A 72,089-nucleotide genomic window follows, 5' to 3' on the forward strand; every position below is an offset into this window, starting at 1 on the left:
ACATTTCTATACTAAAGTATTTCAGGCCTTAATTACTTTATTGAAATCTTTGTTTATCTATTCAATTTGCTAATCTCTATAATATATAAAGCTAAGTTGTCGGGTGCCCGATAGGGCACTTCCCCGCGCCGCAGGAGCTTCAAATTTGGCAGGATCTTGCCTTGGGGCGACAGAACACGGGGGCCGGTTGGCCGAAAAGTCTACGATGAGGGGGTCAAAACTGACCTCGACTGACCTGCGCCTTATATGGGCGAATTAATTAAGCATTCAAATTATCGATGTTTTCGAAAGCCTAGGCGAAGCTGGGCAGCATGACTAGTGGTGACATAATCAAGGAATTTTTCTCACGAAAGGCAAGAAAAGTAGATCTTCGTTTGTGAACGTACTGGTAAGATTTTCATAAATAAAGATTAATGTAAAAAAATCAAGTTTAAAGCTGACGTTCTTCGTCTCTTTAATGCGTGTCTCGAACTTATATCTGTTTTATTTTTTATTTTTTAAACAAAAAGCTTTAACAGAAACAAGACAAGCAACGTTTTAAAAGCACTTCTAAGTAAACAAATTATTTTTTAATCCGTGTCTTTATGTTAAAACTAATATACGACATTGATAAGCAGCTTACAAATATCATATATATCGTTATAAATATTAATTTGCGTTGAGAAGAAATAAACCGGAAGTGATCTCCCCCAAAACTTTCTCGAATATTCTTATATAAAATAACAGGGGATGGGAACTCGGGCTATAGACGTGATTTTTAATCGATTTTAAATACTTAAATTTTTAAAAATAGAATAAAATGTCGTAGACAAAAGAATTGCACACCAAGTGAACGCCAAATAAAAAAGTGCATAATAGTGCGCAATATTATTAGTACTTTAAAAATTTACATTAGTTTTTTGAGAAATCGGAAGTAGCGTAAATTACTACTTTCGGTGAACGGAAATTACTCAAAATTTAACAGTAGGTAGAGAATTAGATCTTTTACTGACATGTGAAATTTCATTTATCTATCTGAAATAGTACTCAAGTTATAGGCTTTTGAAAAATTCAAAGTAGGAAAAGTACCACTTCCGGTTATCGGAAATCGCTCAAAAGTTAATACGGATCTACGATTTTGATAAAACACTTATATATGAAATTTCATCAACCTAGCTGTAACGGTACTCAAGTTATCGTGTTTACACACGGAGACACACACACAGACAGACAGACAGACACACAGACATACGGACAAGATTGCAAAATTATGTTTTTCCGTATCAGTGAGTTGTAAAACGTCGAGATTTGTAAAATTCTCGATTTTTTTTTTTTTTTTTGCACGATTACAAGAATTTCTCTATACTTCGTATATACGAGAAAGTAAAAAAAACGTCTCACTGTACATGTTTTAGACACCAATGGAAAAATTTAAGTAGATGGGGGGGGGGGGCTTCGCCCCGAATAAAGTCTACCCCCCTAAAACAAATATTAGGCATACGACAGAAATCTTTGCGGGAGTGTATTCAAAAACATCTCAATTGCGATAGCATGAAGGGTGTAGTAATGCATAAAAGACAGACACACGGTGTTCACGTGTACAGCTGTATGTGCCCAGCTCACGAGGAGGAAAACCTTCTGATTTAAGGGACATCCATAAATGACGTCATGCTTTTTTGATGACTCACAAAAGGCAAGACTCCTGAATGACGTCATTTATTAATTGATTATAAATGTTCCAATTAATTCATGTACTAATAATATCATAATATATAAAAGACCATGTGCGCAATTCTCTCTCTCTCTCTCTCTCTCTCTCTCTCTCTCTCTCTCTCTCTGCACCCCCACCCCATGCGAATGGCTATCTCTGTTTCTGTCATTGATCTGATCACTGAGTAACTCATAGATATAACAGCATTTCCTGTGTAGATCACCCGGCTAATTCAAGGATAATAAACCTATCTTTTCTTTGCTCCGACTCGAAGCATTTTGAATCTATAAATAGAATAACAAAGGGAAGTAAACGAAATTTTAAACTGATTTCCGCAATTAAAAAAGAACATAAAGCCAATAAAGCCTACAGTTCACGACACGGCGCATAGGAACTTAAAATAGATATAAGGCCTATAGGTTTAATATTTGTAGTGTTTGATCGGCTGGTCCGCAAAATATTTTCGCAAGATATCGCATCAGAATCTTCAGCGATATATGGAGAACTTGATACGGACATCTGTTGAAAATAATATAGTAGATGTTTTAAATGTACAAACAAAATTGTATTTAAAGAAGAAAATTTTTTAAAAAGGCATATTCGAATGTAGAAATATTTCAATTATAGAAGCGGAAAAGTGTTTATAGTTGTAAAAAAGAACGCATAAAACAATGACGTCACATGCCAATTGTTTACAGCTAGGAAAGTACACAAATCTCATCGCGTCATCTTCCGTTTTTGGAATATTAAGAAATGAACTATTTCATTCAAATTTGATTTAGCTCTACGTACGCTATGAAATGAATACAAGACAATATTCTCGGCCGAAACTTAGGCCTATAAAATTTATTTTATCTATTTGGATTCTAGAGATTCTAGATCTAGACTAGATCTACGGAAAAACTAAGATCTAGATTTAGACTATCTACTTTAGATTCTATTACCATAATAAATTTCTATATTAATCTATTTCAAGCCTTAATTATTTTATAGAAATCTTTGTTTAGCTATGGAATTGGCTAACTTGGGATAAAAGTTACTTTGAAAGAACTTAATCTATTCGCGTAAGTTAAGTTTCTTAACTACATCTTTTATTTTTCATTATTTCTGAGGTGCCTAAATAGCTGATATGATAATGTAACTGATACCGTGTGGGTGGTACGTGTTCGAGACACACAAAGTCATTCTTTTTTTTAACACGTTTTTCTTAACTCAGCTTCGCGTTTGTTTGTTTGTTGTTAAAATTGACATCGAAAATTAGCCCACTTCTGATAGAGATCTGAAATTTGGCATGTAGGCTACTTTCGCCTAACAATTTCAGATGCAATCATAAAAACTAGCAATTAGAGACCGTAATTAGCTTAATTTAATTACGCCCTAAGGACCATAAAATTGAGGACATGATTTCTAAAGATACCGACAAGACTGGAGGCCTATTGACACAGTTACTTCGGCCCCAATCGATGTGAGCGCGCTGGCCGTGATCGTATAGTGGTTAGTACTTCGCGTTGTGGCCGCGACAACCCAGGTTCGAATCCTGGTCGCTCAAGATTTTTAGTCCGTGTATTTATAAACACTTAGTCAAGTCATACTTAATCAAGTCATTAGATAAAGTAGAAAATAAACTATATAAAAAACTTTTTAAAAAAAAACACTTTTTTTCATGTGTAGCAACGGACTAAAAAGGAGAAAATAAAATACTTTAAAAAAACGTTTAAAAAAAACACGTTTTTCTTGTGGACTAAAAAGTAGAAAATAAATTTTCATATATTTGATGACAAAAAACGTGGGTCGGGCAGATGGGTCGGGAAATTTGATGGTGAACGTACCCACGTTTTTTGTCATCAAATGTATGAAAATTTATTTTCTACTTTTTAGTCCACAAGAAAAACGTGGTTTTTTAAAAAGTTTTTTTTAAGTATTTTATTAACACGTTTTTCTTATCTCAGCTTCGCGTTTGTTTGTTTGTTTGGATGTTTGTTGTTAAAATTGACATCGAAAATTAGCCCACTTCTGATTGCTCTAGGGATCTGAAATTTGGCATGTAGGCTACTTTCGCCTAACAATTTCAGATGCAATCATAAAAACTAGCAATTAGAGACCGTAATTAGCTTAATTTAATTACGCCCCAAGGACCATAAAATTGAGGACATGATTTCTAAAGATACCGACAAGACTGGAGGCCTATTGACACAGTTACTTCGGCCCCAATCGATGTGAGCGCGCTGGCCGTGATCGTATAGTGGTTAGTACTTCGCGTTGTGGCCGCGACAACCCAGGTTCGAATCCTGGTCGCTCAAGATTTTTAGTCCGTGTATTTATAAACACTTAGTCAAGTCATACTTAATCAAGTCATTAGATAAAGTAGAAAATAAACTATATAAAAAACTTTTTTTAAAAAAACACTTTTTTTCATGTGTAGCAACGGGCTTAAAAGGAGAAAATAAAATACTTTAAAAAAACGTTTAAAAAAAACACGTTTTTCTTGTGGACTAAAAAGTAGAAAATAAATTTTCATACATTTGATGACAAAAAAACGTGGGTCGGGCAGATGGGTCGGGAAATTTGATGGTGAACGTACCCACGTTTTTTGTCATCAAATGTATGAAAATTTATTTTCTACTTTTTAGTCCACAAGAAAAACGTGGTTTTTTAAAAAGTTTTTTTTAAGTATTTTATTAACACGTTTTTCTTATCTCAGCTTCGCGTTTGTTTGTTTGTTTGGATGTTTGTTGTTAAAATTGACATCGAAAATTAGCCCACTTCTGATTGCTCTAGGGATCTGAAATTTGGCATGTAGGCTACTTTCGCCTAACAATTTCAGATGCAATCATAAAAACTAGCAATTAGAGACCGTAATTAGCTTAATTTAATTACGCCCCAAGGACCATAAAATTGAGGACATGATTTCTAAAGATACCGACAAGACTGGAGGCCTATTGACACAGTTACTTCGGCCCCAATCGATGTGAGCGCGCTGGCCGTGATCGTATAGTGGTTAGTACTTCGCGTTGTGGCCGCGACAACCCAGGTTCGAATCCTGGTCGCTCAAGATTTTTAGTCCGTGTATTTATAAACACTTAGTCAAGTCATACTTAATCAAGTCATTAGATAAAGTAGAAAATAAACTATATAAAAAACTTTTTTAAAAAAAACACTTTTTTTCATGTGTAGCAACGGGCTTAAAAGGAGAAAATAAAATACTTTAAAAAAACGTTTAAAAAAAACACGTTTTTCTTGTGGACTAAAAAGTAGAAAATAAATTTTCATACATTTGATGACAAAAAAACTTGGGTCGGGCAGATGGGTCGGGAAATTTGATGGTGAACGTACCCACGTTTTTTGTCATCAAATGTATGAAAATTTATTTTCTACTTTTTAGTCCACAAGAAAAACGTGTTTTTTTTTAAAGTTTTTTTTAAGTATTTTATTAACACGTTTTTCTTATCTCAGCTTCGCGTTTGTTTGTTTGTTTGGATGTTTGTTGTTAAAATTGACATCGAAAATTAGCCCACTTCTGATTGCTCTAGGGATCTGAAATTTGGCATGTAGGCTACTTTCGCCTAACAATTTCAGATGCAATCATAAAAACTAGCAATTAGAGACCGTAATTAGCTTAATTTAATTACGCCCCAAGGACCATAAAATTGAGGACATGATTTCTAAAGATACCGACAAGACTGGAGGCCTATTGACACAGTTACTTCGGCCCCAATCGATGTGAGCGCGCTGGCCGTGATCGTATAGTGGTTAGTACTTCGCGTTGTGGCCGCGACAACCCAGGTTCGAATCGTGGTCGCTCAAGATTTTTAGTCCGTGTATTTATAAACACTTAGTCAAGTCATACTTAATCAAGTCATTAGATAAAGTAGAAAATAAACTATATAAAAAACTTTTTTAAAAACAACACTTTTTTTCATGTGTAGCAACGGACTAAAAAGGAGAAAATAAAATACTTTAAAAAAACGTTTAAAAAAACCACGTTTTTCTTGTGGACTAAAAAGTAGAAAATAAATTTTCATACATTTGATGACAAAAAAACGTGGGTCGGGCAGATGGGTCGGGAAATTTGATGGTGAACGTACCCACGTTTTTTGTCATCAAATGTATGAAAATTTATTTTCTACTTTTTAGTCCACAAGAAAAACGTGGTTTTTTAAAAAGTTTTTTTAAGTATTTTATTAACACGTTTTTTCTAATCTCAGCTTCGCGTTTGTTTGTTTGTTTGGATGTTTGTTGTTACAATTGATTTCGAAAATTAGCCCACTTCTATCGCTATAGGGATCTGAAATTTGGCATGTAGGCTACTTTCGCCTAACAATTTCAGATGCAATCATAAAAACTAGCAATTAGAGACCGTAATTAGCTTAATTTAATTACGCCCCAAGGACCATAAAATTGAGGACATGATTTCTAAAGATACCGACAAGACTGGAGGCCTATTGACACAGTTACTTCGGCCCCAATCGATGTGAGCGCGCTGGCCGTGATCGTATAGCGGTTAGTACTTCGCGTTGTGGCCGCGACAACCCAGGTTCGAATCCTGGTCGCTCAAGATTTTTAGTCCGTGTATTTATAAACACTTAGTCAAGTCATACTTAATCAAGTCATTAGATAAAGTAGAAAATAAACTATATAAAAAACTTTTTTAAAAACCACGTTTTTCATGTGTAGCAACGGACTAAAAAGGAGAAAATAAAATCCTTAAAAAAAACTTAAAAAAAAAACCACGTTTTTCTTGTGGACTAAAAAGTAGAAAATAAATTTTCATACATTTGATGACAAAAAAACGTGGGTCGGGCAGATGGGTCGGGAAATTTGATGGTGAACGTACCCACGTTTTTTGTCATCAAATGTATGAAAATTTATTTTCTACTTTTTAGTCCACAAGAAAAACGTGGTTTTTTTTAAAGTTTTTTTTAAGGATTTTATTTTCAATTTTTTTTCATAGGTTGATGAATAAAGTTGCCTATCTAGACTTGTGGGGACACGGGGCAGGTGAAGTAGAGTTCACATGTTTCTGTCTTTTAGCATATGAAGGGATGGTGTGGTCAGACCCAAGCTCAGCCGAAATAGGTGTTTTTAAAAGACAAAAACAACATAACTACCATTGAAGAGCCGGGTATTTAAAGAAATCTGTTAAGTCTCTTAATTTTAAATCTCTTTACCAGCGAGTGCATTTAATATGGTATGTGTAATATAGTGAGACTTGTGAAGTCAAGGGAACTCACTCTTCTTGTATTAGTATTATATTTATACTGTTATCTTGAGTGATGTCCCTTACATGTATATATATCTTTGTCTCTCGTCACTTCCGCCCTCTCTCGTTCCATCATGTAGTTGAAGTCCAATAAACGTTTATATACAACCACATGCTTCTATCGTCAATCCATTACATCTGGCGACGAGGATAAATAATCCACTAGAAAGAGCACCTACTTACTCAAAAAGAGGTTTGCTAGAGCATATTGGCTAAGTATTTCTAGAATAATGGCGCTGTATGGCCAAATAAAAGAATTTGATTCGAATGATGAAACCATTCATGATTATCTAGATAGGTTAAGCTTTTACCTTGAAGCTAACGACGTGACGATAGAAGCCAAAAAGAGAGCTGTTTTGTTAACAGTCATAGGGCCTCAACAATTTAGGCTACTAAAGGACTTATGCGCACCAGCTAGTCTAACTACTAAGAGCTTTAACGAGCTGAGCAAATTGCTAACAGACCACCATGCGCCTACCCCATCAAAGTTTCTATGTAGAGCTAGATTTGACGGTAGGACTCGTCAACCAAGCGAGTCAATATCAGAATATGTTGCTGCTTTACGTCATTTAAGTGAATTTTGTGAATTCGGAGACACGCTGTCTGACAGACTATGTGAAAAGTTTGTGACAGGTGTAAACAGCCCTGATATTCAAAGAAAGTTGCTTCTCGAGTCAGATCTAACATTAGAAAAAGCAATACAACTAGCAACTTCATTCCAGCAGTCATCTGATGCGGCGAGATCTCTAACGCCCTCAGGGATCCATGCAGTAGCCAGCAGGTTAGTCAACAAACACCAACCCCATCAGAGCATTTTAACTTATGCTAAACAGCCTGCACGTTCAAATCCTAGATCTAAATCTAGTAATAATGATCAAAAATGTCATCGATGCAAAGGTCCCCATGCATCTCATCGATGCAAGTTCAAGTCAGCTACTTGTTATAAGTGCAGTAAGCAAGGTCACATTGCCAAGGCCTGCTTTGCAAAGTCTTCGTCTGTTGCTAAATCTAGCCAGTCAAGACAGTACCGCAACCAAAGAAAGCACTATGTTAACTCTCACCAAGACTACATAACCCAACCAATGAACCACTCTACCTGTGAAAATGCTCAAACTGATTCGCAGCCGGATTTCAACCTGTTCTCTGTGAAATCAATAAGTCATGCTCCCATCAATGTACCAGTTAATATCAACGGTAAGAGCATCAGCTTCCAACTTGACACTGGAGCATCTCTAACAGTCATCACAAAGAAGGACTTTGACGCTGTCACAGGAGGATCAGTGCCTCTACAACCATGTCACAAGTGTCTAACAACATACACTGGTGACTATGTTCCGGTAATAGGAGAGTGTATGGTTCATGTAAGTTATAATGGTCAAAGTGTTAAACTTCCTCTTCTTGTGGTTGAAGGAAATGGACCACCATTACTAGGTAGGAACTGGTTAAGTGATCTTAAGTTAAATTGGGAGAGTATATTTTCAGTGATCAATGCAGGAGAATCTAGTCTTACTTCAATAGATAAAGTTATATCTAAAAATGAAAGTGTTTTTGGTAATTCAGGATTACTAAATGGTAGAACAGTGAAGATAAGCATTAAAGACACAAATCCAAGATACTGCAAAGCTAGAGTTCCACCTTATGCAATGAGGAATAAAATTGAAAATGAGCTAAGTAGATTGGAATCTAATGGCATCATAAAGAAGGTAGACTATTCCGATTGGGCAACGCCCATTGTGCCAGTGTTAAAGAAGGATGGTTCTGTAAGAATTTGTGGAGACTATAAAGCTACACTGAATAAGCAAATAGAGCTAAATAGGTACCCTATTCCTAACATTGAGGAAATTTCTTTGAATTTGGCAAGAGGAGACAAATTCACTGAATTAGACTTTAGTCATGCTTACACTCAACTAGAACTGCATCCAGATTCAAAAGTCTATACGACAATAAACACACATAAAGGACTCTACTAATATGAAAGACTATGTTTTGGTATATCATCCAGCCCTGGAATTTTCCAAGCTGTCATGGACAGTATTTTTAAGGATATTCCAAATGTTTGTGTTTACTTTGACAATGTGTACATAACTGGTAAGAATGACACTGAACATCTTAAAACACTTGATAAAGTCTTGAAAATAGTTGGTGAAAAAGGTTTAAAGATAAACAAAGATAAATGTCAATTCATGCTGACAGAAATTAGTTTTCTTGGTTATATATTAAGCAAGCAAGGTATCAGACCTCAACCTGAGAAAACAAAAGCCATTAAAGAAGCACCCAAACCTGAAAATACCCAACAACTAAGAGCTTTTTTGGGCTTGATAAATTACTATGCAAAGTTCATAGGGAATCTGTCTGGTAAACTATCACCACTGTACAAGCTGCTACAGAAAAATGCAACTTGGCACTGGGGTAAACAACAAGATGCTGCTTTTAATACAGCAAAAGAAGCTTTGTCTTCTGACACCTTACTAACTCACTATGACCCAGGGAAAAGACTTATATTAACATGTGATGCTTCACCAGATGGTGTAGGAGCAGTCTTATCCCACATAGATGAAAAGGGTGACAGACCCATTGCTTTTGCCAGTAGATCTTTGAACCAGGCTGAGAAAAATTATTCTCAGTTAGATAGGGAAGGCTTAGGCATCATTTTTGGTGTTAAGAAATTTCATAAGTTTCTGTTTGGTAGGAAGTTCACCATCTTTACAAATCATAAACCATTGCTAGGTTTATTTGGAGAAAACAAAACCCTACCTGAGCATGCCTCACCAAGAATTCAAAGATGGGCTATCACACTAACTACATACAATTATGAATTGAAATACAAACCTGGATCTGAGAATAGTGCAGATAGTCTTAGTAGATTACCTTTAAAAAACCAAAGCCTTAGCTATGTACCAGAAGATGTATTTGTTCTCTTCACTATCATGGATAACTCCAATATAGATGTGAATGATATTAAGAGAGAAACACAAAAAGATGAGTGCTTAATAAAAGTATATGAGTACTGTAAGAATGGTTGGCCTGAAGAGTCAGTGAATGATGACTTAAGGCCATATACAATAAGAAAAATGGAATTAAGTCTAAAAGATGGAGAAGATGCAGTCCATTATCAGTCAGAGTTGCCTAAACAAAGTATTTGTAACTTAATAAATGATTATGGTGATATGGCAATTTCAAATGCTTTAAATAAGAAGGAATGTGATCATCAAACAACTTTGCTAACATCATTAGCACTTACAGAAACTAAAAGGGTAACATCAAAAGAAGAAAAAGATTTTTGCCATTTAATACACCCACTTCAAATACTGGATCACAGTTGCAAATTGATATGGTCCAGGATAGTACTTTTAAACAGTATTTTTGGTTACCAAAAAAGCACTATCAGAATACCTGAGAAAATTGATCAATCAAAGAAATCTATGTCAGTCAAGGATCTGAATAACAGCATAATACTTCCAGATGCCAATTCAAAAATAGTTCCATTAAATCATGACAAAACATGCATTGAAAGAGAATTTGGTGTTAATGAGAATGTGTATCTAAGAAATTATGGGAGAAAGGAAAAATGGATACCAGGTCAAATTGTTCAATGTACAGGACCTGTGTCTTATAAAGTAAAAACAAATGATGGACTTATTGTCCGTAGACATGCAGACCAGTTAAAAATAACTTGTGCAGATAATAAGTGTGAATCTATCAATCCCACCAAATCTGAACAGTTCACACCAACTCAGTTTGTTCCACAACCAAGTTCTGTTGATATGAGTGAACCAAGTAGTCTGGAGTCAGAAAATGTAAATTCTGGAATTAATTATTTTGATCCTAGACCTCCTGAGATAGAGAATCCAGATGGTCAGAATCTTGAGTCACCAAATCAAAAGCCACTGAGAAGGTCAAGCAGGACAATCAAAGTCCCAAATAAGTTAGACCTATGATTTTAAAGGTCAAAAGGACTTTGACATCATTGTTTTGTATTTTAATTATGTTGTAACATATTGTGCATTGTTTGTAAGGATGTAATCTACCATAGTGTTCATGTTACAATATAATTGGTGATTTTAGGATACTGTAAATTGTTCTATTGAGAGATGTGTTGTGTTTACTAAGGGTAAAGGGATGTAATATAGTGAGACTTGTGAAGTCAAGGGAACTCACTCTTCTTGTATTAGTATTATATTTATACTGTTATCTTGAGTGATGTCCCTTACATGTATATATATCTTTGTCTCTCGTCACTTCCGCCCTCTCTCGTTCCATCATGTAGTTGAAGGCCAATAAACGTTTATATACAACCACATGCTTCTATCGTCAATCCATTACAGTATGGTTACCGATGAAGAAATGAACACCATTTAGGGGGGTGACACCAAGGAAAAAAATAGCAACATATATAGAGAAAAACTTGAGGGGGGGTGCAAATCGAAAGTTTGAGGGGGGGGGGGGTGCAAATCGATAACTTGAGGGGGATGCAAATCGAAAGTTTCGGGGGGGGGGGGGGTGCAAATAAATAAAATTAAAGTTTGTCCCCGGGAAGGGTCGCTACGCCTCTCGGGGGGTGACACCATTAAGTGCCGCACCGGGTGACACCCGACCTCGCTACGCCACTGGCATGTGGCATGTTAAGTGTGTCGAATTTTTAGCTAATGAGTTATTTCTTTGCTTTGTCGCTAATATCGTTCAGTGTGTAGTAAAGTACGTTGCGTTTTGACCAATAATTATTTTATAAATTATTTTTCTCAAACAAGTACAACATTTTAAAATATATAGGCCTATAATTCACGTGAAACGGATACCGATGGCTGAGACATGAACTTAAAAGGTACAAAAAAAGCGCTGATGTGCTTCTTTCTATCCATCAGTACCGAAGCTGGGATGGTCTCAACTACTTTTGATTACTCTTCATTTTAATAATAGGCTATGGGGTCATCCATAAATGACGTCACGCTTTTTTGACGATTTTTTACCCCCCCCCCCCTTTCGCCTGCGTCACACATCGTCACAAAAAGCCAGACCCCCCCCCCCCTAAAATGACGTCACACCTCATGCTAAACCCCCCCCCCCCACACCCCCTAAATTGCAGTTGAATTTTTCTTAAAGCATCGACATTTTTCCAAAATCTTATCTAACTCTGTCAACATAGAGTATTTTAATCAAATCCTATTACAATTTATAAAAACCGTTTTTTAAAACGCGAAATAACGGCTAAAACTTGTTTTCTAAAATTGCTTTTTTATAATGCAAAAGTGTGACGTTACTCCATCTACCCCCCCCCCCCCTTCCTCATCACACACCGCAACTAAATTTCGGACCCCTTCCCCACTCCCCACTACGAGTGTAAATTATTTATGGACGCCCCCATCTAGGCGTAATAAAGCGGACGCTCCAGGTCAAAGGTCATGGTTGTTTTATAAAGTGTTCTATAACATGTTCTGTAAGTGTGAACGCTAAAGTAAACATTGTTGTTGTATAGAGAAAATGTTTCCACATAAAAATAACTTTTGGCGGGCTTCCTGTTCTAGAAATGTGTATTATACTTGTCGTAAGTGTAAACGCGGTGTAAAGTTTACATGTTCTATGGAGAAAAAAGTTTCCAGATAAGAATGACTTTTCGCGGGCTTTGTGTGTTCCAGACATGTATGGTATACATGTCGTATGTATGGTTAGGGCCTAGGGCCTAAAAGGGAAACTACTCTAAATAATTTCTGAAGAAAGCTGCTGTTCTCAGTAGTAGCAAATTTTCAATCTTTGATCAGTAATAGGCCTAATGTGCGGTGGAGGTAACTAATGAATATTTCTTTCATTTGGCCATATTAAAGACATATTGTCATATTCATTATTAATTAACTCTCCTCCACTTCCACATTACTAGTGGCCGAATTACTGACCGAATTTACGACGCTAAAGTTTAGCCTCTAATCTAAACTAAGGTTTTTACTTTTACCCATGATCATTAATTATTCACGACACTATAGAATTATAGATAGATCTAGGCCCTAATTAGATCTAGATCTAGTAATTTTTAATTTAAGATACAATTTTTGTCATTTAATAATAGAAAGTTTAAAAAAAAATTAAGAACAAACAATGATGTAAATTTCATCATTTTGCCAATTAAATATCAGTATGTTCAAACAAGCAGATAGACAGGGAAGCTGCCTATTACTCCTTCTTCTGATGTGGTACCAGTGGCATAGCGAGGGAGGGGGGGTGGGCGGTGCTGACCGCACCGGTGACACCATTTAGGGGGTGACACCAAGGCAAAATTAAGCAAAATATAGGGCCTATACAGAAAAATCATAATTTTACTTAATTAAATGATTAATTAAAGTGAATTAGGGGCCTATTTTTATTAAATAGTCTGTTAAGAGCAAAGTGATCAAATCCCGCCGCAGGTGGTATGGGGGGGGGGGGGGTGACACCATGACGTAAATCTACTAATGGTAAAGAAAACATGCCACATCCAGCTGAAATTATAACCGAATATACATACAAATCGTTAGTATTATCTGAGCACAGTTTAAAAAGCAATCACCATGGGGGTGAAAAGAGGGATGGGGAGAGTTACATCAACTCAACGTTGCAATATATATGCCTGAGGAAAACAGTTTGGTTGAGAATTGTAATAAGCTATTTGTTAAACCATATATGGGGTGGGGATGGGGGGTAAAAAAATTAAATACATTCAGCAGAAAAAAAAAAATTTAAATAATTAAATATTTAAATAATAATAACCCTAACCCTTACAAGTGTAGGCTATATTGTAACGTTAACCTATCTATCAGCCAAATAGAAGGAGAACGTCCCCGGATTCTTTTTTCGGGGTCATATGCAAATGCCTTACGGCCTAAGTGGATGAACACTTAACACAACGACCCACTAGGGCTCGAATTTAATGTCTAGGGAAGCTAGTGATACTATTGTAATTAACACTCATCCAATCTACATACGACCTTTTAATCAGCGAACTCAGAAGTGGCAGAACACAAGGTTGAACTAAATAAAATATTTAATGTATAAAATATCAAAACCCAACTTACACAATGTAGGAAAAAACACTATCACAGATTTCTACACTGTCTAAAGAACAGCTACAGGCCACACAACACTGCTGTAGTTTCTAGAATTACTTAGCGACAAGTAATATTAAACTAGAAGACTAAATCAACTGAAGAAAGCAAGGCACACACAGGTCTTAAGTACTCTCACGTTCAAATGGTCAGAGTCTATAGCCGGACAATATGGACGGCTGCCTGATCAAGGTAAAACTGCCCCGTAGACTGCCAGGTCAAGAAAAACTGCCTCGTGTTGCGAGTGTGCAGTGCAATTAAAGACTTCTGTGACAGGGGAGGTTATCCTCAACTCATGTCGCCATTGGTTGGGATAATCATCTGATCAGAATCATTCAATCAGATTTTAATGGAAAATTTCTATGTCTCAAACACCTTAATAAGTCAGTGGAAAAACCCCAGGTGTTACACCATCATTCCATATAAGGAATTATACAATGTCAAAATAAAAATGACTCGACCTAAGTAGGTCACATCCCCTCCCTTTTTGGAAGTGACAGATAGGTTCCACAAAAACATACATAAGGAACCAATCTGGCAATGAAATAACAAAAATGTTTTACAAATGTAGGCAATCAAAATCATAACACCAGATGAAAATATCCCTGAACATAAAAGGGAAGTAACTCCAACTTTTACAATTGGTGAAAGGGGAGTAACCCTTCAAAAAGTAATTATACATCAAAATCCCTCAAAAAAGGGTATTACAATATTTCCATGAGGATATTAAAAGTGGTAAACCCGCCAGGGTAAGACCTTTATTTCAATGACTAGCTACAATATCAATTGAGTCATGTAAGACATATTATTATAAAAGATTACATATAATCAAAAACCACCTTTAATTAAGGTTCACCTGAAAATAAACAAAATATTCAACAGGATTGGAATTTTGATAAAAATTCAAAACTCACACCACTCATTTTCATATGAGTGACACTCAAACAAAACCTGTTTATGGTCCTAATGAACCACAAAGCATGTCACATGATCAATGTGTGTAACAAGATTTTACATCCTTGACAAACAATCAGCCACAACATTATCACTACCCTTAATGTGTGAAATTTCCAGATTAAAATTTTGGAAATATAAGCACCATCTCAATATTCTTTGATTTGTCTGTCCTAACTTAGAGGTAAATTTCAAAGGATCATGGTCAGAAAACACTCTGACTGGATTGGTTGAAGAAGAGACATAGACTTCAAAATGTTGTAATGATAAAACCAAAGCTAAAGCTTCTTTTTCAATAGTAGAATAATTCTTTTGGTTTTCATTTAACTTCCTGGAAAAAAAGGCAATGGGATGGTCAATTCCCATGTTGTCTTCTTGAAATAGGACTGAGCCAATGGCTAAGTTGCTAGCATCAATGGCAAGTTTAAAGGGCTTGCTGAAATTTGGTGCAGCCATAACAGGAGCATTTGATAAAAATGACTTAATGGTTAAAAAAACTTCTTGACATTTATTTGACCATTTAAACTCAACACCCTTTTTCAATAATGCAGTAAGAGGTTCAGCAATAGCTGAAAAGTTTTGACAGAACCGCCTATAGTAACCAGCCATCCCAAGGAACTTTTTGATCTCTTTACAATTTTTGGGAGGTGGCAACTTTACAATAGCATCTACTTTAGCTTCAATGGGCCGAACTTGGTTCGTTCCCACTTGATAACCCAAATAGGTAATTGAAGCTTTACAGAAATCACTTTTATGTAAGTTTACAGTAAAATTAACTTCAGACAATTTTCTAAAAAGGTTAGTCAATTGAACAATATGTTCTTCAAAAGTATTAGAAAATACTACTATATCATCTATGTAGGCCTCACATTGGTCTATGTCAGCAATGACAGAGTTAATGACTCTCTGGAAAGTTTGACCAGCATTTCGCATACCAAAGGGCATACGTTTGTATCTATAAAAACCATTAGGGGTTACAAAAGCAGATATTTCTTTTGCACGGTCAGATAAGGGGATTTGCCAGTATCCTGAAAGTAAATCAATTTTGGAAATTATCTTAGCCTGACCAACTTTATCAATAACGTCTTCTATTCGAGGTAAGGGATAGGAATCAGCTTTGGTGAGCGCATTCACCTTCCTAAAGTCGGTCACAAACCTGAAAGATCCACCGTCTTTCGGTACTAGGAGACATGGGGAACTCCAGCTGCTGACTGGGCTCAATGATATCATTCTTGAGCATATAATCAATTTTATCTTTTATCAAAGCAGCTTTTTCCGGGTTAACTCTATAGGGGTGTTGTTTAATGGGTTTTGCGTCACCAACGTCTACATCATGAGGTGGAACCTTCGCTTCTTTGGGGACATCCCCAAAAATAGAGGGAAATGTCTCAAATAATTGGGACAATCTCTGGCTTTCCTCTGTGGACAAATGCATAAGGTGGACATTCAAATCATCTAAAAAGGAAGAATTTACCAATTTTGGGGGTTTCAATTTATCATGTATCACATCATCAGAAACATTTGAACATACAGGTAAAGTAATTTTAGCTGTGGATTGAAAATTGTTACAATTATCATAATATTTTTTCAGTGAGTTGACATGATACACTGTCTGTTTCTTTCTTCTGTCGGGCGTATTGACAACATAGTTCAAATCACTTAATTTTGAATGCACAGTAAAAGGTCCACAATATCTCAAGGATAACGCATTGTTCAGATTAGGCACTAGCACAAGAACTTTGTCGCCTGGATTGAATGTTCGTTTACAAGAACTCTTATCATACAGTCCTTTCATTTTCACTTGGGCCCTTCTTAAGTTCTTGTGAGCCATTTCGCACACGGCTTTCAGTCGAACGTGAAAATCGTCAAAGTTTTCCACTGGATGATCACTGGTACCTGTCCAACGTTCGTGTATCAGCTTCAGGGGACCACGGACAGAATGTCCAAACACAAGTTGAAAAGGCGAGTAGCCTAAAGAGTCCTGGACACAGTCCCTCGCGGCGAAAATAATCCAAGGAACAGACTCATCCCATTGGGTGTTACTATTAGCGAATGTCCTTAGCATGGTTTTGAGGGTTTGGTGGAACCTCTCAAGTACGCCTTGAGACTGAGGGTGGTAGGCTGAGCTGGTGATGTGGGTAACGCCTAGCTTGGCTAGTGCTTCCTGAAAATGGTGACTGGTGAAGTTGCTGCCTTGATCTGTTTGCACGATTCTAGGTAATCCAAAGGTAGTGAAGAACCGGGTCATGGCTCTGACTACAGTCTTTGCCTTAATGTTCCGTAAGGGAATCGCCTCGGGAAAACGGGTACTTGAACACATAAAGGTAAGTAGGTACTCGTTGCCCGCCTTGGTTTTAGGCAATGGACCTACGCAGTCCATGACGATTTTAGAAAAGGGTTCTTCTAATACAGGAATCGGACTCAAAGGGGCCTTAGGAATTGTCTGGTTTGGCTTTCCGGCCAACTGACAGTTCGTGCAACTTCTACAGTAACGCGACACATCTTTTCTCATTTTGGGCCAAAAGAACAGTTCTTTGATCTTCGCCGTCGTTTTAGTGACTCCTGGGTGCGCTGACATTGGATGGTCATGTGCCAGCTTAAGTATTTCATGCCGATAAGGTGGAGGGATCCACAGCTGGTTTTTACCCAACCATGGTTCGGCTGGTGAGGCATTCACTGGTATAGCGCGACGAAAGAAGAGGCCGTTCTCGGAGAAATATTCTCCATCGTCAGATGATAGAGATTTTTCGACCGTTGCTTTGAGTTCCGCGTCGACTTGCTGAGCTTTAATGATGTCTTCCTGAGATATTCTCAGGGGTAAGCCCAAGCTTGTGTTTTCTGGAAGCATAGACTCCAGTTTGGGAGTCGAATTTCTTGACGATGATGGCGGGTGTGGTTCAGACGTTGTGTCAGCCAATTGTTTGGTCTGGCTTCTTGTCACCGCACATGCAGGATACAGTTCATAATCATTATCTGGAACTGTTGACAAAGGGTCTGAAACCGTACAGGGGTATACTTTGCTTCCCGCAAGGTCATTCCCTAGAAGTAGGTGTACTCCTGGGACTGGAATACTATCTATCACACCTAAAATGACCTCACCTTCGACGAGATGATGTTTCAAGGCAAACTTGTGTAGAGGGACGACAGTAGATTTTGTCCCCACTCCCTGGATAATGGAAATCCTTCCGGTGTTCGTCTCTGGTGAAATGTCCATTGAACTTTTCAAAAGGAGTGATTGTGACGCTCCTGTGTCTCTTAGAACGGTGATATTCTTCTGAGACAACGGATCACCTGGTTTGCTAATGATGGCTTCGGCAATAAAAGATGAAAAGTCAACTTTTCTCGATCCCTCGAGATCGGTAGACTCGGAAGAAACTGGATGGTGGCGAGAACAGTCAAAATGTGACTGCACATAATGTGTGGAGACTTGACTACCTTCTTGCGGACACTTAGGGTTAGAGCCCTTTTGAATTCTAGAGTTCATAGTTGAACTGGCTGCTTGAGGGGATAGAGCATAGTGCGCGGAAGTACGCACCACCTCTCTGTTATATTGAAGACGTTTGTAACAGTCCTTGACATGGTGCCCAGGCCTTTTGCAGAACTGGCATACCGCTCGACGATTGAGAGTTGATCTTGGTTTCTCTCTGGACTGTGATGCCTTCAAATGTTGGCCAACAGGATGATTGCTGCCAAAAAGGGGAAGCACGGGGTTGAGGCGGTTTCCTGACACTGGTGGTTTCTTATGCACCAACATATATGTGTCAGCCGACTCAGCAGCCTTCTGGATGTCAGTTATCTTGTTATCCAGAATGTGTAGTCGTATCTCTTCAGGCAGGGACGATAGGAATTCTTCCCTTAGGATAAGTGACCTGAGTTTCTCAAACTCAGAAACTTCTTCAGAGTGTAGCCACCTTGAGAATATTTTCTCCTTTTCAAAAAGAAATTCCACATATGATTGTGTGGGTAACTTGCGGAGTGTTCGGAATTTTGTCCGATAGGCCTCGGGCGTCAGTGCATAGGCCTTTAAAATGGCAGTCTTGACCAAACTATAGTTATTTTGAACGTCGTGAGAGAGTGCCTGGTATGTTTTTGCAGCTTTCCCAGTAAGGACAGAACTCAATAAAGCAGTAATGGAGGTTTCGGGCCATTCACAAGTCTTCGCTAAACTCTCAAACGAGTTAAAGAAAACGACCAAATCTGTTTCATCAAATTTAGGAACTAATTTCCCAAATTTGGCAATCACTTGCCCTACCGACAACTTTTTTGGATCTACCAGAGAAGTGACATCACTAACTTGACCAAACTCTAATTCCAACCTCCTCTTGTCTAAAGCAATTTTAGCCTCTAACTCCTGTCTCTCTAGAGCAACTTTCTCCTTCTCTAAAGCAATTCTAGCTTCTAATTCTACCTTCTCTAGAGTTTTCTCCTCGCGGAGCAACACACCAGCCAACAAACTTTCATCAAATACTCCTTCATTAATGAAATGAACAACAATTTTATCTCTCAACACTTCTGACTTCTGCGTAACAGAATAATCCAATTTCAATTCCTTAACAACACTAACCAAAACTTTTCTACTCAACTTTTCTACATCTTCAACAGTAGGATTAGCCAAAAAAGACTCCATAACACTAACTTGAAAATCACAACAAGCCTAGATCCTTTAAATTAATACACAGCGTTGGGCCGTGTACTTGACCTCTAAATGTAGGACGTGACACGTCTGCTTATTTGACCTAGATACTCTAGCCTGAGCGCGCGTTGTAAGGACACTGCGCTACTGGATATAAAAACAACTAAATCCAACTAACCTTAGTATTCAACTGATATAAACAACAACTGGAACGACAGATTAAATCCCGGACGAGCCCCCACTTTGTAACGTTAACCTATCTATCAGCCAAATAGAAGGAGAACGTCCCCGGATTCTTTTTTCGGGGTCATATGCAAATGCCTTACGGCCTAAGTGGATGAACACTTAACACAACGACCCACTAGGGCTCGAATTTAATGTCTAGGGAAGCTAGTGATACTATTGTAATTAACACTCATCCAATCTACATACGACCTTTTAATCAGCGAACTCAGAAGTGGCAGAACACAAGGTTGAACTAAATAAAATATTTAATGTATAAAATATCAAAACCCAACTTACACAATGTAGGAAAAAACACTATCACAGATTTCTACACTGTCTAAAGAACAGCTACAGGCCACACAACACTGCTGTAGTTTCTAGAATTACTTAGCGACAAGTAATATTAAACTAGAAGACTAAATCAACTGAAGAAAGCAAGGCACACACAGGTCTTAAGTACTCTCACGTTCAAATGGTCAGAGTCTATAGCCGGACAATATGGACGGCTGCCTGATCAAGGTAAAACTGCCCCGTAGACTGCCAGGTCAAGAAAAACTGCCTCGTGTTGCGAGTGTGCAGTGCAATTAAAGACTTCTGTGACAGGGGAGGTTATCCTCAACTCATGTCGCCATTGGTTGGGATAATCATCTGATCAGAATCATTCAATCAGATTTTAATGGAAAATTTCTATGTCTCAAACACCTTAATAAGTCAGTGGAAAAACCCCAGGTGTTACACCATCATTCCATATAAGGAATTATACAATGTCAAAATAAAAATGACTCGACCTAAGTAGGTCACAATATGAAATATATATATATATATATATATATATATATATATATATATATATATATATATATATTCCTACGGGGGGGGGGTGACACCATCAGGTGCTGCACCTGGTGACACCCGACCTCGCTACGCCACTGTGTGGTACAACTAAACACTTAGATCTAGATCTAGCTTAATAAACTTTTACGAGAACTTTAAGGTTTTTGGGATTATAATAGATATGGGTGTCCGATTATGGAATCTTCTTTAAAAAAGGGGTGTTGGGTTGTTAGTAGTATTGCAATCTCGACTAATTTTATGGTTAGAAATTAGGGTTAGGCGTATTGTAGGACCTGGGTTGGGGTTAGGGACAGGGTTAGCATTGACATTAGCCAGCCATGAGTGTATTTATTTAGTTAACTACCAGAAACCTAACACCCCTTTTTTAAAGAAGATTTCATAATCGGACACCAGTATAACCATACTTAGTTTAATTTTTTTACTTGCATATTTCTGTTGCCCCTACCCTCTAGCAAAGAATCATTTTAATATCTTAAAAAACAACATAGATTTTCGGTCTGCATACTGACCTATATAGAACAGCACCCCTCTCTTTAATTTTACTTGATTAGTTCCAATTATCCTTCATTAAAATTTTATTTTACTTTCTTATTTCTTTCTATTGCCTGGCCCAGAAACAAAAAAAAAGCAACTGCAAATCAATTTAAAAACAAATTTTTTTTTGAAAAATCATATCACAGTTTATCACAAATAAAACTTACAATAATATCAGCACCTGAAATAATCCATAAAATTTAATTAGGCCTATAGCTATAATTAGCTATTATTTTGCGAATAGGCCTAATTAAAATTGTAATCAAAATGATAATAATTAGCCTATTTTAAATGGATTATCTTGATTAGAAAAATACATATTTTCAGTAGTACCTTGAGCTAAGAGTTTAATTTATAAATAATTTTATCCCTAACATTGCTTGTATGTCAAAATGCCATTCTCTCTCTGCAGTTTTTCTACTGAAATTAATTGAAATGCTATTAATTTGTTCCAGCCCCCAAAATACCACCCAATTTTTTACGTGTTTTTTTTTTTAAATAAGAAAAGTGTATTTAAAAATTGCAAATATTGTTTACCAACATAATAAAGAATAATGCATCGAAATGAACTGGTTTGAAAGAGTATATTTATCTTGAAAGTCAGCTGACTTCAGTTTATGGAAGATTCTGGTAGAAGTGTAGGCTTAGTGTAAAAGTAAAGTTTCCTTTTCAAACCTGACGGTCTATTGGGCAAGTGAAGTAGAATTCACTTGTTTCTATGACCTCGGCATATGAAGAGATAGTGTGGTCAGCACTATGCCCAGCCACCTTTACTTTCCCTAACGTGAGTTAGGTACCCTTCAGAGTTGGGTGGACTCAAGGACGGTCTACTGACTTAAACCCGGATTTAAACTCGAGACTTATGGGTTAGCAGTCCAGCTCTCTACAGCTAGACCACTCCTTCCCATAGGCTTAATGTAGTGTGTAGATAGGTGGTGGAGCCTCACTTGGTTCACTTACTCTCTGTTCATTATAAGCTCTTTTTAATTCACTTGCTTGTTTACTCTCTTAATGCCGGACTTCATCCATACATTTTTCAGAACTTTGATGTCACCAAATTTAATTGAACCTATATAATGTTTTGTTCATCCATACATTTTTCAGAACTTTGATGTCACCAAATATAATTGAACCTATATAATGTTTTGTTCATCCATACATTTTTCAGAACTTTGATGTCACCAAATTGAACCTATATAATGTTTTGTTCATCCATACATTTTTCAGAACTTTGATGTCACCAAATATAATTGAACCTTTATAATGTTTTGTTACTTTCGCTTGAGTTCCATCACTGCTTTTCTCTTTGCTGGTCTTAAATTTTCTGCCAAGCTTTCTGCACTACTTCACACAGGCTTTTTAAATAATTGTCCAAGAGGTTTGTTTTTTCATCTCTTTCAGAAAGTTTAAAAAATGAGTTACTTCAGTGCCATTAAATACCTTCAATGCACCATCTGTTGCAACTTTTTCAGGGTGTTTTTTTCCCACAAACAGTGCAACTCACTAATCCGGTTACTTGTATAAAAAAAATTTCACACATGTCAAAGCAATTTTTGCTTGCTCGAGATCTCATATCTTAAATACCCTGTAAGTCAGGGTTCTCTTATGTCCAGGTACCACTTTAAATATGTTACCGGCAATGTGCAAAAACCAGCATGTTATAGAATACTTACAAAGTATGAAATGCATCCTATTTCTGTCTTATTTCATACATTTCCTAGTCATTCTATAGAATACCAAATAACAAATAGACAGCGTGTGTAATGCACATTCCCGCCAGAACATTCCTTCACCATTGTTAGGTTTAAGGTTAGGATTAGAAAAAAAATTAAGCGCAGTTCAAAATGACATTCTAGCCTTCCATGCTGCAAGAGATAGTTAGTAATAATGCTTCTGATTTGTTTGTTCTCCTAGTAAAGATTTTCTCTTGTTCATTTTGTATTTATTCTTTCATTATTTTAGTGTTTTGATACCAAAGACATTTCCACTCTAGGGATTTCAAACTTGGCCTGAGCAGTTCTTGTCATTTTTATTATGCCTAGGCATTTAATATAATGCCTAGGAAAAGTATTTAACAATGCTGATATTGTATACATTGCCTGAAAACAACAAGGATTGTATACATTGTCTAGGTATTCTATAGAATGCTGGAGTTTCATACTTTGCCAGGAACATAAATAACATATCTATATATTATATATAGATATATTATGTTACTGGCAATATATATTAAACAAGCCATAACCCCCCCCCCCCTTCCTCCCCCCCCCCATGTTTAAAATAGTTTCAAACTAAATTATCTGCCCCTAATAGTCGTCACTAAACCCGACTTCACGAAGGTAACCATAGCAAGAACCACAGCTCACTAAGACCATGTAGGGGTGGGGATGGTAGGGAGCGCGTTTACAGCTTGTTTTCTATCGTCTCCTAGAAGAGAATTATATATAGATCTATAGATAATACATAAAAGTGAAGTGAAAGTATGTGGGTGTGGGTGGGTCTGTCCTTCATGCATTACTATACCTTAGTTTCATCCCTTCACCGTTAAACTTTGAGGAGTTGTTGAGAATGCTCCTGGAAAGTTTGTGTGGGGAAAAATCGTAACTCTGATCATTGCATTTATCATAACGTAAAAAAAAAAGATTCCTCTTTAGACCTAACAATCCATTGGGCAGATGAAGTGTAGCTCATATGTTTCTTGACCTCTGCATATAAAGGGATAATCTGTTCAGCACTATGCCCAGCCGCCTTCACTTCGCTAACGTGAGTTAGGTACCCATCAGAGTTGGGTGGACTCAGGGACATTGCACTAACTTGATTGAACCCGGTTCCGAACTCAAAACTATGGCGTTAGCAGTCTAATGTCCACCGCTAGGCCACGCCGTCCCATTGCATTTATCATAACTTTCTCTTATATTTAAGCTAACAATGTCACAGGTAAATATAATATAGTATTACGATACCCTTCTCTAATCCTTTTGAATTAGTCAGGGAATCGTGAACAAGAAAAATAAAATTAAAATAAATAAACACCAGTCTCAATGATCTCTATTTATTGCCACAAAATACAACACGTAACGTTAACCCGCCACCACATGGAACACAATAAGAAAAATACACAACTATCTACAACAACTGAAGTCCATGCCTCCTCATTAGCTATCCGAGTGAGTGTCTCCGTGTGTGTGTCTCCCTAGTCTGCTGTCTACCCTCCTAAAGTACTTGTCCCCCGTTCGTCACCGTGGGACCAATTTTAATTAGAGCCTGACCCTAGGTCAGATCCATCCATAACCGTCTACTTTGTCCCCGTCCGATCTGGAAGGTTTTCCCAGCCGTAAACCACAGTCTGTCACTAGCCTAGGTCAAGCATCAATGGTCAGCCCGTGGCGTCACAAGGTAATTTATGGGCTGTTGGCCACGTTACTAGCCTAGGTCAAGCATCAAGTGTCAGCCCGTGATGTCACAAGGTAATTTATGGGCTGTTGGCCACGTCACTAGCCTACGTCAAGCATCAAGGGTCAGCCAGTGGCGTCACAAGGTAATTTATGGGCTGTTGGCCACGTTACTTGCCTAGGTCAAGCATCAAGGGTCAGCCTGTGGCGTCACAAGGTAATTTATGGGCTGTTGGCCACATTACTAGCCTAGGTCAAGCATCAAGGGTCAGCCTGTGGCGTCACAAGGTAATTTATGGGCTGTTGGCCACTTTACTTGCCTAGGTCAAGCATCAAGGGTCAGCCTGTGGCGTCACAAGGTAATTTATGGGCTGTTGGCCACATTACTAGCCTAGGTCAAGCATCAAGGGTCAGCCAGTGGCGTCACAAGGTAATTTATGCGCTGTTGGCCACTTTACTTGCCTAGGTCAAGCATCAAGGGTCAGCCAGTGACGTCACAAGGTAATTTATGGGCTGTTGGCCACATTACTAGCCTAGGTCAAGCATCAAGGGTATCCCGTGGCGTCACAAGGTAATTTATGGGCTGTTAGCCACGTTACTAGCCGAGTCTCAAAGTCTCCAATTCTGCACCGCCCACAGCGTGGAATCCAATTAACAGTGTGGTTGGCCAGAACCTTAGATTCTCACGGCCTATACTGGCCAGTACATAAACATGCCTCCGCATTTCATCTTAATTACCTGGCCGGCTATTCAAGCGCTGGTCACCTGTCTCCTCGATGGGGCCAAACACAGGTAAAGATCCCTTGGGATCGTAACAATAGCATCTTTTTTTTTTTTTAATGTATCCCTTGCCGCAAACAATTAAGAACTTTTTGGTTCATTAATTTTATTCATACTCTTAAATCTAATTTAAATAACACCAAAAACAAACAAAAAATAGTGATTTTAATAGATATATATAAATAAATGCTATAAAACTCTGAGTAATCAGAAAATATAAATAATCTGAATCCTAATCTTTTTTAATTATGAACAGAAAAAAAAATTTAGGGTAGATTAATAATTTAAATATAGACTTAAACACCAATATTTATTGCAAGTTTAATTTCTTTTTAAATTACCACCTTTAGCATTAACATTAAAATAATTGAATTCATTAGTTTTATTTGCTCTACTGTTATTAAAACTTATCCATTTTTTTCTAGGATATTATTAGCCAGAATATGATTTGACATTGCTCAGTTGAATATGTTTTAGCAATGTGGATGTCATTGTATTTTCTTCATTTAGTGCGTTACATAATACTACTTCATGAATTGTAATATGAAATTTAATATCTACATTTTTATCTTTTCTAAAAGTTTTACAATTGTTTTCAGATATGTCGGAGTTTATTAAAGAAAAATCTCAGGTAACCCTAAATGAGCTGTGGAAGAAAAAAGAAGTTCCAAAAAAGTTATCTACTGCCCCCGATCATGATGATGATGTTCAAATAATACAAGTTGAGAATATTTCACAAAACATGGCGAGGACAACAAGTATTGGTCAAGGAAAAAGAAAACTTTCTCTTAAAAAATCAAAGTGTGGAAAACAACTCAAGATAGAAGAATCTACAACTACAACACATGAAAGACAATTAGAATTTCATACAGACAATAGATGTGACAGACAATTGGAATTACATACAGACAATAGATGTGACAGACAATTGGAATTACATACAGACAATAGATGTGACAGACAATTGGAATTACATACAGACAATAGATGTGACAGACAATTGGAATTACATACAGACAATAGATGTGACAGACAATTGGAATTGACCTTGACTGGATCTGTCTCAGAAAGCAGCTCAGATAAGCAAGTGCCGTATTACTTAAACAACTTTGAAACGCTACTTAAGGCTGTAACTGAAGATAAGAGTTATGTGCCCCTATTCAACTCTGACGACAGGGCAGTCATTTCTTCTTACCATAAGCTTTCAAGTGAGTTTTTGATAACTACATCTCATTAGCCTATGACTATCAACTAATTAACTACCTACTTCCTTCTTCTTTGCCTTTTTCATCCCCCTTGGAGCATAGGCCATTCACAACATCCTTTCAGCCTTTTTTTGTCTTTTTCAGTTTTTTTTTACATTGCTTTCCAACTCCCTCCAATAATTTCATGTCATTCAATTTCTCTGTCAGGCGCTTTTGGGTTTCCCACTTTTTCTTGTGGATGGCATAATATTCCTTGTCTGGTTAATACTTGTTGCCAGTTTCTTCATGATATGGCCCTACATCTCCACATTGTTTTCAGAACTTCTTGTTTATTTTAATTTTGCCCTGTCCATTCCCCAACTGTTGTAGTTGGTCCATATCAAATACCTACACATATCAAATACTAGAGTTAATTACTAGATCAGCCCAATGAATTACCTAGACACAAACTAGAGTTAATTGCTATTTTGATCCTAATTAAGCACCCACACTCATATTAAACTACTCTCTCCAGGCTCAGCTAAAAAACTCTATGTACGGATGCTGTGTCGGAAGTTTGGCTGGATCCCAGTTAAAAAATTAAACTATCCAGAAATAGCGGCAGACTTGAAACCATACTTATTGGAGCTAACTACAGCTGGATTGGTCCATTCTGGTAGCAGGGAATCATTGGGGTGTGAGGGGGTGGTTTGTGTGAGAGAGAGTGGCTTGGGTGGGTGGGCGGTTAGGGGTGTGAGGGTTAGGGTTGGGGGTGTTAGGATTGTGAGGGTTAGGTTTCTAGGATCAGGGTTGGGGGTGTGATAGGTGTTAGGATTGTGAGGGTTAGGTTTGTGTGTTTAAGTTTACAAGTGTCACATGAAACTTTCATCAAAGTAAAGTAGAGATTTATAGGCAAATAAACTATTAAATGTGTAATGAATGGTGTATGCAATAATATCCCTAACAGAAGAGGATTTGAATGAACTTGAAGAGGTACTTGCTTCTCTAACAGCCTCAGATATAAGAACTCTAGCCAAGCTATACCATGTCAGGCCAAACCTGAGCAACAAAAAACAGTTGCTGGAAGAACTCATGAGGAAATGCAAACAGAATACTTTCATGAGCATGTTTGGCTCCAAATCTGGAGGAGTAGCTACAGTCATGCTGGCAAGGTTAGCAAACACATTGACCAGCCTGACCAACACATTGACCAACACATTGACCAGCCTGACCAACACATTGACCAACACATTGACCAACACATTGACCAATACATTGACCAACACATTGACCAACACATTGTCCAACACATTGTCCAACACATTGTCCAACACATTGTCCAACACATCGACCAACACATCGACCAGCCTGACCAACACATTGACCAGCCTGACCAACACATTGAGCAGCCTGACCAACACATTGACCAACACATTGACCAGCCTAACCATATATACCAACCACTTTGCCCTGTCTTCTCAGAGCCAAAAAGTTTTTACAAGGGGTTTACAAGCTGAGTCTAGAGCCAAGAAAACTTTTTCTTAGAGTTCTCTTGTTGTCCTCGCTGGCTAGCACTGGTGGACACACAGCAGAGACTAATGGTCAAGCTCAGCTGTAAGTTTCAAGCTACATTAAGGTGTGTCTTGTTGTGCTTAGACAATCATTAAGGTGTGTCTTGTCCTTAGACAGCCCATCTAGATTTGTCTCACTTTTGAAAGCCCATCAATATTGTTTATTGAAAAAGATATACTCAAATATACTGAACTCAAATTACTGAACTCATGGGCAAAAGCTTGATAAACATGAGACCTTATCTTTAGCTTGGTAGGTGTAACTATCCATTCTTTGTTATTGGCGTAATCTTTAGCTTGGTAGGTGAAACTATCCAAACTTCGCTATTGACTTAATCTTTAGCTTGGTAGGTGAAACTATTCAAACTTTGCTATTGACGTAATCTTTAGCTTGGTAAGTGAAACTATCCAAACTTCGCTATTGACTTGATCTTTAGCTTGGTAGGTGAAACTATCCAAACTTCGCTATTCACTTGATCTTTTGCTTGGTAGGTGAAACTATCCAAACTTCGCTATTGACTTGATCTTTAGCTTGGTAGGTGAAACTATCCAAACTTCGCTATTGACTTGATCTTTAGCTTCGTTGGTGAAACTATCCAAACTTCGCTATTGACGTAATCTTAAGCTTGGTAGGTGAAACTATCCAAACTTCGCTATTGACTTTATCTTTAGCTTGGTAGGTGAAACTATCCAAACTTCGCTATTGACTTGATCTTTAGCTTGGTAGGTGAAACTATCCAAACTTCGCTATTGACTTTATCTTTAGCTTGGTAGGTGAAACTATCCAAACTTCACTATTGACTTGATCTTTAGCTTGGTAGTTGAAACTATCCAAACTTCGCTTTTGACTTGATCTTTAGCTTGGTAGGTGAAACTATTCAAACTTTGCTATTGACGTAATCTTTAGCTTGGTAAGTGAAACTGAAACTATCCAAACTTTGCTATTGACTTGATCTTTAGCTTGGTAGGTGAAACTATCCAAACTTCGCTATTGACTTAATCTTTAGCTTGGTAGGTGAAACTATCCAAACTTCGCTATTGACTTGATCTTTAGCTTGGTAGGTGAAACTATCCAAACTTTGCTATTGACTTGATCTTTTGCTTGGTAGGTGAAACTATCCAAACTTCGCTATTTACGTAATCTTTAGCTTGGTAGGTGAAACTATCCAAACTTTGCTATTGACTTGATCTTTGTTTCAGATTTCAGATGTTTATGGTCAACATGGGTAAAGCTGTCTACCCTTCCTACACTATTGACAAACTTCAGAACATATTTCAAGGGAGAGAAGATGTTGTCAGGTCATTGTGATGTTAGGGTTAGGGTTACGTTTGTATTTGAGATGGTCCTAACTTTTTAGCAGAACTATATCCATCTCTTAGATTTAAAACCATGTTAAAATCCTAGCAGAACTATATCCATCTCTTAGATTTAAAACCATGTCAAAATCCTAGCAGAACTATATCCATCTTTTAGATTTAAAACCATGTCAAAATCCTAGCAGAACTATATCCATCTTTTAGATTTAAAACCATGTCAAAATTCTAGCACTTAACATTTCAGATTGGAAAAAGCACTGCAATTAGAATTTGAATTGCTGAGCTGCACCCAAAAGGGCCATTGGGATAAGGCCTTTGAGATCTTTCAAAAAGTTGAAGCAGATTGGCAAGCTCTAGAGCACCTTGAGGAGGTTCATGTGTGAGTGTGCTGTCTTTCTTTTCATCAAAGTTCAATACAAGCAACAAGTTCAATACATTAACAGCATTCCTATTGTAAGCTGCATTATTTTCAATGGAGAAAAAACAATCTAGCTTTACTTAGTGTACATTCAGATATTTCACATTTTGTTGGTGCAGTTGTTGCTTGTCGATTCAAATGTTGGTGAAGACATTGAGGCAGACATATTATTAATATTGAGGATTTTGTTATTGAAAATGTTTGTTACTGATGCAGACATTGTTAATGTTAATGCAGAGGAACTGTAATTGCAGATGGAATGTCAAGCTCCCAGATTTCCTGCGATCCTTCACAGCATCATCTGTGTTGAACCGGCTGCTTAGCCTGAGTGTAGAAACCCTCCAGAGACGCAAGCAATACACCCAGGCTGTGTCTGTACTCAAGCAGCTCTTGTCCCAGTCCACTTACAACACCAGCCACAGGGGATATTGGTGGGAGAGACTAGCATTAAACTTGGATGTTCATCTCAAGTTACCACTACAGGTCCCTTTTTTTTTCTCTAACATTTTTTTTCTAGTCACTTCTTGTGGGTTAACACAACCATCACAACCTGACCTTTTAGCGTGACATTTTTGTCCCTAACCTTACAACTTTACATATTTGAATCTGACCTTTTAGCGTGACATTTTTGTCCCTAACCTTACAATTTTACATATTTGAATCTGACCTTTTAGCGTGACATTTTTGTCCCTAACCTTACAACTTTACATATTTGAATCTGACCTTTTAGCGTGACATTTTTGTCCCTAACCTTACAACTTTACATATTTGAATCTGACCTTTTAGCGTGACATTTTTGTCCCTAACCTTACAACTTTACATATTTGAATCTGACCTTTTAGCGTGACATTTTTGTCCCTAACCTTACAACTTTACATATTTGAATCTGACCTTTTAGCGTGACATTTTGGTCCCTAACCTTACAACTTTACATATTTGAATCTGACCTTTTAGCGTGACATTTTTGTCCCTAACCTTACAATTTTACATATTTAAACCTGACCTTTTAGCGTGACATTTTGGTCCCTAACCTTACAATTTTACATATTTGAATCTGACCTTTTAGCGTGACATTTTTGTCCCTAACCTTACAATTTTACATATTTAAACCTGACCTTTTAGCGTGACATTTTTGTCCCTAACCTTACAATTTTACATATTTAAACCTGACCTTTTAGCGTGACATTTTTGTCCCTAACCTTACAACTTTACATATTTGAATCTGACCTTTTAGCGTGACATTTTGGTCCCTAACCTTACAACTTTACATATTTGAATCTGACCTTTTAGCGTGACATTTTTGTCCCTAACCTTACAATTTTACATATTTAAACCTGACCTTTTAGCGTGACATTTTTGTCCCTAACCTTACAACTTTACATATTTGAATCTGACCTTTTAGCGTGACATTTTGGTCCCTAACCTTACAACTTTACATATTTGAATCTGACCTTTTAGCGTGACATTTTTGTCCCTAACCTTACAATTTTACATATTTAAACCTGACCTTTTAGCGTGACATTTTGGTCCCTTACCTTACAACTTTACATATTTGAATCTGACCTTTTTTGTCCCTTACCTTACAATTTTACATATTTGAATCTGACCTTTAGCGTGACATTTTTGTCCCTAACCTTACAACTTTACATATTTGAACCTGACCTTTTAGCTTTACATATATACTGTTGACCATAACAGCTCCACATATTTGCCCCAGACCTTACAGAAAATAAAACTAATTAGCTTACTATAATAAAAAGCCAAAATACATAGAAGATTTCTATTAGCATTGAGGTCAAAATTATTTATTTTGGGCTCATTCATTTAGAAAGTATATTTCCTAACACTATTTATCCAACGTTATTTTTTTTTCCTAGCTAGGTGTCATCCTGGCCATTTTAAGATTAACAGAATCACATGTGTTTATTCTAGTTCACTTATTGTCAGATGTTTTACATTCAATAATGCTTACATATTTTACAATTGCATGCTGTAAAATTTATAAGTTTACAGATCTTAAGGTAAAAATTAAATAATAACTTTAAAAAATTATAACATGTGGAAAATTATTAATTCATACTACAGAAATATTGGTGATTTAAAACATAGTTTGTGTTAAATTTAATAAAATAAGATGTTTTACATACTTTTTTAATTACCTTTGGTATTTGCTTTCTCTATATTTAAAATTATTGATTCAGTTCAGATTGTTTTTAAATCCAACATATTATTAAATTTGTGAATTAAAATCTAGTTCTAATCTAACCTTAACATTAAATCCAACTCAGAAGCCCAATTTAACTCTAATATAACTGACGAGCTGACCCACACCGTAGCATACGCCACTATTTAGTTTAATTCCTATTTTTAGTAATTAATAATTTGTGAATTCAACACTACCAATGCTGTGACTGAAAATATTTTGCTTTAAAACACTATCAGTAGCCAGTAAAGGACAATAATCCTCACCCTCACTTTCCACTCCTCTCCTCAGGAAAACTAAATTTGATTGATGTTTTCTCTGTGTCCTAGTTGCTGTTCAATTTTTAAAATATATTTTGAGTTAAAGTAAAAGTTTACCACTACCTTTCTATGAGGCTTATTTTGATCTTTATATCACCAGCAAAGTGGAAACACAGGCACTTTATATCTAATGCCTGAAATGGATAGTCAAACTTTGAAATACATCATAATTCGATCATATATTTCATACATTTCTTAGTCTATAGAATACTAAATAACAAAGAGGCAGAGTGTAGAATACACTTTCTTGCTAGAACATCTTTGTTAGGATTAGAAAGAAAATGAAGTGCAATTCAAAATGTCATTCTAGCCTTCCTTCTTCTCCAAGTAAAGATTTCCTGTTGTTCATTTTTGTATTTTTTCTTTCATTTTTTGACTGCTTGTTACTAAAAACCAATTTACAGTCTGGGCATTTAACACTTAACCTAAGCAGGTCTTGTCATTCTTGTCATAATGCCAAGGTATGTTATGTAAGGCCTTGGAAAAGTATATAACAATGCTGATATTTCATACCTTGCCTAAAAACAACATAGATTGTATATATTGTCTAGGTATTCTATAGAATGCCAGGTTTTCATATTGCTGGTAAGATATACAACCACCTGTCTTGTTTCAATTGACTGTGAATAAAAAAACCACTATCATAATGTGACCTACTTAGGTCTTTTTAATAGTTTAAATTCAATTAAACTCAATTGGCCTTGAGCTCCCTTTTATTAAACGATGTCATTTTCTTTCAAACCCATGGGAAGGTGTTCACAATTTTTATTAAACGATGTCATTTTCTTTCACACCCATGGAAAGGTGTTCACAATTTTTATTTAACGACGTCATTTTCTTTCACACCCATGAGAAGGTGTTCACAACTGTGCTCGTGATACTTGTGTAAAAATATTGCTAAGCCCTGACCCTAACCCAAGCTAACAATATTACTAATTTCCATTTCTCAATGACCTTCAGAATTTGATAGTTTTTTACCTAATTCTCCTAAAGTATATTTCATTTCTATAAGTTTTCTTTAAAACAAAATGAGCAGTTTTGTCACAAACTTCTATATTTCTATAGCCTGATTGCTCTAAAAGTGTTATCCCCTTACTGTAATAAAAGATTATAAAAGAAAGTTTACGGGAGATCACTCCCATTTTTTTTATAGATTTTTTCAAAGATAAAAATCGGATTAGAATTCAACCCTTAATTAACGTAATAATATAAACAAGGTGATCCCACTGCAGGTTTTTCTTCCACAAACAGACAAACTTTTCCACCACATACAAACACAGACTAAAACATTTATGATTTAGTCATGTGTTTGTGTAATGTGTTTTAGTCACTAGAAGATCTGAAACATGTCTGATTTAGTCATGTGTTTGTGTAATGTGTTTTAGTCACTAGAAGATCTAAAAATTGTCTGATTTAGTCATGTGTTTGTGTAATGTGTTTTAAACACTAGAAGATCTAAAACATGTCTGATTTAGTCATGTGTTTGTGTAATGTGTTTTAGTCACTAGAAGATCTAAAACATGTCTGATTTAGTCATGTGTTTCTGTAATGTGTTTTAGTCACTAGAAGATCTAAAACATGTCTGATTTAGTCATGTGTTTGTGTAATGTGTTTTAGTCACTAGAAGATCTAAATCATGTCTGATTTAGTCATGTGTTTGTGTAATGTGTTTTAGTCACTAGAAGATCTAAAACATGTCTGATTTAGTCATGTGTTTGTGTAATGTGTTTTAGTCACTAGAAGATCTAAAACATGTCTTATTTAGTCATGTGTTTGTGTAATGTGTTTTAGTCACTAGAAGATCTAAACCATGTCTGATTTAGTCATGTGTTTGTGTAATGTGTTTTAGTCACTCAAAGATCTAAAACATGTCTGATTTAGTCATGTGTTTCTGTAATGTGTTTTAGTCACTAGAAGATCTAAACCATGTCTTATTTAGTCATGTGTTTGTGTAATGTGTTTTAGTCACTAGAAGATCTAAAACATGTCTGATTTAGTCATGTGTTTGTGTAATGTGTTTTAGTCACTAGAAGATCTAAAACATGTCTGATTTAGTCATGTGTTTGTGTAATGTGTTTTAGTCACTAGAAGATCTAAAACATGTCTGAACGAGCCGGCCCGCGGCATAACATACGCCGCTATTTAGTTGTTTCTAATTTTCAATAATTCATAATTTGTGAATTCGACAGTACCAACGCTGACACTGAAAATATTTCTTTAAAACACTATAAGTAGCTCGTTAAGGACCATAACCCCCCCCCTTCCTTCCCTCCCCCCTTCTCCCCCCCCCCTATGTTTAAAATCGTTGGCTCTGCTTGTAAACATTTAGAGTGAACACAGCTCACTAAAACCATGTAGGGGTGGGGAGGTAGGGAGAGCGTTTGCAGCTTGTTTTCTAACGGCTCGAAGAAGAGAATTATATATATAGATATAAGATTAGTCATGTGTTTGTGTAATGTGTTTTAGTCACTAGAAGATCTAAAACATGTCTGAATTAGTCATGTGTTTCTGTAATGTGTTTTAGTCACTAGAAGATCTAAAACATGTCTGAATTAGTCATGTGTTTGTGTAATGTGTTTTAGTCACTAGAAGATCTAAACCATGTCTGATTTAGTCATGTGTGTGTTTAATGTGTTTTAGTCACTAGAAGATCTAAAACATGTCTGAATTAGTCATGTGTTTGTGTAATGTGTTTTAGTCACTAGAAGATCTAAAACATGTCTGATTTAGTCATGTGTGTGTTTAATGTGTTTTAGTCACTAGAAGATCTAACCCATGTCTGATTTAGTCATGTGTGTGTTTAATGTGTTTTAGTCACTAGAAGATCTAACCCATGTCTGAATTAGTCATGTGTGTGTTTAATGTGTTTTAGTCACTAGAAGATCGAAAACATGTCTGATTTAGTCATGTGTTTGTGTAATGTGTTTTTAGTCACTAGAAGATCTAAAACATGTCTGATTTAGTCATGTGTTTGTGTAATGTGTTTTAGTCACTAGAAGATCTAAAACATGTCTGATTTAGTCATGTGTTTCTGTAATGTGTTTTAGTCACTAGAAGATCTAAAACATGTCTGATTTAGTCATGTGTTTGTGTAATGTGTTTTAGTCACTAGAAGATCTGAAACATGTCTGATTTAGTCATGTGTTTGTGTAATGTGTTTTAGTCACTAGAAGATCTAAAACATGTCTGATTTAGTCATGTGTTTGTGTAATGTGTTTTAGTCACTAGGAGATCTAAAACAATTCTGATTTAGTCATGTGTTTGTGTAATGTGTTTTAGTCACTAGGAGATCTAAAACAATTCTGATTTAGTCATGTGTTTGTGTAATGTGTTTTAGTCACTAGAAGATCTAAACCATGTCTGATTTAGTCATGTGTTTCTGTAATGTGTTTTAGTCACTAGAAGATCTAAACCATGTCTGATTTAGTCATGTGTTTCTGTAATGTGTTTTAGTCACTAGAAGATCTAAACCATGTCTGATTTAGTCATGTGTTTGTGTAATGTGTTTTAGTCACTTGAAGATCTAAAACATGTCTGAATTAGTCATGTGTTTGTGTAATGTGTTTTAGTCACTAGAAGATCTAAAACATGTCTGATTTAGTCATGTGTTTCTGTAATGTGTTTTAGTCACTAGAAGATCTAAAACATGTCTGATTTAGTCATGTGTTTGTGTAATGTGTTTTAGTCACTAGAAGATCTAAAACATGTCTGATTTAGTCATGTGTTTCTGTAATGTGTTTTAGTCACTAGAAGATCTAAAACATGTCTGATTTAGTCATGTGTTTGTGTAATGTGTTTTAGTCACTAGAAGATCTAAAACATGTCTGATTTAGTCATGTGTTTGTGTAATGTGTTTTAGTCACTAGAAGATCTAAAACATGTCTGATTTAGTCATGTGTTTCTGTAATGTGTTTTAGTCACTAGAAGATCTAAAACATGTCTGATTTAGTCATGTGTGTGTTTAATGTGTTTTAGTCACTAGAAGATCTAACCCATGTCTGATTTAGTCATGTGTGTGTTTAATGTGTTTTAGTCACTAGAAGATCTAACCCATGTCTGAATTAGTCATGTGTGTGTTTAATGTGTTTTAGTCACTAGAAGATCGAAAACATGTCTGATTTAGTCATGTGTTTGTGTAATGTGTTTTTAGTCACTAGAAGATCTAAAACATGTCTGATTTAGTCATGTGTTTGTGTAATGTGTTTTAGTCACTAGAAGATCTAAAACATGTCTGATTTAGTCATGTGTTTCTGTAATGTGTTTTAGTCACTAGAAGATCTAAAACATGTCTGATTTAGTCATGTGTTTGTGTAATGTGTTTTAGTCACTAGAAGATCTGAAACATGTCTGATTTAGTCATGTGTTTGTGTAATGTGTTTTAGTCACTAGAAGATCTAAAACATGTCTGATTTAGTCATGTGTTTGTGTAATGTGTTTTAGTCACTAGGAGATCTAAAACAATTCTGATTTAGTCATGTGTTTGTGTAATGTGTTTTAGTCACTAGGAGATCTAAAACAATTCTGATTTAGTCATGTGTTTGTGTAATGTGTTTTAGTCACTAGAAGATCTAAACCATGTCTGATTTAGTCATGTGTTTCTGTAATGTGTTTTAGTCACTAGAAGATCTAAACCATGTCTGATTTAGTCATGTGTTTCTGTAATGTGTTTTAGTCACTAGAAGATCTAAACCATGTCTGATTTAGTCATGTGTTTGTGTAATGTGTTTTAGTCACTAGAAGATCTAAAACATGTCTGAATTAGTCATGTGTTTGTGTAATGTGTTTTAGTCACTAGAAGATCTAAAACATGTCTGATTTAGTCATGTGTTTGTGTAATGTGTTTTAGTCACTAGAAGATCTAAAACATGTCTGATTTAGTCATGTGTTTGTGTAATGTGTTTTAGTCACTAGAAGATCTAAAACATGTCTGATTTAGTCATGTGTTTCTGTAATGTGTTTTAGTCACTAGAAGATCTAAAACATGTCTGATTTAGTCATGTGTTTGTGTAATGTGTTTTAGTCACTAGAAGATCTAAAACATGTCTGATTTAGTCATGTGTTTCTGTAATGTGTTTTAGTCACTAGAAGATCTAAAACATGTCTGATTTAGTCATGTGTTTCTGTAATGTGTTTTAGTCACTAGAAGATCTAAAACATGTCTGATTTAGTCATGTGTTTCTGTAATGTGTTTTAGTCACTAGAAGATCTAAAACATGTCTGATTTAGTCATGTGTTTGTGTAATGTGTTTTAGTCACTAGAAGATCTAAAACATGTCTGATTTAGTCATGTGTTTCTGTAATGTGTTTTAGTCACTAGAAGATCTAAAACATGTCTGATTTAGTCATGTGTTTGTGTAATGTGTTTTAGTCACTAGAAGATCTAAAACATGTCTGATTTAGTCATGTGTTTGTGTAATGTGTTTTAGTCACTAGAAGATCTAAAACATGTCTGATTTAGTCATGTGTTTCTGTAATGTGTTTTAGTCACTAGAAGATCTAAAACATGTCTGATTTAGTCATGTGTTTGTGTAATGTGTTTTAGTCACTAGAAGATCTAAAACATGTCTGATTTAGTCATGTGTTTGTGTAATGTGTTTTAGTCACTAGAAGATCTAAAACATGTCTGATTTAGTCATGTGTTTGTGTGTTTTAGTCACTAGAAGCTGTTGCTGATGGTCTGGCTGATGGGCATGTTGGTGTTGATCACAGACTGGCCCTATATGAGAGGGCAGAGGCCATATGTGGCAGGCACAAGTGGACAGACAAGATAAAAGAGTTTTCTCATGAGCCACTTATGGAGATTCCTAAAGTAAGGCTTTAGGTTAACTCACAGAGATGTATGCTATAAAATGTGGGGGTTTAGGTTAACTCACAGAGATGTATGCTATAAAATGTGGGGGTTTAGGTTAACTCACAGAGATGTATGCTATAAAATGTGGGGGGTTTAGGTTAACTCACAGAGATGTATGCTATAAAATGTGGGGGTTTAGGTTAACTCACAGAGATGTATGCTATAAAATGTGGGGGGTTTAGGTTAACTCACAGAGATGTATGCTATAAAATGTGGGGGTTTAGGTTAACTCACACTGATGTATGCTATGAAATGTGGGGCTTTAGGTTAACTCACAGAGATGTATGCTATAAAATGTGGGGGGTTTAGGTTAACTCACAGAGATGTATGCTATAAAATGTGGGGGTTTAGGTTAACTCACAGAGATGTATGCTATATAAACCATTTGACAACAATTATTGTGCTAGTGTTTGTACTTAAAATCACTTTGTGAGTTAGGTTTACAGTTTGTGTATAGGTTTGTAGTTAAAATCACTTTGTGAGTTAGGTTTACAGTTTGTGTATAGGTGAGTGAGAATTGTGTCTATTAACTGTTTTGGTTTACAGGTTTTCATTGAAGGTCGTGTGTTGCATGAAAATGTCAGTAGAAACGGAACAAAATTTCTCTCCAGCTGGGAAGGTCAAGGTCAAGACATGGTGGTATGTGGAGTAGAAGAATTGGTGCTGGAATATTACAAGAAAAATGGTTTCACTTCAGGTAGTTCAACCCACTTTAACCTTTTCACCGGCACTCATTACTATCCACCTACCCACTACTTTACTGTCCACCTACCCACTTTACTATCCACCTACCCACTACTTTACTGTCCACCTACCCACTTTACTATCCACCTACCCACTTTACTATCCACCTACCCACTTTACTATCCACCTACCCACTACTTTACTGTCCACCTACCCACTTTACTATCCACCTACCCACTTTACTATCCACCTACCCACTTTACTATCCACCTACCCACTACTTTACTATCCACCTACCCACTACTTTACTATCCACCTACCCACTTTACTATCCACCTACCCACTACTTTACTATCCACCTACCCACTTTACTATCCACCTACCCACTTTACTATCCACCTACCCACTTTACTATCCACCTACCCACTACTTTACTATCCACCTACCCACTTTACTATCCACCTACCCACTTTACTATCCACCTACCCACTCTACTATCCACCTACCCACTACTTTACTATCCACCTACCCACTACTTTACTATCCACCTACCCACTGATTTATTTACTTGCCTGTATCTCTCATGTGTATAATTTGTACTTGCAGGTGTACATGCTGAAGGTTCCATTTTGTCTGCACTCTTCATGTTATTTTTCTGGGACATTATCTACATGCCACTGCCAGATGCATTCCACAGTCCATTTCAGATGTTTCCATTGGACTTCTACACAGAATCCTTTTACCATAGGAGGAGTCTGGCTATAGAATCTAGACTCTCCCAAATTGAAAGCCTTACTGTTGAGGTGAGTATAGAATCTAGACTCTCCAAATTGAAAGCCTTACTGTTGAGGTGAGTATAGAATCTAGACTCTCCCAAATTGAAAGCCTTACTGTTGAGGTGAGTATAGAATCTAGACTCTCCCAAATTAAAAGCCTTACTGTTGAGGTGAAATCAGTTTTAAGTTTCCTAATAGCTTAGAACTGAAAGAAAGTTAAAGTAAAAGCAAGTTGCTCAGTGGTTCATTTCATTCTAAATGTAAACAAAAATGATATTCTACCTTGCAAGGAGAGGGCTATTAATATAAAGTGAGATGATTTCCTGTGTCATCAAGCCATTCTGTGTGTTGCGAAGTGAGTTTCAGTACGGGTCGATGCTGAAGGTTACGAACAATAGACGACGACTTCTAGACATCCTCACAAGACAACGACAAGACCAAGACTAACTTCCAACTATCTTCATAACAACGAAAACATTCTCTCTTACGTCACATCCTTATTTATTCACGCATTCATAATCTTTTATTAACACCACTACACACATACTCTCAAACCATCCACAACTTTATTAACTCCATTCAACTACACACATACTCTCAAACCATCCACAACTTTATTAACTCCATTGAACTACACACATACTCTCAAACTCATTCCATCCACTTAGGTCCATTCACAACACTGTGGTGGGTATCATATAGACACAAATATATTGTGTAGACTCAATATTTAGGATTTTAAAATCATGCCACAATGGAATAGTAAAGGATCTCAAACACTAAATGTGACAAAATCTAATTTTTCTCAAAAGTAGAGAACTGTGACAACTGTGGTCTTCATTTGTGAATGACGACTCATTTTTAGTTTTGTTTCAGGATCTTGAAAGAATGGCTGAAGAAACTTGGAGGGCACAGGAAGGCTGTCTTAACTGGGAGAGGCTTCAAGGTCTAGATTCTATCAAGGTATTAGAATAGCAATTATATACTTTTCTGATAGGCCTACCTTTCCATCTTTTAAAAAAAATGCAAACATTATATTAAAAAGCAAGCATGCAATTAACTGTAATTAATGACAAAAACCAGATAATATGTTGGGAACAAATCAGCAGCTTCTGGTGCATGTTTGATCAGTCAGTTTTTCTCCTTTAGCTGTTTGAGCTTTTCAAACCAGTAAAAACAGTCATTTCACATTTGTAAAAAATTCATAAAAAACGTTTTAATAACAAGCTTTTATGTAATGATGCACTAAAAAGTAGAAAATAAATTATAGACTACTATTTAAATAACTATAAAGAAAAGCGTGGGTCACTTTAGTATCTATTGGATACCTTTACTAATGTTAAGGAAGACACCCACGCTTTTCTTTATAGTTATTTAAATAGTAGTCTATAATTTATTTTCTACTTTTTAGTGCATCATTACATAAAAGCTTGTTATTAAAACGTTTTTTATGAATTTTTTTTTCAGTACTTTACATGTTTTATTTACAATAGAGTTACATGACTAAAAACCATTGCGCGCCTACTGAACATCACGTTCAGTAGGCGCGCAATGGTTTTTGAACGCAGCCATTACGTGATGGCGCAGCTATTGAAGGTGATGACGCATGTGGTGTGGTTGGCTAGACATGCCTACTAATTCGGTCCAAATTTTTATTAATTCATAAAAATTTAATTAGGCATCCAATTAAGTCAAATTTAGTTTCAGATTGCATTGTCTTCATGTCTTGACCCACGTGCCAAGTGTGAATCGTATCGGTCAAGTAGAACTGTCCGAATTTTCACTCCTGCGTTTCTATCTAGACAGACAGACTGTCGACGACAGAGGAAGTGAGTTAAATAAAAGCTTGTAAAAAGCAAAAGCAATAGGAAGATTTCACATTCATAACTTTTCAATTCACTTTAGATACATTTGAAAAAAATAGTGCTTATTTAGTCTTTTAAATCACAATAAATGTTCACATTGTTTCCATTCTATAATGATAAAACTTTTGTTACATATATTTTAGAGGGCATTGATTTTAAATTTTTTGTATTTAAAAAAAATACAATTACTTCCCCTGAATGAGATTGTCCAAACAATCTACTTTAAAAATGTGATGGATTGTTTGAACCCAACTGATGGGACAGTATGGTGCAGTGGTAGAGTGCTGATTTGTGCATGGTGCAGTGGTAGAATGCTCATTTGTGCATGGTGCAGTGGTAGAGTGCTGATTTGTGCATGGTGCAGTGGTAGAGTGCTGATTTGTGCATGGTGCAGTGGTAGAGTGCTGATTTGTGCATGGTGCAGTGGTAGAGTGCCCATCTGTTACCAAAAGCCTTGAGTGTAGAAGTCAAACTTGCATCTGTAGGATCTCCCTGTGTCCACACAACTCTTATAGTTAGGATCTCCCTGTGTCCACACAACTCTTATAGTTAGGATCTCCCTGTGTCCACACAACTCTTATAGTTAGGATCTCCCTGTGTCCACACAAGTCTTATAGTTAGGATCTCCCTGTGTCCACACAACTCTTATAGTTAGGATCTCCCTGTGTCCACACAACTCTTATAGTTAGGATCTCCCTGTGTCCACACAACTCTTATAGTTAGGATCTCCCTGTCCACACAACTCTTATAGTTAGGATCTCCCTGTCCACACAACTCTTATAGTTAGGATCTCCCTGTGTCCACACAACTCTTATAGTTAGGATCTCCCTGTCCACACAACTTTTATAGTTAGGATCTCCCTGTGTCCACACAACTCTTATAGTTAGGATCTCCCTGTCCACACAACTCTTATAGTTAGGATCTCCCTGTCCACACAACTTTTATAGTTAGGATCTCCCTGTCCACAAAACTCTTATAGTTAGGATCTCCCTGTCCACACAACTCTTATAGTTAGGATCTCCCTGTCCACACAACTCTTATAGTTAGGATCTCCCTGTCCACACAACTTTTATAGTTAGGATCTCCCTGTGTCCACCCCTCTTCTATAGTTAGGATCTCCCTGTCCACACAACTCTTATAGTTAGGATCTCCCTGTGTCCACACAACTCTTATAGTTAGGATCTCCCTGTGTCCACACAACTTTTATAGTTAGGATCTCCCTGTGTCCACACAACTCTTATAGTTAGGATCTCCCTGTCCACACAACTTTTATAGTTAGGATCTCCCTGTCCACACAACTCTTATAGTTAGCATCTCCCTGTCCACACAACTCTTATAGTTAGGATCTCCCTGTGTCCACACAACTCTTATAGTTAGGATATCCCTGTGTCCACCCCTCTTTTATAGTTAGGATCTCCCTGTGTCCACACAACTCTTATAGTTAGGATCTCCCTGTGTCCACACAACTCTTATAGTTAGGATCTCCCTGTGTCCACACAACTCTTATAGTTAGGATCTCCCTGTGTCCACACAACTCTTATAGTTAGGATCTCCCTGTGTCCACACAACTTTTATAGTTAGGATCTCCCTGTGTCCACCCCTCTTTTATAGCTAGGATCTCCCTGTCCACACAACTCTTATAGTTAGGATCTCCCTGTGTCCACACAACTTTTATAGTTAGGATCTCCCTGTGTCCACACAACTCTTATAGTTAGGATCTCCCTGTGTCCACACAACTCTTATAGTTAGGATCTCCCTGTGTCCACCCCTCTTTTATAGTTAGGATCTCCCTGTCCACACAACTCTTATAGTTAGGATCTCCCTGTGTCCACACAACTCTTATAGTTAGGATCTCCCTGTGTCCACCCCTCTTTTATAGTTAGGATCTCCCTGTCCACACAACTCTTATAGTTAGGATCTCCCTGTGTCCACACAACTCTTATAGTTAGGATCTCCCTGTGTCCACACAACTCTTATAGTTAGGATCTCCCTGTGTCCACCCCTCTTTTATAGTTAGGATCTCCCTGTCCACACAACTCTTATAGTTAGGATCTCCCTGTGTCCACCCCTCTTTTATAGTTAGGATCTCCCTGTCCACACAACTCTTATAGTTAGGATCTCCCTGTGTCCACCCCTCTTTTATAGTTAGGATCTCCCTGTCCACACAACTTTTATAGTTAGGATCTCCCTGTCCACACAACTCTTATAGTTAGGATCTCCCTGTGTCCACCCCTCTTCTATAGTTAGGATCTCCCTGTCCACACAACTCTTATAGTTAGGATCTCCCTGTCCACACAACTCTTATAGTTAGGATCTCCCTGTGTCCACCCCTCTTCTATAGTTAGGATCTCCCTGTGTCCACACAACTCTTATAGTTAGGATCTCCCTGTCCACACAACTCTTATAGTTAGGATCTCCCTGTGTCCACCCCTCTTCTATAGTTAGGATCTCCCTGTCCACACAACTCTTATAGTTAGGATCTCCCTGTGTCCACACAACTCTTATAGTTAGGATCTCCCTGTGTCCACACAACTCTTATAGTTAGGATCTCCCTGTGTCCACCCCTCTTTTATAGTTAGGATCTCCCTGTGTCCACACAACTCTTATAGTTAGGATCTCCCTGTCCACACAACTCTTATAGTTAGCATCTCCCTGTGTCCACACAACTCTTATAGTTAGGATATCCCTGTGTCCACCCCTCTTTTATAGTTAGGATCTCCCTGTGTCCACACAACTCTTATAGTTAGGATCTCCCTGTGTCCACACAACTCTTATAGTTAGGATCTCCCTGTGTCCACACAACTCTTACAGTTAGGGTCTCCCTGTGTCCACACATTTTTTATAGTTAGGATCTCCCTGTCCACAAAACTCTTATAGTTAGGATCTCCCTGTGTCCACACAACTCTTATAGTTAGGATATCCCTGTGTCCACCCCTCTTTTATAGTTAGGATCTCCCTGTGTCCACACAACTCTTATAGTTAGGATCTCCCTGTGTCCACACAACTCTTATAGTTAGGATCTCCCTGTGTCCACACAACTCTTACAGTTAGGGTCTCCCTGTGTCCACACATTTTTTATAGTTAGGATCTCCCTGTCCACAAAACTCTTATAGTTAGGATCTCCCTGTCCACACAACTCTTATAGTTAGGATCTCCCTGTGTCCACACAACTCTTATAGTTAGGATCTCCCTGTGTCCACACAACTCTTATAGTTAGGATCTCCCTGTGTCCACACAACTTTTATAGTTAGGATCTCCCTGTGTCCACACAACTCTTATAGTTAGGATCTCCCTGTGTCCACACAACTCTTATAGTTAGGATCTCCCTGTGTCCACACAACTTTTATAGTTAGGATCTCCCTGTGTCCACACAACTCTTATAGTTAGGATCTCCCTGTGTCCACACAACTCTTATAGTTAGGATCTCCCTGTGTCCACACAACTCTTATAGTTAGCATCTCCCTGTCCACACAACTCTTATAGTTAGGATCTCCCTGTCCACACAACTTTTATAGTTAGGATCTCCCTGTGTCCACCCCTCTTTTATAGTTAGGATCTCCCTGTCCACACAACTCTTATAGTTAGGATCTCCCTGTCCACACAACTTTTATAGTTAGGATCTCCCTGTGTCCACACAACTTTTATAGTTAGGATCTCCCTGTGTCCACCCCTCTTTTATAGTTAGGATCTCCCTGTGTCCACACAACTCTTATAGTTAGGATCTCCCTGTGTCCACCCCTCTTTTATAGTTAGGATCTCCCTGTCCACACAACTCTTATAGTTAGGATCTCCCTGTGTCCACACAACTTTTATAGTTAGGATCTCCCTGTGTCCACCCCTCTTTTATAGTAAGGATCTCCCTGTCCACACAACTCTTATAGTTAGGATCTCCCTGTCCACACAACTCTTATAGTTAGGATCTCCCTGTGTCCACACAACTTTTATAGTTAGGATCTCCCTGTGTCCACACAACTCTTATAGTTAGGATCTCCCTGTGTCCACACAACTCTTATAGTTAGGATCTCCCTGTGTCCACACAACTCTTATAGTTAGCATCTCCCTGTCCACACAACTCTTATAGTTAGGATCTCCCTGTCCACACAACTTTTATAGTTAGGATCTCCCTGTGTCCACCCCTCTTTTATAGTTAGGATCTCCCTGTCCACACAACTCTTATAGTTAGGATCTCCCTGTCCACACAACTTTTATAGTTAGGATCTCCCTGTGTCCACACAACTTTTATAGTTAGGATCTCCCTGTGTCCACCCCTCTTTTATAGTTAGGATCTCCCTGTGTCCACACAACTCTTATAGTTAGGATCTCCCTGTGTCCACCCCTCTTTTATAGTTAGGATCTCCCTGTCCACACAACTTTTATAGTTAGGATCTCCCTGTCCACACAACTCTTATAGTTAGGATCTCCCTGTGTCCACCCCTCTTTTATAGTTAGGATCTCCCTGTGTCCACCCCTCTTTTATAGTTAGGATCTCCCTGTGTCCACCCCTCTTTTATAGTTAGGATCTCCCTGTGTCCACCCCTCTTTTATAGTTAGGATATCCCTGTGTCCACCCCTCTTTTATAGTTAGGATCTCCCTGTGTCCACACAACTCTTATAGTTAGGATCTCCCTGTGTCCACACAACTCTTATAGTTAGGATCTCCCTGTCCACACAACTCTTATAGTTAGGATCTCCCTGTCCACACAACTCTTATAGTTAGGATCTCCCTGTGTCCACACAACTCTTATAGTTAGGATCTCCCTGTGTCCACACAACTCTTATAGTTAGGATCTCCCTGTGTCCACACAACTCTTATAGTTAGGATATCCCTGTGTCCACCCCTCTTCTATAGTTAGGATCTCCCTGTCCACACAACTCTTATAGTTAGGATCTCCCTGTGTCCACACAACTTTTATAGTTAGGATCTCCCTGTGTCCACACAACTCTTATAGTTAGGATCTCCATGTGTCCACACAACTCTTATAGTTAGGATCTCCCTGTGTCCACACAACTCTTATAGTTAGGATCTCCCTGTGTCCACCCCTCTTTTATAGTTAGGATCTCCCTGTGTCCACACAACTCTTATAGTTAGGATCTCCCTGTCCACACAACTCTTATAGTTAGCATCTCCCTGTGTCCACACAACTCTTATAGTTAGGATATCCCTGTGTCCACCCCTCTTTTATAGTTAGGATCTCCCTGTGTCCACACAACTCTTATAGTTAGGATCTCCCTGTGTCCACACAACTCTTATAGTTAGGATCTCCCTGTGTCCACACAACTCTTACAGTTAGGGTCTCCCTGTGTCCACACATTTTTTATAGTTAGGATCTCCCTGTCCACAAAACTCTTATAGTTAGGATCTCCCTGTGTCCACACAACTCTTATAGTTAGGATATCCCTGTGTCCACCCCTCTTTTATAGTTAGGATCTCCCTGTGTCCACACAACTCTTATAGTTAGGATCTCCCTGTGTCCACACAACTCTTATAGTTAGGATCTCCCTGTGTCCACACAACTCTTACAGTTAGGGTCTCCCTGTGTCCACACATTTTTTATAGTTAGGATCTCCCTGTCCACACAACTCTTATAGTTAGGATCTCCCTGTCCACACAACTCTTATAGTTAGGATCTCCCTGTGTCCACACAACTCTTATAGTTAGGATCTCCCTGTGTCCACACAACTCTTATAGTTAGGATCTCCCTGTGTCCACACAACTTTTATAGTTAGGATCTCCCTGTGTCCACACAACTCTTATAGTTAGGATCTCCCTGTCCACACAACTTTTATAGTTAGGATCTCCCTGTCCACACAACTCTTATAGTTAGGATCTCCCTGTGTCCACCCCTCTTTTATAGTTAGGATCTCCCTGTGTCCACCCCTCTTTTATAGTTAGGATCTCCCTGTGTCCACACAACTTTTATAGTTAGGATCTCCCTGTGTCCACCCCTCTTTTATAGTTAGGATCTCCCTGTGTCCACACAACTCTTATAGTTAGGATCTCCCTGTGTCCACCCCTCTTTTATAGTTAGGATCTCCCTGTGTCCACACAACTCTTATAGTTAGGATCTCCCTGTGTCCACACAACTCTTATAGTTAGGATCTCCCTGTCCACACAACTCTTATAGTTAGGATCTCCCTGTGTCCACACAACTCTTATAGTTAGGATCTCCCTGTGTCCACACAACTTTTATAGTTAGGATCTCCCTGTGTCCACACAACTCTTATAGTTAGGATCTCCCTGTGTCCACACAACTCTTATAGTTAGGATCTCCCTGTGTCCACACAACTCTTATAGTTAGGATCTCCCTGTGTCCACACAACTTTTATAGTTAGGATCTCCCTGTGTCCACCCCTCTTTTATAGTAAGGATCTCCCTGTCCACACAACTCTTATAGTTAGGATCTCCCTGTCCACACAACTCTTATAGTTAGGATCTCCCTGTGTCCACACAACTTTTATAGTTAGGATCTCCCTGTGTCCACACAACTCTTATAGTTAGGATCTCCCTGTGTCCACACAACTCTTATAGTTAGGATCTCCCTGTGTCCACACAACTCTTATAGTTAGGATCTCCCTGTGTCCACACAACTTTTATAGTTAGGATCTCCCTGTGTCCACACAACTCTTATAGTTAGGATCTCCCTGTGTCCACACAACTCTTATAGTTAGGATCTCCCTGTGTCCACACAACTCTTATAGTTAGCATCTCCCTGTCCACACAACTCTTATAGTTAGCATCTCCCTGTCCACACAACTCTTATAGTTAGGATCTCCCTGTCCACACAACTTTTATAGTTAGGATCTCCCTGTGTCCACACAACTTTTATAGTTAGGATCTCCCTGTGTCCACACAACTTTTATAGTTAGGATCTCCCTGTGTCCACCCCTCTTTTATAGTTAGGATCTCCCTGTGTCCACACAACTCTTATAGTTAGGATCTCCCTGTGTCCACACAACTCTTATAGTTAGCATCTCCCTGTCCACACAACTCTTATAGTTAGGATCTCCCTGTCCACACAACTTTTATAGTTAGGATCTCCCTGTGTCCACACAACTTTTATAGTTAGGATCTCCCTGTGTCCACCCCTCTTTTATAGTTAGGATCTCCCTGTGTCCACACAACTCTTATAGTTAGGATCTCCCTGTGTCCACCCCTCTTTTATAGTTAGGATCTCCCTGTCCACACAACTCTTATAGTTAGGATCTCCCTGTGTCCACACAACTTTTATAGTTAGGATCTCCCTGTGTCCACCCCTCTTTTATAGTAAGGATCTCCCTGTCCACACAACTCTTATAGTTAGGATCTCCCTGTCCACACAACTCTTATAGTTAGGATCTCCCTGTGTCCACACAACTTTTATAGTTAGGATCTCCCTGTGTCCACACAACTCTTATAGTTAGGATCTCCCTGTGTCCACACAACTCTTATAGTTAGGATCTCCCTGTGTCCACACAACTCTTATAGTTAGCATCTCCCTGTCCACACAACTCTTATAGTTAGGATCTCCCTGTCCACACAACTTTTATAGTTAGGATCTCCCTGTGTCCACACAACTCTTATAGTTAGCATCTCCCTGTCCACACAACTCTTATAGTTAGGATCTCCCTGTCCACCCCTCTTTTATAGTTAGGATCTCCCTGTGTCCACCCCTCTTTTATAGTTAGGATCTCCCTGTCCACACAACTCTTATAGTTAGGATCTCCCTGTCCACACAACTTTTATAGTTAGGATCTCCCTGTGTCCACACAACTTTTATAGTTAGGATCTCCCTGTGTCCACCCCTCTTTTATAGTTAGGATCTCCCTGTGTCCACACAACTCTTATAGTTAGGATCTCCCTGTGTCCACCCCTCTTTTATAGTTAGGATCTCCCTGTCCACACAACTTTTATAGTTAGGATCTCCCTGTCCACACAACTCTTATAGTTAGGATCTCCCTGTGTCCACCCCTCTTTTATAGTTAGGATCTCCCTGTGTCCACCCCTCTTTTATAGTTAGGATCTCCCTGTGTCCACCCCTCTTTTATAGTTAGGATCTCCCTGTGTCCACCCCTCTTTTATAGTTAGGATCTCCCTGTGTCCACACAACTCTTATAGTTAGGATCTCCCTGTGTCCACACAACTCTTATAGTTAGGATCTCCCTGTCCACACAACTCTTATAGTTAGGATCTCCCTGTCCACACAACTCTTATAGTTAGGATCTCCCTGTGTCCACCCCTCTTTTATAGTTAGGATCTCCCTGTCCACACAACTCTTATAGTTAGGATCTCCCTGTCCACACAACTTTTATAGTTAGGATCTCCCTGTCCACACAACTCTTATAGTTAGGATCTCCCTGTGTCCACCCCTCTTTTATAGTTAGGATCTCCCTGTGTCCACACAACTCTTATAGTTAGGATCTCCCTGTCCACACAACTCTTATAGTTAGCATCTCCCTGTCCACACAACTCTTATAGTTAGGATCTCCCTGTGTCCACCCCTCTTTTATAGTTAGGATCTCCCTGTGTCCACCCCTCTTTTATAGTTAGGATCTCCCTGTGTCCACACAACTCTTATAGTTAGGATCTCCCTGTGTCCACACAACTCTTATAGTTAGGATCTCCCTGTCCACACAACTCTTATAGTTAGGATCTCCCTGTGTCCACCCCTCTTTTATAGTTAGGATCTCCCTGTCCACACAACTCTTATAGTTAGGATCTCCCTGTCCACACAACTTTTATAGTTAGGATCTCCCTGTCCACACAACTCTTATAGTTAGGATCTCCCTGTGTCCACCCCTCTTTTATAGTTAGGATCTCCCTGTGTCCACCCCTCTTTTATAGTTAGGATCTCCCTGTGTCCACCCCTCTTTTATAGTTAGGATATCCCTGTGTCCACCCCTCTTTTATAGTTAGGATCTCCCTGTCCACACAACTCTTATAGTTAGGATCTCCCTGTGTCCACACAACTCTTATAGTTAGGATCTCCCTGTGTCCACACAACTCTTATAGTTAGGATCTCCCTGTCCACACAACTTTTATAGTTAGGATCTCCCTGTCCACACAACTCTTATAGTTAGGATCTCCCTGTGTCCACACAACTCTTATAGTTAGGATCTCCCTGTCCACACAACTCTTATAGTTAGGATCTCCCTGTCCACACAACTCTTATAGTTAGGATCTCCCTGTGTCCACACAACTCTTATAGTTAGGATCTCCCTGTCCACACAACTCTTATAGTTAGGATCTCCCTGTCCACACAACTCTTATAGTTAGGATCTCCCTGTGTCCACCCCTCTTTTATAGTTAGGATCTCCCTGTCCACACAACTTTTATAGTTAGGATCTCCCTGTGTCCACACAACTCTTATAGTTAGGATCTCCCTGTGTCCACACAACTCTTATAGTTAGGATCTCCCTGTCCACACAACTCTTATAGTTAGGATCTCCCTGTGTCCACACAACTCTTATAGTTAGGATCTCCCTGTGTCCACCCCTCTTTTATAGTTAGGATCTCCCTGTCCACACAACTTTTATAGTTAGGATCTCCCTGTCCACCCCTCTTTTATAGTTAGGATCTCCCTGTGTCCACACAACTCTTATAGTTAGGATCTCCCTGTGTCCACACAACTCTTATAGTTAGGATCTCCCTGTGTCCACCCCTCTTTTATAGTTAGGATCTCCCTGTCCACACAACTTTTATAGTTAGGATCTCCCTGTCCACCCCTCTTTTATAGTTAGGATCTCCCTGTGTCCACACAACTCTTATAGTTAGGATCTCCCTGTGTCCACACAACTCTTATAGTTAGGATCTCCCTGTGTCCACCCCTCTTTTATAGTTAGGATCTCCCTGTGTTCTTAACCCATTTAAAGGTATAGAACCCTTCACATTCACTGATTATTTCTCAATTGAAATAATAACATGATTTTTGTTTTCAACTTTATTTTATGTATGCTCAAAATCAGATTTTCACTCAAAAACCCCCAAATATTAATGACTATTTAATTAGCTGCACATCAGTTTGCCTTCAGTTCTTATATTTTTCATTTCCATGTGGCCTAAGGAAGTATTATGTCTGAGCTAGATGAGAATTGATCAACTTTGTACTGCAAATCTAAGTCAGGGGTCGGCAACCTTTTGAGACAGAAGAGCTAAAAGTTACAATTTTCAAAATTTCCCAGTATTTAAAGAGCCACTAACATTTTTTTCTTCAATATTTTGGTATTTGATAAGGATTAGGTTAATAAATTTGGAACTGAAGAGCCGCATCTTGACATCAAAAGAGCCACATGGGGCTCGTGAGCCGCAGATTGCCGACCCCTGAACTAGGTCACTGAATCCATGTTGTATATATTCGTCCAATTAGTTTATTTTTTTATTTTTTTTCTGGCCACAGTTTGTATGATGGGATTAAAATATTTTTCTGGCCACAGTTTGTATGATGGGATTAAAATATTTTTCTGGCCACAGTTTGTATGATGGGATTAAAATATTTTTCTGGCCACAGTTTGTATGATGGGATTAAAATATTTTTCTGGCCACAGTTTGTATGATGGGATTAAAATATTTTTCTGGCCACAGTTTGTATGATGGGATTAAAATATTTTTCTGGACATAGTTTGTATGATGGGATTAAAATATTTTTCTGGCCACAGTTTGTATGATGGGATTAAAATATTTTTCTGGCCACAGTTTGTATGATGGGATTAAAATATTTTTCTGGCCACAGTTTGTATGATGGGATTAAAATATTTTTCTGGCCACAGTTTGTAAGATGGGATTAAAATATTTTTCTGGCCACAGTTTGTATGATGGGATTAAAATATTTTTCTGGCCACAGTTTGTATGATGGGATTAAAATATTGAGAAATTCCACGATGACCTTCATGATGGTCACAGGTTGATATTATAGAAGTAAAAAGTATGTAAGGGTTGCATTGATATGATATGTCATGTATGTGTGTCGTGATCTCAAGGGTTACACTCTACCCATATGTGTTATCTAACTGTCATATTTGAACAGTTATTGGCCACAGCCCCTAATTTTATCATCCAGCACTTACAAAATCTGATAGTAAATCACATCAGTTGGGTGTGTGTCTTAAGGTTTTAAGCTGTAGTTTACATTTATAAGGTTTTAAGCTGTAGTTTACGTTTATAAGGTTTTAAGCTGTAGTTTATGTTTATAAGGTTTTAAGCTGTAGTTTACATTTATAAGGTTTTAAGCTGTAGTTTACGTTTATAAGGGCCAAACATTGAACGGCCACACACATCCATTTACTATTATAGTATTTGTCTTCTTACATTGTGTGACCTCTTACATTGTGTGACCTCTCTTGCTATCTTTACTACATGTTAATAAAATGTATCATGGATGATTATGTTAAAACATGTGATAAGAGTTAGTTTACTTGTAGGGTTTGGTGAGTTGTATGGGAGGAAAGGTCCTCAGTGGTTTACTTGCCCGCTATGCTCGTTCTCCTCGACATGCCAGGAGTGGTTTTCCTGACCTAACGCTATGGAATGCTGAGACCTGCTCTCTTAAGGTGAAAACTTTTTTTTTTCAAAATTTCAAATTTATTCTGAAGAGCTTAATGACAAAACTAGTTTTGTATAGCTTTATATACACAAATAGGCCCTATAGGGCTGTCATTTATTATCTTCCCCCCTCCCAGTCACCATGTGCATCATTGAACTCCCAATCAATCACTTCCCTTCTGCCCCCTGCCCCCCCCCCCCCCCCCCACTTTAGAATACCTATTATAGACTAATAATTTGACTCTTTTTCACACTCACTCTGATTTTAATTATTTTTTTTAGGTCTACTGAAAACTGAAGCCAAAAATTTAATTTTTTTTTTTATAATAAAAAGCTTTAATTTTAGGATAAATATGTAGGCAATATTTTCTTTAAATGTACAATAATGCATTGCAATTGATTTAAATATAAAGATAACCGTGAGTTGCTCATAACAATCTGAGCAATGAAAGCGTGGGTCGCTCCCTAAATATTAGTTAAAGTACCCAATAGATAATATAGTGACCCAGACTTTTCTTCTTTATAGTTAAATAAATAGTAGTGTATTATCATAAATTTTAAGAAATGTATTTATTCTCTACATTTTAGTGCATTATTACATACAAGCTTGTTATTAAAACATTTTTTATGAAATAATTTTTTTTTAACTCACTGTCGTCAGTCTAGCAAAATATTGGACGCTTCTGACAGATTTGTTTCAACATTGGCACGTAGATTAAGACATGAAGACAATGCAACATGTCATTAAATTTGACTTAATGGATGCGAGTGAGTTGACGAGAATCATTTCATCATGTTGTTGACATGGAATTAAAGCGTGCTTTTTTATATTTAGACCGTAAAAATAATTTTAAAAATATAAATTTAAGCCTAAAAAAAATTTAGAAATTTTATATTTTTAGAATTAATGCTTTAAAAGTTGCAAATCCAGAGAACTTGAAAATAATTTGTTGAGTTTAAGGCTACATTTCTATTTATTTTCATTAAGCCTCAGTTATAACTGAATGTTTCACTTTCGTAAGGCACATATTGATTGGCTGTACAGGAACTCCGTGATCGATAATTATTTGTTTACAAAAATGTGTAGATAAAGTTTTTAAATAACAATGCAAATTTAAACCCCATGACTTAGTTTTTCTTTTTTTTTAGCTTACAATAAAATTAATGGCAGCCTATCGAATAGCAGGATGCCATTGTTTATGTCGCCATTACACGTGAAAACAAAATTGTTTTTGCTTTTTTTTTTTTAATTTAGTTACCGAAAATATTAAAAACATCAAATACATCCAATCTTTAATAAAGTCCACAAAAAAAACCAGACAGGATTTTATAACCATATTAATTGTAACTACGTTGTGCATGATTTTTAAATTAATTAATGGGCCTCTCAAATACCTTTGAGACATTTCTCGCTCGCGTCCATTAGTTGCCTGATTTATTTATAATGAATTATTTAAAACGAGCCGACCCGCAGCGTACCATACGCCGCTATTTAGTTGTTTTATTTTCTACTTTTCAGTAATTCATAATTTGTGAATTCGACAGTACCAATGCTGCCACTGAAAATATTTTCTTTAAAACACTAACCCCCCCCCCTTCCCCTAACCCGACCCTACCCCCCCCCCCCCCCCCGTGAAAGCAGCCTCCTCTTAGTTATTTCTTCGTTACCTCCTGTAAGTTTAAAATCGAACTAAATTATCTGCCCCTAATAGAAACCCGGCTCTACAGAGGCTCTACGATTTGTAAACATTTAGCTTTGTAAACATTTAGCGTGACCACAGCTCACCAGACAATGTGGGGTGGGGGTGATAGTAATAGAGAGAAAGAGAGGGGACTGCAAGGAGGCGCTTGCAGCTTGTTTTCTAACGGCTCCCAGAAGAGAATTATATATATAGATAGATAGTAGGCTGTCTCTTAAGACTATTCCGCACTATTAGACACGCGCCATCACGTTCATTAGGTGCGCATGGTTTTTAGTCATGCAACTTTATTGTAAATTTTTAAAAATTTAAAGTACTAAGAAAAATTCATAAAAAACGTTTTAATAACAAGCTTTTATGTAACAATGCACTAAAAAGTAGAAAATAAATTATACACTACTATTTAAATAACTACAAAGAAAAGCATGGGTCTCTTCCTAAATATTAGTAAAGGTATCCAATAGATACTAAACTAAAGCTTGTAATTAAAACTTTTTTGTGTGAATTTTTTTTTATTTCAATAATGATGTAATGTATTGTTGTTTGATTTCATGAAAGATGTGTGAAGTAAAAGGGCCAGGCGATAGACTTTCCCATAAACAAATCTTATGGTTGAATCACATGTTAAAGTTGGGTATCAACGCTGAGGTCTGTTATGTTAAAGGTACGTAGCTAGAGTCAAATTGAACTTTCTCTTTTATTTTATCCAAACAAACGATGTAGTCTTTGTTGTCAACACACGGACAAACCACTCAAGTGTTTGTAGCCAAACACATCATCGGAGATTAGAAAAACACATACACAAACTGGTAAAATAACATTAGAAAAAGAAAAGTAGAATGGATTATGTAACCAATCACACGTGGTAGACCAACCCTCCACACTAACACTGGGTAGACCATCACACACTGGATAGACAAACCCCCACACTAACACACATCACATACACGGGGTAGACCAACCCCCACACTAACACAACACACAGACACGGGGTAGTCGAACCGATTGTAGGAAAAAAAGTCACAGAAAAAAAAGTCACCGGAAAAAAAGCCACAAATATATATTTGCATGATATTTGTTAATACTTTTATGTATTAAATATTTAGAGAGTGCAAATCAACTTAGGATTAATTAAATGTAATCTAATGTGTGTAGGCTGTATATGCATAGGAATTTTTATAATTCATTTAAAAATATTTATTATGAAGTATGTAGATTGTAATTATTTTAAACTTAAGATTAGTAGCATTTAATAGAATACTCCATTCTCTTCTTCTTCGTTCTTAATTATTAGTGTTGAAGGGGATCGAGATTTATCTGCCAGTGGGTTAGAACTCGAGACTTTGTTCGAATTTATCAAGCATGAGCTTTTTGCCGACTCGACCACGCCTCCAACACAATTAAGCGTTACGTGTCAACTGGTTATGCGCCATTGAGGCCATTGACTCCGATTTCATCCTGCTTTTCTTTTTGGATTTGCTTCCATAGCCTTTGTCCAACCAAGAACAAACTACAAGGCAGCAGTTGTTTAATTTTGGAGTTGTCTCTCCTAGAAGAGTGGCTGTCCCAAGCTAACAAGCCTCATCTGCCCGAGGGTTCGAGCTCGAGACTTTTCGGTTTTGTGACCTACTTAGGTCTAGTAATGTTTTATTTTTAGTTTGACATTTGTTATAATACCATATATGGTCTGTGGTGCAATAACCGGTTTTTTCCGCTGTCTTACTAAGAGAGTCTTAGACTCAGAAATTTTCCATCGTGAGATGATTGATTGTTTCAGACCAGATGACCACCCCAACCAATGGTCTTATGATTTGAAGGTGACCTTCCATGTTACCTAAGTCTATAAATAGATCGCCCACAGGTGTCTCGAGGCAGTCTTTGGTCAGACGTCGTTGAAGAGAGATAAGCCCTGTGTGTTGCCGTGCAGTATTAAGTTGTTATATTACTTGTGATTAAGTAATTCTTTATGCTTATAGCAGTGTTATGTATACAGTGGTGATTTTTCTGAAGTGTTTAAAGCTGTGATAGTGTATCATACTATTTATTCCCACGAATTGTAAGTTGGGTTTTGTTCATTCTGTAAATCCATTTTATTCTTGTATAAATCTAGTGTTCTGCCACGACTTTGTACACTCATTACAAGTTATATGCAGATTAAAGGTATTGTTGTCATCAGTAGTTTCTCTAGTGTTTCCCCTAGACATTAATTACGAGTCCTAGCGAACTAGAGAGTCAACTTTCTTTTATTTAGGCTTGTCGCCATCTGTGTGTAATCAGTTAAACGAATCCGGGAGCGTTCATCATCTATCTGGCTGATAGATTGGTGTCCGTTACAGTTTAGCAACCATGAGCTTTACCGACTCGACCACGCCGACCCCCATAGAATACTCCAAAGTCCACGTTTTCATCGTGTTTTTTTTTAAATACTAATATTAAATTACAGTGAAATGGTAAGTTCATCTGACTTGCTGCCCTCAACTCATGGCAACAATAGTTATGTTTAGTTTAACCACCTTTACTGCCCACATTTATCACGCTCATTACATAACAAAACTTAGGATCAAAACAGAAAGCCGACAAGGTTCAAAGGCTGTCATTGACGCATAACGTCAACAACACAAAATATGTTCTGACAATGCCTACTGAGGAGAGGCCGACCAGAGAATAGCCTACGGCAAAATGTGCCTAAATTTCTTTTATAATTATCTTTTCTACCGCGTATTTAACTAAATACGTAACAAAAGTTGAGATTGTTGTGTTAATTATCTTAGAGTATTTTTACTTACAATTGTTATAAATCATTATGCTTTTAACGTCTATAAATAATTTATGCTATCAAAAAATACAACCCACAACAATAAACATACACAATTTTACAATTCTTAACAAATTAATAAAAAGATTTCTAAAAAGATTTTTGTGACTTTTTTCTGTGACTTTATTTCTGTGACTTTTTTTCCGATAAAATTTTTCCACTGTGACTTTTTTCCTAGCAAAAACTGTGACTTTCTTCTGTGTTTTTTTTTCCTGTGACTTTTTTTTCCGTTCACCAGTCCAACCCCCCCCCCCCCACACACACACACACACACACACTAACTTACACATACATAACACGGGGTAGTCCAACTCTCCTTTTTTACTTTCTCGTATACGAAGTATAGAGGAAGTACTGTAATCGTGCAAAAAATCGAAATTGAGATTTTTGCAAATCTCGACGTTTTGATCCTCTCTGAGTCGGAAAAACATAGTTTTGTAATTTTGTCCTAATGTCTCTGTGTGGATGTGTGTCTGTGATACAATTTATAAGTATTGTATCAAATTTGTAGTTCTTGAATATATAGGCCTATATATATAGTAATATATATATGTATGTATGTATATGGCGCCTTTTGTCGACTTGCCGCTCCCCCTAACACAAAAACCTGCATACACCTCTGATTCCTAACATTTACTATTTTTTCGAATTTCATCATCAGCTGTTGCAGCAAAAAAACTCAAGTCCCGTCCGTCATGACGAGATGGACAAAAGGTCATCAAAGGGAAACAATTAATCATCAAATAGAGACAAGTGATGTTCTCGGTGAAAACTATCGATCGTAGATCCCAGTTCTCTTCATGTTCTGACTCTTAACATGTGTTCTCCTCGTATTTGAAGACAAAATTAGGTTTATTTATTTCTTAAGGCAGAGCATTGAATGAACTTTACAAAAATAAAAAAAATTCATATAGATCTACTGGTTGTTGCTATTTTAACGATTTCGACACCATGTACATTTTTACTTTCTCGTATACGAAGTATAGAGGAAGTATTATAATCGTGCAAAAATAGAAATCGAGATTTTCACGTTGTACACTTCCATGAGTCAGAAAAACAGTTTTGCAATTTTGTCCGTATGTGTGTGTCTGTGAACAAGATAGCTTGAGTACCGTTACAGCTAGGTTAATGAAATTTCATATAGAAGTATTATATCAAATTTGTAGTTCTTTATCAACTTTTCAGCGATTTCCGGTAACTGGAAGTGGAACTTATCCTACTTTTAGTTTTTCAAAAACCTATCATTTCAGATAAACAAAATGTTTACATATAAGTAAAAGATCTAATCTTCTGCCTTCTCTCAAATTTTGAGTAATTTCCGTTGACCGGAAGTAGTAAATTACGCTATTTCCGATTTCTCAAAAAAAAACATGATTTTATAAGGTAACAATAATATTCCCAGTGGCGTAGCCAGGATCCTCTCAAGGGGGAGGGGGGGTCCCAATTTTTACCCGGGGACAAACTTTCAATTTGCACCCCCCCCCCCCCCCTCATACTTTTTCTATATACCGAGGGGTCTATGGGGGGGGGGGGGTTATGACCTCCCCCCCCCTGCCTACGCCACTGAATATTCCACACTATTATACACACTATTTGTTATTCACTCAGTGCGCATTTTTTTTAACGAGATTCTATTTTAAAAAGTTTAAGTAATTAAAATGGATTAAAGAGCCCAAAATTTTTTTTGATAAAAAAACGTTTTAATAACAAGCTTTTATGTAATATTGCACTAAAAAGGAGAAAATAAATTATACACTACTATTTAAATAACTATAAAGAGAAGCGTGGGTCTTCTTCCTAAATATTAGTATAGGTATACAATAGATACTAAAGTGGCCCACGGATAGACAGACATACGGACAGAATTGCAAAGCCCAGTTTTTCAGACTGGATTACGCATAAAACCTCTTAATTTTGATAAATCTGGATTGATAATTTTTGCCCGATTAAAATAAGTCCTCTATACTTCGGATGTGATGAAGGACTGAGGTGTAATACGGTGAAAATTGTTAAAATTTCAAGTGATTTTTGTGCACGATTACAATACTTTCTCTATACTTCGTATATACGAGAAAGTAAAAAGCAGAGTAATAATCTTAGAACCATTAAAAGTAATTTTATTCCCTCTAATTAATTGTTATAGTTCTTGATATTACACAACATATCTCGTGTATCGATTTAAAACTATCACTGAGATGATTTTTCATCGGCAGTCGCAAAACGGATTGTAATGTTTGCAAAAACGGATAGCCTTTAATGCACGGGTTCCCAAACTGGGGGTTTCCCCAGGGGGTCGCCAACTGGTAGACTAAACCCTAGCATTGAAAAAAAAAAACGTAAATATTTAGAAGATGTGAAATTCGGCTTTACTAACATCACTGGTAATGTAATAGAGAAGCTACAATGCATACTGTGTAAAGTTGTTCACAGTCATGAGTCTATGAAACTTTCAAAACTGAAACGTCATTTTGGGACGAGTCATTCGGAGCACACCAAAAAAGATATGGATTTCTTTCGACGTCATGAAGCTAGTTGCAAACGTCAGAGACTTCATTGAACAGAAAGTTTTCATCAAGGGAACAGTGCATTAGTAGAAGCATCATATGAAGTCGCATTAGAAATTGCCAAGCAAAAAACCTCTCACACAACAGGAGAAAATCTCATTAAACCCATCATGTTGAATATCATCATCATCATTCCTTTGTGGCCCCTGGGGAGCAAAGGGCTGCAACCACTTATTTCCAGCGGACTCGGTTTTGGGCTGCTCCTTTAATCTGTGCCCATGTGAGCCCAGCTGTTTTCGCCTCTTCTTCAACCGTTCTTTTCCATGTTTTCCTTGGCCGGCCAAAAAAAAAAAAAAAAAATTGCTAACCAAGGAGAATCCACTGCATTAGTTATCAGTATGCACTCGCCACTAAGACTCTTCCGACTCCATTGCTAATAAAAGTCGTAAACTTTATTATATCTGGAGCCCTAAACATCCGTATGTTTAAAGAGCTTTTCTACACTGCAGTACGCCGGCTGTCAAAATGAAATGTGAATCGTGTTTATGATTTGAAAAATGAAATCAAGTTGTTTTTGGAAGTGCAAAGGAAAAAAGACCTTTTGATATACTTTAGCGACAAAGAGTAGTTGGAGAGAGTATAATCTTACCTAGCAGATATGTTCAAACCACAACATTTGAACGAATATAATTACCTCTTTTCATGATAATCTCGGGTCATTTTTTATCAAATCTGCAAGTTGGCGAAGATATATAAATCTTGGAAATATTCCCATGTTTAATATACTCTGCAGTGTGGTGCATGACTCTAATTGTTAGATAAATTAAAATTTGAAAGAGGATTCTGGACATCTTGAAAACGAACTGCGGCGTTATTTCCCAGAGCTGAAAGAAGAATGATCTGCATTGACAGCATTCACGATGAATTACAAAATAAATTCTTGGAATAGTGGAATGATTCAGCGTCAGATGAAAACTGCTCACACAATTTTGGGGTAGTATGCAGCAGAGGCGTAGCGACACTTCCCGGCGCCCGGGGACATACTTTCAATTTGGCGCCCCCTTGGGAGCAAATTTTCGATTTGCACCCCCCCCCTTGAACTTTTCATTTGCACCCCCCCCCCTCAAACTTTCGATTTTGCACCCCCCCCCCCTCGAACTTTTCATTTGCACCCCCCCTCAAACTTTCAATTTGGCGCCCCCCTAAGGTCGGCGCCCGGGGACATATGTCCCCCCCCCCCGCCCCCCCCCCCCCTCGCTACGCTACTGGTATGCAGTATTTATTTCCAAACGTGAAACTGATCGCCTTTCGAGTTTTAGCCTCTTTTATGTCTACATATTCTTGTGAGAATGTATTTTCAACACTTCTCCAATTGAAAACAAAACAAAGAAATAAAAATAACCGCGAATGTTGAGGCTAGTTAATAACTTACTTTTTATAAAAGGAGGTCGCCACTCGAAAAAGTTTGGGAACCACTGCTTTAGTGGGATACTAAAGTAAACAAATGCATAAAACTATTTGAAAATTAATATTAATAATATGTGATTCTGACACCATATACATTTTTCATTAGCATTTTCAGAAATGTTGTCCTTTCTACTTTCTCGTATACGAAGTATAGAGAAAGTATTGTATTTAGTTATGTCAAACGGCCGTTAAAACGCTGTTTTCGCCCGTGACGCCCAATTCCACTTCATAGTTTCTATAAATTATAAATGTCCGGGATCTATACATTTTTAATTACTTACTGCTTTTTATGTTCTTTAAGGATTATTTTTTTTACATAAAGATAAGGTATGGGTTGGATAACCGTATTGCACACACACCTCTTTACTGGTAATTACAAAACAATATTTCTGATTAGAAAATAAATAACTAAAGTTATTCTTTATTTAAAGTTTGCTTATTGATCTTTTGGAGTCAGTTTTACTATTACTTTCGTGCCAATCATTCGTGAAGTTGTGTGAGAATGTGTTTATTTTTCTGTACATTTATTCAGCTTCCGAGAAGGGTTAGTATTAAAATGAGCATGGGTTGATAAAATGCACTGTGATAAGTAAACCCGGATATTTTAAATACTGCCTTTTCACTTTGTTTATTTATGGATAAGTTGGGGTATTAAAGTCGTTTACTAAGTTGAATCAGGCGGTTCCGCCGGCACTCCAGCATGGTGCGATTTGGCGCACCGGGCTAGAATGTGAGCACTCTGCGTTAAGTTTGCTTTTAAGTTGTGTTTATGTGATGCGTTTTCTTTTGTGTTTTGTGTTTGCGTGTTGTGTTTTTGTTTGCATTGTGTTTGCTTTGTTTTTGTGTTTGCGCTTACTGTTGTATTTAGTTTTGTTCTGTTCACAAGTTGGTAAAAAAAGATTCACTGTGGCAGAGCACGGGTTTGCAATTGCAGCTAGTACAAATATGTGTATCTGTACAAGATGCCTTTAAAATTTTTGTAGTATTGACAAATCAAAGATAAGCAAAATCGTGTTCTACGGGGGCACGCTTTAATTTTAGGTAAACAATTACCCGGCAAAGTTAATAGGCCTTTCGTATAAAAGAGGGATGGCTGAATTGAGCCGACAACTCAAGCAAAGACTATACGTAAGCCAAGACGTAGGCTGTACATACACTTGTGAAGTAAGATCGACCTGAAGATGGTTGACGGTCTATATCTAGCAGGAATGACACAAACAGCAGATGTAGTGGCGTAGCGAGGTCGGGTGTCACCCGGTGCGGCACTTAATGGTGTCACCCCCCAGAGGCGTAGCGACCCTTCCCGGGGACAAACTTTCAAGTTTTCGATTTGCACCCCCCTCAAACTTTCGCTTTGCACCCCCCTCAAGTTTTCGATTTGAACCCCCCCCCCCCCCCTCAAGTTTTTCTCTATATATTTTGCTATTTTTTGCATTGGTGTCACCCCCTTAAATGGTGTCACCCGGTGCGGTCTGCACCCCCCGCCCCCCCCCCCCCCCGCTAGCCCCTGTGTAGTGGACAGACATAGTGATGACAAAAAACGCGCCTCACACATGCCTGGCGCTGAGCTAGGCGCCGATAAGTAAGTCAAGACGTAGGCTGTACATATACGTGTGAAGAGTTATTAAAAATTATGACATAACATGAGAGTTTATATTTCATAGTTTCCCAAATGTGTTTGTTGTTTCTATGTGTGTGTGTGTGTTGCGGAACTTGTTTTCAATTGTATTTAATTCATCTACCAGAAAGGCGCCACTATCCTTAAAATGGTTTAACCGGAGCTGTCGCACTCTATGCCCCCCCCCCCCTTGCCTACGCTACTGTTAATGCCACTAACACTCACCTGGGATAAGCGAAATAGTTATTACAGCTGTAACAAACAATGTGCATATTAATGATCCGTGCAAGTGTATTTGCACTTTGCAGTCAGTTTGGAAATTGACCGTGATTATGATTACATATTTATAAGTCACGAGCTGACCCGCGGCGTATCAAACGCCGCTATTCAATTGTTTTATTTTCTACTTTTACAGACGACAATGAAAATATCAGGCAGAAATTGTTACCTCCCCATAGTTTCAAATCATTTAAATACTAAATAATCTGCCCCTAATAGCCGTTACTAATTTTACCCGGCTCTACGATTGTAAACATTCAGGGTAAACAATAACTCACCAGACAGGTGGGAGTGAGGGTGGTAGCGATATGCCTAGAGAGCGGGGGAGAAACGGCGTGCGTTCACGTGGTGTCCTGCATGGTTCCCATGAACAGAGTTTCTTCCAGGCATCTATTCGGGCGCCCCCCCCCCCCCGAAGAAGGTCTACCCCCCCCCCCAACGAAATGAAATTTATATAGAAAATATATGCTTTTAACAGTGTCCGCCCCCCCTCCCCCCCCCCCCCCGCCCCGAAGAAAGTCTACCGCCCCCTCCGAAAATTTCAAGTTCCCCCCCCCCCCCGGAGAACTATATATATAGATTTAACTATATATATAGATTTAACTATATATATAGATTTAACTATATATATAGATTTAACTATATATATAGATTTATATATATATATATATATATATATATATATATATATATATATATATATATATATATATATATATATATATATATATATATATATGTATATATATGTATATATATGTATATAGATATATATAGATAGTGAAAAACGAGTGTTATGATACTAAGGGTGAGAATTCTAGACTGGCATGGTTATTTTTTTTAGGCTACGTAGTTATATTAAATAAGCAAGTGTATTTACGTGTAGCCGTAACATATCGCGATAATAGTAGAACCAGCTATGTATATAATCATATTCATGACATATAGGCGGGAACAGGGACATTTCCCCACCCCCGACATTACCCACCGGAGTAATTACCCCCCTGTCAATTACCCCCCGCCCAGTAAGACATTACCCCCCCCCCCCCGGCCAGGGTTAGTTAGGGTTAGGGTTAGGGTTAGAGCCGGAGAGTGCACACAGTAATATGACGTCATTGATTCTCGAGTAAACATTGAATAAAAAGGCAATTTTGTCTAATCTAAATGGTTTGCGTGAAGAGTTTCTTGCATACAATTCTTCGGGTAGGTAGAGTAGAAAATAATCTCAAGCCGGAGAGTGCACACAGTAATATGACGTCCTTGATTCTCGAGTAAACATTGAATAAAAAGGCAATTTTGTCTAATCTAAGTGGTTTGCGTGAAGAGTTTCTTTCATACAATTCTTCGGGTAGGGGCGAAGCCCCACCCCCGCGTAAGAACGTCTAAGCCCCCCCCCCCCTCCCCAACTCAAAAGAAATTTCTTCATCGATACTCTATAATAAAATTACCGCCTAATTTATGTGTCTAATCTAAAAAGTGGTTTTCTTGCAATTTGTTTAATGCAATTCTTCGCGTAGTGGCTAAGCGCGACACCAGTGTTTCTTTCAGACTTTTTCCTCACCTCCGGTAGGGGCGAAGCTCCGCCCAGATTCTTCCTTTAGTTTGTATGATCTACAAATGCGACCAGTGTTTCTTTCAGACATTTTCCTCCCCGGAGAGGGGTGGGGGTACTTGAAATTTTCGGGGGCGGGGGTAGATTTTCTGGGAGGGTGCGGACACTGGAAAAAGTATATAATTATATTTCGTTGAATGGGACGGTAGACATGTTTTAAGGTGTGTGTGGGGGGGGGGGGGGGCGGAGCCCCCTCCTCCCAAGTAGAGTTGCCTGAAAGAAACTCTAAATGCGACTTTTGTCATGAATGAGGTTAGGTGCATGGTTTAGGGATATGCCTATGACTATATTTTGTATAAATTAAAGTACCGATTCTGGATAAAAATCCGTTTTCAATGTCATTTTTCGTTTACGGTTAAATTGAATGAAGGTGGTGATTTTGGTTTTGGTTTTAGTTTAGAGAAAAGAGACAGCACTATCAACCTAGCGCCCGTTGTATCCTTCCTCAACGGGCCATTTTTCTCGTTGCATATATAAGAGTGCAGAATATTAGTACTTCATAAATTCATTTGCATTTTTTTAAAGAAATCGGAAATTTCGTACAATCCTACTTCCGGTCACCGCAAAATACTCAAAATTTGACCAGAAAAACAACCAGAGGGTTAGATCTTTCACTCATATGATATATTAACTGTCCACCTGGAACAGTAATCAAGACTTAGGCTTTTGAAAAACCGAAAGTAGAACAAGTTCCACTTCCGGTTAGAGGAAATCGTTGAAAGTCGATACAGAACTACACATTAAAATGAAATTTCATCAACCTAGCTATAACGGTAATCAAGTTATCGTATTCACAGACACACAGACAGACTTACTTACAGGCAAGATTGCAAAATTAATTTTTCTGAATGTCGCGTGAATTTGGTAAATTTGGATTTAGAATGTTTGCCTCATTAACATTAAATCCCCTATACTCCGTATATGATAAAGTACTGCGGTGTAAATTGTTAAAATTTCATTTGATTTATGTGCACGATTACAATACTCACTCTATTCTCTGTATACAAGAAATTAATAAAACGGGAGTTTCTTACATAACTACGGGGGATGGAAACTCGGGAAATAGACATGTATTTTATTTATTTTTTTAAAAATAACTTCAACTTTTTAAAATAGAATATCGTAGAAAAAGAATTGCGCACCAAGTGAACAGCAAAGAATATGTGTATAATAGTGTGGAATATTACTACTTTATTAATTCATAAGCATTTTTGGGGAAATCGGAAATAGCGTAAAGTACTACTTCATGTCACCGAAAATAATTCAATTTTTGTACACATGTGTGAAATTAGGTATATCTATCTGAAACAGCACTCATGTATAATATGATAACTGATTACTTTAAATAGCGCAATACGCTTAAATGACGTCAGACCTTTTGACAATGTCGTCACAAATACAATTCGAATGAGGCGTGTGGATGGGTAATGGGGGGGGGGGGGAATGGGTAATTGGGGGGGGGGGGAAATGAGGCGTATGGATGGGTAATGGGGGGGGGGGGGGAAATTAGGCGTGTGGATGGGTAATGGGGGGGGGGGGGAATTAAGACTGAAATGATGACTAGTACAATTAACGCCAATTTATATTAATAACCATTAAAGTAGCCTTGTTATAAATGTTATTGAATGACTTTTTGCTGTCGAAGTTTCAATAATGATTCTTTTGAATATCCCAAAACATCTTTAAGAACTTGGTCAGTATGTTGTCCTAGCATTGGTGGAGCTATTGGCTCCACCAATTTTGTGACACTGTAGCGTACAGCCGGTCCAGGCACTCGTATTTCACCAAGAGTTGGGTGATCAAGTTTCTGTATCATTCCATTGTTTAACACCTGAAAATAGATACGTGAATTTATCAATTCCTTATTGATTGGATAAATCAGTCATCACAGACGTTCTTCCATTTTTACTTTCTCCTATAAAGAGTGTAGAGGAAGTATGGTAATCGCACTGAATAATTATCACATATTATGAGTTTTCGTCGTTTTACACCTCCTTACTTTATAATGAACGTAAAGGATTCTTTGAAATCGTGCAAAAAACTTAAACAGAGGTTTTGAAAAACTGACGCTTTACATCCTCCCGGAACGAAATTTTTGCAATTTTGTCAGTATGTCTGTGATGAGTTTAAACACGATTATTTGAGTAAAGGTTCAGTTGTATTGACCCTAAGGGGCACCTAAAGGGGTAGAAAAAATTATTCAAAGCTCATTTAAGCTGCTGTTTTCAGTTAAAAATAGTTAAAGTTTGGAAATTTAACAGCCACAAGGCGTTACATACAGATTTAACTAATTTATACCTTGATTGTGTAAATGTAAAAAAAAAAATACCCTTAAGAAAAAGTGACCGGCAAAAACCGCATTCCAGTTTTTCCTAGATGGGGGAGGCGGCGCAAGGATTTACACTCGATAGGTAAGCAGAAACCTTTATCACTTATAAAAGAAACTGTATTAAAGCGCATTGCTAGTGACGTTAAAACCTGCTCTACCAACACTGGGGAGGGGGTCACTTTTCGCCAACTAAAATCGAAAGGTTTACACTGGATTGGTGAGTAGATAACGTTTATAACGTAGAAAAAAAAACAATTATACTAAAGCGTATTGTACGATTGTGTAACATTTTGAAAATGAGTTAGTGTCGTTAAAACCCGCTGCACCAAATATGTACAACCTGGTGGAAAGTGGGGGGGGGGGGCTTTTTCGTCGACAAAAAAATCGCAAGGGTTTGTACAAAATTTGTGAATAGATAAGTCTTCTTGCATTTAGAGAGGAAACCAGTTGTATTGAAGAGTATTTTGTAACAGAAGCATAAGAAAAAGGTAGTGAGGGGGGTGCGCTTTTTTCGGCAAGGTAAATGGGAAGGAATTACACCGGAACGGTGAGCAGATAAATCGTTTAACACTTAGAATAGAAACCAATTGTATTAACGTACGATTTCGCCAGCCAGTTTTGTTAAGAAATAACGCGACTAGTTCTTTGTACGATACTTACGATTCTTTCAACTTTATTAACGTGAGAGACTGATATTTTTACTTGATTACATCTTACCTGGAACCACTGAATTAAAGAGAAACGAGCCGACAGACTCTAACGGCTCCCAGAAGAGAATTATATATATAGATAATATCGCATACGGTTGGAGCGGGTGGGTGGAAGGCGATACTCTTTGGCAGAAATTTTAAGAACTAAGAAAATTTCAAATTACATAATAAGACTGTTTACTAGAAAATTAGTATACTGTACCGAATCGATGATTGTTTTATTGCTTGTTACATAACAATTCCTAAGACTGCAATTTTCATATAGCTTAGGCCACAAGACGTACTAAACGATGTAAAAAAATGGTACAACATGACGACTGATAATTTAAAACTGTAATATACTAGTATCGAAATTATTCTAAAGACACGACCAAATAAAGTTTGCACCTTCTATAAACTACCCTCTAAAGCATGGTTCTTATTCTTTTTGGAGGTACCGAGCCCCACCTATTTCATATGCGAATTCGCAGAACCCTGAATCAAATGAGTCTTCCTCTTCACATTTAGTTATAGATCCTGACTGAATTTTTTGGTGTTGGTGACATTGTTGAAAATTAGAATTCCACAGCGGTTTTGAAAGTTAAAACGTATTTCATCGCTGCTGATTCTAATCATTGCGTCATTGGCGGCGCCACTACCATTAAACCGGTTATTATTGCTTTTTAAACTAATACAATTTGTTCTGCATTTATTGTTGACTAAGTGCGAGAAGGCAGCGCATATCTGAAAATTCAAGACTTCCAGCTGTTTTGTCCGTTCGATTCCAGCTTGTTTACTCTAGCTTGCTTCATTATACAATCAACCAGTCAACGAAATAGTCATGTCGTATTCCAATGTGCACAAGAAATGTTTTTGATACTTTGACATTGTGTATCACTTGTATGACCTAATGCTAACAAGCTTATAATCCAGCTATGTGACCTACTTAGGTCTTCTTTTTTTAATTGTTTAATTTCATGAATATTTAATTGGCCTTGAGTGGTCTGTTGTTCAAACTAAAGAAAGTTTCCATCACACTCTTGTGATAGTATTCACCACTGAGTCCGTGTGGCTCATGCTTTGGTTCCTTCCTCCAACGGTCCTTGACATTGAGGTCAACATCCCATAATTTCAGAGTGGTATTAAAAGACTGAATTTTCCAGACACGAGGCAGCCCACTAGACACCCACGAGAGAGAGCCACGTACGACGCCATGTTATATTTTCTAGATTAAGCAGTAATTATCCCTTAGCTCCAGTGCATTCGGTATTTTTCTGTGTCTCAATTCGATAACGTGTAGGCTGTGTTGATTACTTAGGTACCTTAGGTACCTAGATTGATTAAAAGTATTATTAGTCGCAGAAGGTCTTCGTGTGTGTTTTTACCCTAGATATTAGCTTCGAGTCCACAAGAGCTTTTTGTTTTCTGGTAGTCTTTTTAGTTTCGTAAGTCATCAGTCTAGGACCATCCAAAAATAATCCGGGTATTGCGTAATCTTTACCAGTGGTAGAGGTACGTAATATTGAGTGGTCGCCCAGTCCGGGATCTAATTTGTCTTACAAGTTTAAATATTCCTAAACCCTAGATCTAGTTAGTTTTCTCCCAGTCCGGAGGAAATAAACTGCCCTGGACTAGTCCATTTTCTATTTAGGTCAAGGGAGAGTGAGTTGATCGTGTCCTGTGTAGGATGAGTTCATAGCAGTAGAGGCTCCATTCATGGAGTTACCTCTGAAAATAACATCTGACGACATAGTAAAGGCACAGAACTGTCAACTGGCCGGGCAGCCTGACCATCATATTCCCAAGGCCTCGTTGAACCCAATACGTGTGTTGGAAGAACCATTTGACAAAGTCATCATGGATTTCGTCGGTCCTTTGCCAAAGACAAAGGCGGGTAACGAGTACTAGATCTTTTACTTATATGTGAAATTTCATTTATCTATCTGAAATAGTACTCAAGTTATAGGCTTTTGAAAAATTAAAATCGCAGAAAAAGTGATACGGATCTACAAATTTGATATAATACTTATATATGAAACGCTGTAACGGTACTCAAGTTATCGTGTTTACAGACACACATATACACACATACACAGACATACGACAAGATTGCCTTGACTATCCGAGGCATCGAAGGTTCATAATATTCCATCGAAAGTTGTGTGTTTTGTTTGTTTAGTGTTTGATTAGACGTTTGTTTAGGATGTTTTGAATTTGATTTAATGATTACGTTTTTGTCGTAGGTTCCATTTTTTTCATGTAATAAATTGTAAGAATTGTTAAGCATTTTTTAAAATGCTTTATTTTTAGCCTAAGACTAAAGTAAGGGTTTAGCCACCGTGGGTTCTACCACGGTTGCACTGACCGGACAGTTTATTTAGATAAGCCTAGGAAGGGTAGATAGTATAGTTATCCCCTTCCCCTAGCAGGGCTTATATATATATATATATATATATATATATATATATATATATATATATATAATTTTTATAATAAGATTTTAAATATATATTGAAAATAAAATAAAACTTGCCCTCTTGAATCAAAACAAGAGGTAGCTAAAAATGTGCCAGAGATCGATTAGTTCTCTTCGAAATGGGTCAAAATATAGTTACAAGATTCACCACAATTCAAACCTCACACCAAACTAACTTATTACCTCTAATCGAATATTAATATAGGTTAATACAAGTTATTGTAAGACTTGTTAAGTAAATAACTGCTGAAAAAAAGTTCACAAGAAAAAGTTTGATCAATGTTAAACGGCGGTCTGACCTGGGGGTCTGAAAATGTTTGCTCCATATTGTTTATTGGTCCATACGGCAGCCCTGAGCCATCTAGTATGTTCAGCCAATCCGATAATGACTTTTTCTGAAACCTATACACACATATATTTATTAAAATATTTGTTAACTAAGTCTGTTCTATAAATAATTCTCTAAGCTAAGTATCGTTTGATCATTTCATGAATATTTTAAATAGTGTTAACAGTACGTACACTTTCTCCAAAAACCGCAATAAATCAAGTCTATTTTTAACTCTGGCTTTATTTGTCTTATAGCGGTCATCATTGGCAAGCTCAGGATGTCCTATTAGCTGAAGATAAAATACGTTATTTAATAATGATACATAACATACCAAAACTAGCCAATCATTACCTACACAACAGGATACCCTAAGCTCGCTAAACTTGCCAAAGTGGATGGATTTACCAAATGAAGTTTAAGTAATATTTTATGTGAGCGGGTGAATGGATTATTTATTTTGTATTAATTTTATTTGTTGCGAATCTGGGAGTGCATGGTGGTCCAATGGGGAACAGGCCACGGAGTCCCCTTCCGTCCGAAGCGGTCAGTATATAAACTGACCACTCGGATAATTTCTTCCTTTTTTTGACCGCCAGAATGTAGGTCAGGTCAGCTTCTGTGGTCGCGCTTTGTGCGTTGGAGTAGTTGTATGTTGTGTTTTGTTTGGTGTGGACTTTTGGATGTCGAGAATGGATGAAGGGAGGTTTCTGTGTGTCAGGGCCTGGACCATCCTAGACATCATAAGTCGGCGCAACACCAGCAAATGGTCAAACGTAATGTTTTGTTTCGTTGAGTTCTGTTTGTTTTGTATGTCTTGAGTGTTTAAATTATTTTGTCTAGATCTAAATTCTAGTTTGTTTATAATAACTTTTGGTTCCATATTTTGCTAAATAAATTTTATATTATTTGTTAAAGCTTTTGTCTTATTTTAGTATTTTATTTAGACTAAGGTTAGGTTATTAACCAGTCTGGGTTTATCCGGGCTTGCACTGACCGGACAGTAGGTAGTAGATAAGCCTAGGGAAGGGTAGAGTAGATTTTAGGTATCCCCCCCTAGCAGGGCTTACAAATTGGTAGCACGAGTGGGGTAAGGCGGTTGCGTCACCACCTGGCCCAACCAAGCGGACGCTCCCCACCAACGAGAGGCCAGTGACGTCAATTCCTTGACCCAC

At 37.6% G+C, this 72,089-nt stretch overlaps 2 protein-coding genes across 20 annotated transcripts in view; one reads left to right on the plus strand and one right to left on the minus strand.

Moving 5' to 3' along the window:
- Positions 1-12,622: 12,622 nt before the first annotated feature.
- On the plus strand, positions 12,623-58,531 carry LOC131942047 (fanconi-associated nuclease 1). Of its 5 annotated transcripts, XR_009386701.1 has the most exons (16): positions 25,074-25,405; positions 25,993-26,601; positions 27,113-27,253; positions 27,545-27,749; positions 28,060-28,191; positions 29,349-29,447; positions 29,710-29,844; positions 30,138-30,366; positions 38,060-38,215; positions 38,804-38,954; positions 39,548-39,744; positions 40,594-40,680; positions 52,977-53,105; positions 53,759-53,865; positions 55,356-55,461; positions 58,274-58,291. XR_009386701.1 is itself a non-coding variant. In XM_059301716.1 (15 exons), the coding sequence occupies exons 1-15, from the start codon at positions 12,718-12,720 to the stop codon at positions 58,309-58,311; spliced, it is 2,427 nt and encodes an 808-aa protein (XP_059157699.1). In that variant the 5' UTR covers positions 12,623-12,717; the 3' UTR covers positions 58,312-58,531. The 5 variants fall into 5 exon arrangements, 4 of the variants coding, with proteins under 4 accessions (XP_059157699.1, XP_059157701.1, XP_059157700.1 ...); XM_059301716.1 differs by lacking the exons at positions 25,074-25,405; positions 53,759-53,865 and adding an exon at positions 12,623-12,730 and having other exon boundaries at positions 58,274-58,531; XM_059301717.1 differs by lacking the exon at positions 53,759-53,865 and having other exon boundaries at positions 25,080-25,405; positions 27,590-27,749; positions 58,274-58,531.
- Positions 58,532-66,631: 8,100 nt separating this feature from the next.
- The window catches only part of LOC131942049 (succinate--hydroxymethylglutarate CoA-transferase), a 47,561-nt gene continuing 42,103 nt past the window's right edge, over positions 66,632-72,089 (minus strand). For all 15 annotated transcript variants that reach the window (XM_059301724.1, XM_059301730.1, XM_059301728.1 and 12 more), the window contains 3 exons: positions 71,109-71,206; positions 70,886-70,988; positions 66,632-66,923 (listed from right to left, as the gene is read on the minus strand). In XM_059301724.1, the coding sequence (XP_059157707.1) occupies positions 66,711-66,923; positions 70,886-70,988; positions 71,109-71,206 (414 nt within the window). In that variant the 3' untranslated portion in view covers positions 66,632-66,710. The remainder of the gene's footprint in view (positions 66,924-70,885; positions 70,989-71,108; positions 71,207-72,089) is intronic.

Source organism: Physella acuta, unplaced genomic scaffold (assembly GCF_028476545.2).
Source record: "Physella acuta isolate Inbredline_101_S28 unplaced genomic scaffold, ASM2847654v3 ptg000385l, whole genome shotgun sequence".
NCBI classification, from domain to species: Eukaryota; Metazoa; Mollusca; class Gastropoda; family Physidae; genus Physella; species Physella acuta.

Excerpts from the sequence above, each read along its gene's own strand:
- LOC131942047 (XM_059301715.1), top strand. Across the intron at positions 40,681-52,976 it reads AAGGTCTAGATTCTATCAAG|GGTTTGGTGAGTTGTATGGG; the intron begins GTATTAGAATAG and ends GTTTACTTGTAG. Across the intron at positions 53,106-55,355 it reads CTGAGACCTGCTCTCTTAAG|ATGTGTGAAGTAAAAGGGCC; the intron begins GTGAAAACTTTT and ends ATTTCATGAAAG.